Source organism: Nicotiana tabacum, chromosome 10 (assembly GCF_000715075.1).
Source record: "Nicotiana tabacum cultivar K326 chromosome 10, ASM71507v2, whole genome shotgun sequence".
In the NCBI taxonomy this organism is placed as follows: Eukaryota; Viridiplantae; Streptophyta; class Magnoliopsida; order Solanales; family Solanaceae; genus Nicotiana; species Nicotiana tabacum.
The window spans coordinates 106994907-107066995 of NC_134089.1; the positions used below are offsets into that span (position 1 = coordinate 106994907).

Here is a 72089-nt window from a genome sequence, read left to right on the forward strand (position 1 = left end):
GTACATGCAGACTTCAATGAACATGACATGCCTTTTGGACTAGATGCCTGATCTGTATAAACTGAACGATTCTCATAAACTCATCAAAATTTTTGACTTGAAACCGGGAAACCTTGCTTATGATTGTGTTCATGCCATGGCTGCGTTGATCCTCTTTTTGATCAACAATGCCCTTTGCGGGTTTTCACTAGCTGATATCTCTCATTCTCTTCTCGCTATCGTCTTATAATGTCCTTTGCGGGTTTTCACTAACAAGACTCTCTCATTTTTATTTTCTCTACTCACCGTCGCCCTATAGTGCCCATGAGGGTTTTCACCAATAAGACTCTCTCATTTATTTATCTCGTTTGGTTGCATCCGATCCAAGTAACGTATCCTCCAATTCTTGAACGTTCTCACCGATTGATCGGAAGGACTTGAAAGGATTTGGGTAAAAAGAATTTGAATTGAATTACAACTTCGGAACATTTCGGAGAAACTATCGCCGAACCATTGTAACATCTGCCCCAGTTTTTACTTTTGGGGAATGTGGATTTTTTGTTTGGTGTGACCGATCCCCAAAGTGAGGCTGTCTACGTATCCTTTCAGAATTAGATCGGACGTAGTTTAATTGACTTGAAATTGTTTTGTTTTATATTTTGTTTTCTTTTGCTTTTTTTTCCTCCTTTTTTCTTCTACTTTTTATTTTTATTTTTTTCTTTTTCTTTCTTTTCTTTGTCAGTTTTTAATAATAACCTCCAGACACCAAAGAGGGTAATCAAAGAGAGGGAACCAACTTAAAGAGTATGCAAAAGGATTAATGGTGTTTGGGTAGCGAGAAAGAAAGCCTCCGTCATGCCAATCAGAGAATGCTAACACCAAGTAATGAGTTAATTATTGTAACTTTTGACTGCATCTGCGTCGACTATTGTCTCGGGGACATTTTTTTTGATATCTCCCAAATACAACGCTTCATTTGAAAATACTCTTGTTACAATGTTTGAACCCTTGCAATTTGGAGAAAATATTTCCTTAGCTTCTTCATGGTGCGGGAGAATATGTCTCAGGAAGAATTGTCCCACTTCAAATTTCGTGGGACGTACTTTTTGTTGTCAGCATGGGCCATTCTTTGTTGTACAACTGCCCATGGTAGCCTCCGGCCAATCACTTTCCATCAATCAAAGACAATGTTTCAATCGGGACATGACTCAATCTTCATCATCGATCTCGGCTTTAACAATGATCCGAAGAGAGGGAATCTCATTTTCGTTTCAATTCTTTATTTAGTTTCTTACAAGCCGTTTCTTTAATACATAATGCTTCTTGGATCATTATTTCGAAATCTGACAACGTTTTAGAGTCTCGGCATGAAATCTGCAAGCATGTCATGTTATTAAAATCTGCATTTACAAAACTGAAAAGAGAGTAAGAAAGGTGACAAGATTAAGAAAAGAGACATTCATGGATGATGAAATATTGATTTTATTTATTTGAATATTTTAAAAGAAAAGATAGAAGGGTTTACATCAGAATGTAAGAGAGTAAAGTAAAAACATTCGGATGACACACTGAAATAACTTGAAAGGAAGAAAAGATAGCAAGACCGACTACCGAGACTCCCATCTGATAGGGAACATTTTTGGGTTAGCGCCCGTTTTTTTGTTTCTGTTCTGCCGCGCCAATGGCTACTATGGTACTATGGTTTTCAATGCTGGATCAAATTCCCCATCATCAAATTATCCCGAGCAGGCCATGTCTTATTGCTCAAATCTGGTAAAGTCAACCCCACATTTGCCTTCATTTTTTATTTTTCACCGCCAACTTGACTACTTGATTTTGGTGACCTTGGATCAACAACAATGGTGCTTGTTCCATTTGTTGAGAAGATGCTTTTACTTCTGAGGGATCTTGGATTGTTTACGTGACTTAACATTGCAAACCAACAAACCGACCACCTTTAACTAGTTTTTATTTCAAAACAACAAGCATGTCAGAATAAATACTCTCTCTTCTTCTTTTTTCTTTTTTCTTTTTTGTTTCTTTTTACCACTTTATTCTTTTTTTCTTTTCAAAATGATTCGATCGAACCTGATGTAGGTTGCCTACGTATCATGTGGAGACATAAATCAGATCTTGCGTAGCTCGGGAAGATGAAGAATAAAATAAATAAACTAACACTTTTTTTAGTGTAAAAAAAATCTAATCGTAAAATCTCCTAACAAGGAAAATATTTTTAAACTTTGAATTCTCTATCTCTATTTTTTATTTAAAATTTTCGAAAGAAAAACTTCTAAAAAGAAAGAAAATATTTTTCGATTTTCATTTTTGGTAACTTTCGAAAGAAAGAAATATTTTTTGAATTTTTGGGAGAAAGACTACTAAAAAAGGTGGAGAATATTTTTGGATTTTTGACCTTGACGTCTTAAAGAAAGACTTCTAAAGAAGAAATTAAAGGAAAGTAATTTTTTTTTTGGATTTTTGAAAATTGGGGGCCGGACCCGATAAAGGTTGTCTACGTATCTTACATCCGATGAGAATCACACCCACGTAGTTCGGTTAGATCAAGAATAAAGTAAATAAACTAACTTTTACTCCTATATAATTCAGACCATGAAGGCTCCTAAAAAGGGAAATATATTTTTTGGATTTCTAAGTTTTTTTTTCTTTGAATTTCTTAAGCAAGACTTCTAAATAATAAAAAAATATTTTTTTGATTTTGATTTTTTTGAGAAATGTTCGAAAGAAACACTTCTAAAAAGGAAAGAACATATTTTTGGATTTTGAATTTTTTTTTTGAATTTATAAAAGAAACGACTTCTATAGAAAACAGAAAATATTTTTGATTTTTTTATAAAATTTTCGAAAGAAAAACTCTTGAAGAAGAATGAAAATATTTTTTGATTTTGAGAAGAAATTAAAAGAAAATATTTTTAAATTTTTGAAAAGTAAGGGCCAGACCTGATGAAGGTTGCCTATGTATCTCACATCGCGTGAGAATCTGACCTGCGTAGTTCGGTTAAAATAAAATAATAAAATCATTTAGAGAATTGTGATTTTACACACCAGAACCCTTCAAAATTTTATTAAAAAAAGGGTACTCTTGGAGGAAATTTTCTCTTTCTTTCTCCTCTCTATCCTAAAGCCGGTCATTATTTGAGTGAAGGCTACCAAATAATGTTACAAATAGTATATAAAGATCAACATGCTGGTCCGAAAAATTGGTGTATGTCCTAGACGGGCCCGTACCTTGTGCCGAGTGCCGCTAAGTCCAATGCACATGATGCAAATAAAGCGTAGACGACTAGGATATTCATTGCTTGTGGGTTGTTCTTCTATGTTTTTAAATCCTGATGGTATCTAGACCTGGCTTACCCGGGCGGACAACCCAAGCCGAGGAGCATCAAGCGTCAGCAGTAGTAAAACAGCACTGGCTAGCTAACGGCTCTCCCGCCTAAACATGTGTGACTAAATCCTTCACCAGATGCTGGTAAGCTAACTGACTTTATCTCAAGACAGAAATTTTGTGATGCTTGTAAGCAAATACAACATAACTACCTATCAGAGGACTCATATGGGTGCGAGAGAGTATACAATTTATATCACACTTCAAATAAATATTAAAGCGGTAAATAACCGGCAAATAGCACATTATGCTCCGAAATACGATAATATCCAAAACATGATAAAAGCCACACAAGAATCAATATAAATAAGCTCGAATTCTAATTAATGATTCCCCAGCGGAGTCGCCAGAGCTGTCACACTTCTTTTTTGCCACACAACCCTACTACGAGGTTGAGTTAGAAGAATTTTTCCAATTAAAGTGACGTTTTAAAAAGGAATTATTTATTATTTAGAGTCGCTACATGGAATTGAGTTTTGGTGTTCCAAGTCACCTTTTATTGAATCCCTTATCAAAGAAAAGATTTGACTCCTAATTCATGGTCTACGAAAATAGAAGACTAAGTAAGGAATTATGTTGACCGAGAGAAAGGTGTAAGGTACCCCTCGAGTCCCGTGGTTCTAGCACGGTCGCTTTATTGACTAATGTAAGGCTAAAATCAATTTTTAGGTATTCTTGTATTTTATTGATTATGACTTATTTATTACCGCTTAATTAATTATTATATTTTATTAATTGCGTTCACCAAGTTGCAATACACATACAAAATATTTTTCTTTGAAGTTGGATGTTAAACCAAGGTACGGGAATGTACACATGGTAAACATAATTATCTTACATTAAAAGGTATCAAGACGCGAGAAGCGCACATGATCCGTTTATTATTTAAGCATATCAATCCAAGGTTCGGGTATGAACACATGGGCTAATAGTATATTTAGAATATTTAATTATTTTGTCTCTTTAATATTCAAGATATTTAATAATTGTATATTCTTATAATTTGGCTTATATTTTTGGAGTTAATGTATAATATTTATTTTACAAAAATAAAAAAATGAGCCAGCTTTATAGCTTCTTTAACTCTGAGTGTAGTTTTTTTTTTACCCCCTATTTGGTTTATTAATTTAAATCCATATAACCTAACTACTAATGACTTCTCAGTAGTGCAACATCATCAGCAATGTAAGAAATATATTCAAACTAAAAAAATAAACATATATATATAATTATTATTTAAAGCAAAAGGTGAATTAAAGCTTTGAAAGATGCCACGAAAAATTTCGTTAAGTTATTCTGCAGACTTTCCTATTATTAGAGCAAAGCCGAAATCATACCTTTATACTATACAACAACAACGACGAGAACGACCCAGTATAATTTTACAAATGGGGTATGGGGAGAGTAATATGTACGCAGACCTTATCCCTACCCCGAGGGGCAAAGAGGCTGTTTCCAGAAGACCCTCTGCTTAAGAAAGCAATAAGAGACGATATATTAGTATCATCAATAGAATGATAATAAAATAACAACAATATAAGAAATACGAAATAGATAGAAGGTATAATATTAACTAGCAGATAAAGCCCTGCATCAGTAGATGACCACTAGCATCCTAAAACTAACTCCTAATTGACCGATGTAGAAATATTCACAACTTCCCAGTAACCTTTATGCTATATTAACAAAAATTTCTAACGCACATAGAGGCCCGAGGAAGCAACGTAGTAGAGTTTCTTAGAATGAAGTAAATAAAAGAAAACTTAAGGGATTCTTTAACTATTTTTCTTATGGTGAAATAAATAATATCTCTGTCTCCAAACTGAATTAAAATAGTAACATCACTCTAAAGCAATTCCGATAAATAATCTGACAAACTAATAAAATTATATTTACTAGAAGAAAGTCAATATATAAAGATAAAAAATAAGATTTTTATTGATCAAGTTTATGCAAATTATCTCATGGGAAGCAACATCCAAATCCTCAAAAAAAAAAAAGGTTACACAAACTCGATCAACATGCCGCAGGGATCGAACGTGAAATTATGGCAAAAGAATAGATTAGAACTAAAAATTAAAAGTTAAGAACAACTTTTAGATTATTCCGATTCTTTAAATTCCAAACATACATATACATATATAAATAATAAGAAGAAACCGACGCCATCTAAAACACAAAAGAAAGCAAAAGAATAACTGAATTTAAATAAACTAACATCGTGCATTCAATTATACATTATATTAAACTAACCAAAGAGATTAAGTATTACATTTTATAAGATTTCATAACAAAAAAATATCTACAATCTACTGAGTTGAACCCGCAAATTTAAACCACGAAGGACACTTCGATTTTCGACTCTAAATAGAGCAACTCCACTGAATAACTATCTCTCCAAGCCCACTTTTTACTCTAAAAGAAAAGTGTTGTTTTTCTCCTAATTGCTGAAAACTTTCATAATCAGATTTTTTTTTTATTTTTTTTTATTTTTTTTTTACCTTCTTCTCTTTTTCACGTTGTTTTCTTCTGTTCCAAGACCTCCCTCTTCAAAATCTTCCTCTCAATTTCATTCCTTGCTCTCCGTTCCTTTCTCTTTCTTTGTTACTCCCTTCTTCTTCTTCTTTTTTTTTTTTTTAATCTCTCGCCCCCCCCCCCCCCTTTCCCATGTTCTTTTCTTTTTTTATAAGGAAAATTTGGTAGTTTGTTGTTCCCCATTTGGAGTGGGGGAACGTGAGTTTGAAGTTGGGAGTTAATGATTGTGGGGGCGAGGACATGAAAGGTGGGGTGAGGGAGTTAGGCTAGTAATGGGATTAGCAAATTAAACATCAGATTTTGAGATAAAGTTTACCATACTTTATCACTTTGACGTTAAAAGTTCCTCTATTTTTTGATTTGAAAGTTAAATTAAGTTATAAAGATAACAAGTTAACCAACATTTCTTATAATATAGGAAAACTAAATTTTTACATGTACTTTAAATAATACTAAGAAAAGTTATCATAACCGTTACGATCCTAAACCGATCCGGTCGTAATGACGCCTATCATGAAACTAGGCCAAACAAATCTCAATTCAAACTATTCATTTATAAAAGACAGTTTTAAGCCATTGATTGACAAAATTTCATAACATAAGACTAAATAACCAGTGCGGAATAAACACACAAGCCCGATATCGGGGTGTCACAAGTCACGAGCAACTACAACTATGTCTCAATACAATAAAGTCTAACAAAGTCTGGAAGACAATACTAAATAAATCTAGGGAAGATATGACGGAGAAGAACAGGGCTGCAAACGCTATGCAACTACCTTGTCGACTCCGAGACCTGCTAAACGAACGATCAATGCTCACTATCGCTAATCGCAACTCCTGGATCTGCACAGAAAGTGCAGGGAGTAATGTGAGTACGCCAACTCAGTAAGTAATAAAATTAAATGAAAGCTAAGCAGTAAAAAAACAGATAATTCCACGTCATAACACCACAACAAATACAGTGCATTTCCTAAAATAGTACAAATATCATTTACCTCGTAAAACAAACTCAGCTTCAGTAAAGCCTTTCCTTTTAAAACATTTTTCAATAGTTTCAATCAAGTGATGAAAACGATGAGCAAAAATGATAGAAACGTAAACAGCACTAGGGCAAAACACGTACCATAAACCGCCACTCGGGCAAAATATCAACAAAACCTGCCCCTCGGGCTACCTCACAATCACTCGTAATCAGCCCCTTGGGCAACAATATGAATCAACAACAGCCCCTCGGGCAACATCACATCACTCACATTGGGTACCCGCGCTCATTGGGGGTGTTCAGACTCCGGAGGGGCCCCTACAGCCCAAACGCTAATACAAGCCATCTCGTGGCATAATAAATCAGGCCCTCGTCCTCTCATATATCACAAATCAGTACAACATGCTGTGGCGTGCAGCCCGATCCCATAATATCCTCAAAACACAGGCCCTCGGCCTTACTTAGTTAGAAACCTCTCAAGCCACTCGGTGTAATGACCCCACCGATTGTTTTGAGTATTTGCACTTCGCTCACCAGTTATCAGGCATGACTAGCCCCGTATAATGTATTATAACTTATGTGAATCGTTGGTTTTGGTTTTCAGGATAATCGGAATAGATTTAGAAGAACAATTCTCAGTTTGAAGCTTTAAATTTGAAAGGTTTGAGCAAGTTTTGACTTTTAAGTATTCGATATCAGATTTTGATTTTCATGATTTGGTTAGCTCTGTTAGGTGATTTTGGACTTGGGAGCGCGTCCGGAATGTGATTTGGAGGTCCGTGGTAGATTTAGGTTTGAATTGGCGAAATTGAAAATTTGAAGTTTCCGGTCGGCAGTGGAAATCTTGATATCAGGGTCGGAATGGAATTTCAGAAGTTGGAGTAGGTTCGCAGTGTCATTTGTGATGTGTGTGCAAAATTTCAAGTCATTCGGACGAGGTTTGATAGGTTTCGGCGTTGTTTATGGAATTTGAAATTTTTTAAGTTCTTAGGCTTGAATCCGAGGTTGATTTGGTGTTTTGGTATTGTTTTGAGTGATTCGAAGGTTCGACTAAGATTGAATGATGTTATGGGATGTGTTGGCATGTTTGGTTGAGGTCCCGAGGGCCTCCGGTGTGTTTCGGATGCTCAACGGTTCATCTTTTGGACTTAAGGAGTTGCTGGTTTCTGCAGCTGGTGTGTTCTTCATCGCGATCGCGGGAGGAGGTTCACGATTGCGTAAAAAAAATGGGAGGCCGGCTGGGTTAACTCTTTGCGATCGCAGAGAATGGGGCGCGATCGCATAGGTCAATCAGGTTGTGCAACGCGAATGCGTGGGACAGGACGCATTCGCGTAGAAGAAATAAGGCAGCATATGAAAACTGGTGTTACACTTCGCATTCGCGTGGGGTCAATCATGATCGCGTAGGTTAGGGCAACCACTGCATCGCGCTCGCGCGTGGAGTAACGCGGTCGCGTAGAGTAAAATGTTTGTTCTTCGCGATCACGAGGGTGTTTTTGCGATTGCGATTAAGGAAATGTTTGGGCAGAATGTTTAAGTTCAAAAACGAGGATTTTGGTCCATAATCTCAAAATTCATTAGAGTGTTCGGAATAAAGCGATTTTGGAAGGGAATTTCAGAGGAATGATTGGGGTAAGTGTTGTTCACTCAAATTTGGTTAAATCCCATGATTTTGTCTTGATTCTTATCATTTAAATTAGGAATTTGGGGTGAAAATTTGATGGAATAAACTTTGGAGAGTTAATTTTGGAAATTTGGATGGCCATTTGATATCGGATTTTGGTGAATTTTATATGGGTAGACTCATGAGCGAATGGTTTTCCAGTTTTGTTATTTTTATTGGATTCTGAGACATGGGCACGAGGGCCAGGTTTGAGCCAATTTAAGGATTTTTGAGTTAATTTAATTATTTTCGCTTGGGCTTTGTTTCTTTGACATATATTGATGATAATATACTGATTTTGGTTAGATTAGGCGCATTTGGAGGCCGAGTCGAGAGGCAAGGGCAGCACGGACTAGAGTTTGGATTAGTTTGAGGTAAGTTATTATTGTAATTGTTGTCCTGAGGGTATGAAACCCCGGATTTCACATCGTTTCACTACTTAGAGGTGACACACACGTTAGATGACGAGCGTGGGGTCGTACACCATTGGGGATTGTGACTTGGTCCATCCCGTACAACTATTAAGTCGCGTATTTGATTGAAAACTATTTGATACTATTGTGTTATGGAAAATATTACTATGTTTTGGGATGAATGCCATATTTGGGCCTCGTACCAACTGTTTGGACCCTTAGGGGCTTTCTTTACTGAAATTCCTCACTATTTTGATTTAATAACTGTACTCGGTCATGTTGTGCTTTATTGATTTCATAACTTAGCCATATTTACACTGTTTTGATATTTTAAATGATGTTTTAAGCTGAGCATCCTGTTTTACTATCGCCCGAGGGGCTTGAGAGGTTTCTGACTGAGTGAGGCCAAGGGCCTGTGTTGTGAGGATATCATGGGGTCGGGCTGTGCAACGCAACATGTGGTATTGATTTGTGATATATGAGAGGCCGAGGGCCTGATTTATTACGTAATGATATGGCTTGTTATGTGAGGTGGAGGGCCTGATTGATTATGCCATGAGATGGCTTGTTATAGCGCTTGGGCTGTAGGAGCACCTCCGGAGTCTGAACACCCCCAGTAAGCACGGGTACCTAGTGTGAGTGATATGATGTTGCCCGAGGGGCTGTTATTGATTTATGTTGTGTCCGAGGGGATGATTATGAGTGATTGTGAGGTATCCTGAGGGACTGGTTCTGTTGATATGATGCCCGAGAGGCGGTTTATGATACATGTCTTGCCCGAAGTGCTATTTGTGATTTATGTTGCCCGAGGGGCTGTGTACGAGTGAGTTTTGCCAGAGGGGCTGATCATGTATTCACTATTTTTTACTAACTATTTTAACACTTCGTTTTGAAAAGTTGTTGAAAGACAGTTTCAAAGGATTTCTTTTACTGAAACCTAATTTTTAACAATGTTTTGAAAGACATCCTGTACTTACTATGGTGTTACGATATGGATTGTGTGTTTTCTTACTACTCAGTCTTTATTTACTTTTATTACTTACTGAGTTGACATACTCACATTACTCCTTGCACCTTGTGTGAAGATGTAGGTATTTCTGAACTCGGTAGCGAGTGTTGATCACTCAGTGGCAGGTTCATCGGAGATAGCAAGGTAGTTGCCCGGTGTTCACATCCCTGCTCTCTCCCTCTTATCTTCCTTAGCCTGTTATAGTACATTTTCAGACTCTTCGTTGTATTAAGACCTTAGTAGATGCTTGTGACTTGTGACACCCAATGTCATGCTTGTGTATCTATTCTGCACTAGTTATTTAGACATATATTATGAGATTTCTTGTAAATTAATGGCTTAAAAATGACTTTTATAGAATAATATTTTGATTCGGGAATTGTGTTAGCTGGCCTAGTTTTACGACAGGCACCATCAACCGGGTCGGTTTTAGGGTCATGACAAGTTGGTATCAGAGCCTAGGTTACATAGGTCTCACGAGTTATGAGCAGGTTTAGTAGAGTCTCGCGGATTGGTACGGAGACGTCTGTACTTATCCTTAGGAGGCTGTAGAACCTTTAGGAAATCCCACATTCTTGAATTCTTATCATGCGTCCTTGATTCAGCTTGAAATGTAACTCTTTGAAATTCCTTCCATGCGTTTATATGCACGCATGAGTGCTCTGTATCAACTGTGCATCGACAACTTGTGATTCCCTGATCGAAGGAGCTATGTAATTTCTGTATGTTGATGTTGGGCCAATCTGGAGGACTTGAGGCCGGGTTTTGCCTATAGCTTGAGCACTAAGGCGTTGATTATGTGAGCATGTGATTTTGAATTTATATGTCTGATAGTGTCCCTATTAGTGGGAGTGATGACTGGTAGCTACGTGATTAGTATGATGTGACCGCGAAATGTGTTTATATGATTTGAATGAGACGAGAGGGGTCTGCTTGAGGGTAGAAAGAACTATCTAGTGCTTTATTTCCATCGTGATTTGATATCTAGCCCGAGTTGTGGGTGTGTTGAAGGATCCTTTCATGTTTTCTAGTTGGGGAGTAAAGTAGATTTTGTGTTATGATATGAGTTCAGACTCAGGAAGATTAAGTGATTGCGTGATGTTTATGACGGTGGAAGGGTATAAAGAGATATTAGTTTGAGGCGAAGCAGGTGGGTTATCTCCTGCGGAGTGTTCTGAAGTTTGTGTGATCCTTATGTTGTTTGTTTGAAGACCTCTTTTACCAGTGAAATATATGCATTGCCGTTTGAGTTTGGATAGCGTGTGGGAGTTGTCTTGACTGTCACAAGGGTGAATGCAAGATTTGTAGATGATTTGAAGTTCTAGATGGTTTGTGTTACACGAGCTTATGAAGGATTGAGTTTAATCTCACTATGGTATTATGGAAGTATTAGAGTATATGCATTGTGAGTTATTGTATGTTTTGATCTATGGCTTTGAGTTAGTGGGGGAGTCTGTTATTGATTAGTTGATTGCACGATTATGTGTTGTATTGGTTTCGGTTTGAGGTATACTAGTTAATCGGTTGTGGATTGTAGGGGTTGAGATCGAGGATGGATCGAGTAAAGGAAATTTTAATAAAGGTTATGTTATGCTTTATGGGTGTATGAGAATCACGGAATGGCTTGAGTTGTTATTGGTGAAGGATGTACAGTGCATAGAGTAGGAATTTATTTGGTTGCATTAAGGTGGGGTTACTTCCATAGGTGTTGCCGTTCTATTGGGGCACAAGTCGTTCGGTTCATTTGATAAGTCTAATTGAAACCTAAGTAGGGTGGATGACTCCCGAGAATGGTTTTGAAGGATTCCAGATCTACATGTAGTAATTGGGAATCATCAAGATGTGTGTTGGCTAGAAACTGATATTTATATGGGAGGATGTCAAGACTTGTGGCATTTCTGTATCACTATAGATTCTACATACCAGTATCAGGAAGGCGAAGGTAATGACTTTAGATTCGCAGAAGGTATCTTCAGAGCGGGTATATTAGTTATGGTACTTTTGGAGGTGCTTCAGAAGAATACAATGGTTTATGAGCCTTAGGGAGGTGTGGTTTATGCTTGGGTCTCGTGTGGTGAGTCTGGGTTGAGGACTGCGATTTTATGGCAAGGAGAAGTATCAATTCGAAGGTAAATCAGAAGAAGCTTCGGATAAATAGGACAGCTTTGTAGTAGGTCAGATTGGCATGGTAAGGGATATGATTAGTTCTTTGGGTGCTTACGAGGTAATGCGTTTCTACAGGTATTTCATGGCAATGCTCTTGGGTTTTTGGTGATCTGCGTAGATTTGTCGAGTTGAAAGGATTCAGTTCTGATGGTTTGGTTGTGTGTAAATGGAATTCGGAGAGTCCTTGATGGTTTCTATCATGGTTAGAGATGTATATTTTCTACTGGCATAAGGAGCATGAGATGTATAGTGATTTTCTTCTAGATGGGATCAAAAGGAAAGTTTTTGGCTATTTAGGTACGTAGTTACTTGTGGCTCGGAGTGGATATGAAGTTCTCATGTTTATCCTAGGATGGTATGGTATATGCGGTATGTTGTGTAGTATTAAGATTTGCATGTGTAAGGTCACTGTTCAGTTTTGAAAGAAAGGTCATAAATTCTTAGGAAGCATGAATAGTTTCAGATGACTAGATAAATGAGATCACTGATTGGTATGGCTTGATGATGGTATACATTTTAGAAGGGGCGATGTGTTTGATTTATGATACTTCATTAGTATTGTGGCACTCTCTTGTTTGATCGACTGCTGATGTTCGAGTTTACTTGGCGGCATAAAAGAATTATAGGAGTACTCTTCGTTGGATGATTGGGTATTAGAGGTGTGTTATATATTCAAACGGTGGAGTTGGGATCAGATATAGTGATTCATGTGCTATATGGATTTGGAGACTTGGAGTTCTCATAAACAGGTTATGTTATAGTTGTGGGTCGCATGTACCGGCCTTGGTGGTAACTATCGGGTTTTGGAGACCCGAGTGGATCCTTCATTGCTTATTATGTTAGATTTTGATGTGATACTGGGTATGGACTGGTTGTCTTCGTGTCAAGTTATTATGGACTGTTGCACTAAGGCGATGGCGTTAGTTATGCCGGGGATGCCACAGATTGAATTGCGAGGTACGACGGGTTATGTTCCCAGTAGAGTGATTTTATTTTTGAAGATCCAGCTGATGGTTGGGAAGGGTTGTCTTCTTATTTGGCCTTTATGAGGGATTTTCCGGATTTGTTCCTTGCAGCTGGGCATGTCGCGGGCAAGGTTGTTGATTTCGGTATTGATTTGGTGTCAAACACCATAACGTATGGCACCGGCGGAGTTAAAGGAGTTGAAGGAACAACTTTAGGAACTCACTGATAAGAGGTTCAATGGTAGGCCTATATGGATGTGTGTTCTGCATAGAGTCGGCTTTGTTGACTCCGAGTTGCTAATGTTGAGGGATGTGTTTATTCGATTGCTATTGAGCTTATTAGTATTTTGGGGTGATCTATGAGTTACCTTTCCGTGTTGCAAGGCGTTATGATTTGGTGGTTGTAGGCACATATGGTGCGGTTCTATTAGGGTCTCATAATAGAATTTGAGCGGGAAAAGTATTGGGTATTGCTCGGTGTATGGCGTATTGGTAATGTCCTTTCGGGTTTGTATGGTGTTATATCATTTGCTTCACCGTGGTTGTGATGATTTGCTTTTGGTACTAGACATCAAATGGCGCGTGATTGTTGATTTTGAGCATACTGACTTGAGGTGTTTCATGTGGACTAGTGTTTGGATAGGGTAAGTTATATGGAGGTATGGTCCTTCGGGTTAGATTCGTGTTCTCTGGTTCTATGGCATGTGATGGGTTCTCAGCATTGTGTTGTGGTGGTATTGATGAGCTTGCAGTACAACTCTCTCATTTGAGTCATCTTTCCATGATTTGAGTACACTTGGACTGTTGCTTATTAGTGCTCGGGTTACATGGGTTGTGGATTTAGATTGTATCGATATGTCACATCACTAGAGTAGTCATGTCGAATGAGATGGGGTCATTGGGATCTAGAATGAACACTATCAGATTCGAGTTCAGCATGTTGGAAGGATAATATCGAGATTTGGCTTAGAAATTTACTATGGTCCTTGCCGAAGGAGAGGGACCTCCACAACTGGTTGATCTGAGGAATGGTTATGACTTTCTGCATGTTTCATTCATCATTGGCAGTATAAGAAAGTGTTGGAATGATGCTTTGTTGGATAAGAGGTTTTACTAGTATTGGGTTGTATGAGCAGTTGCTGTGACTAGAAGTTATCGCTATGAGCGTTTGAGTTGTGTGGTACATAAGGTGATTTCATCATGAGTTGCAGATATGGTTTGCTACAACTTGTTCGGCCTTATTTAGTATATAGATATGAGATTATGATCTTATAGATAGTTTCGGAAGTGGAAACAAATTGGTTCTAAGGTTATGGGGTAGGGTGAATTGTGAAATTTCAGTTATGTTGTGTTATCAAACCTATATGGGATAGGGTGATGTGGGATCACCCCCGGGTATGTGCATGGAAAGGTTATTCAGCGATTTTTTGGCTTGTGGAACAACTCTGGGCACGTTTGAGGACGAACGTACCCGACTGGTCATTTTGAGCATTTGCACTTCGCTCGCTAGTTCTCGGGCATGACTAGCCCTTTATGATGTATTATGACTTATGTGAATCGTCGGTTTTGGTTTTCATGATAATCGGAATAGATTTGGAAGAACAATTCTCAGTTTGAAGTTTTAAATTGAAAGGTTTGACCATGTTTTGACGTTTTAGTATTCAATCTCGAATTTGGATTTTTATGATTTGGTTAGCACCGTTAGATGATTTTGGACTTGTGAGCGCGTCCAGAATGTGATTTGGAGTTTCGTGGTAGATTTAGGCTTGAATTGGCAAAATTGGAAATTTGGAGTTTCTGGTTGGCAGTGGAAATCTTGATATCGGGGTCAGAATGGAATTTAAGAATTTGGAGTTGGTTTGTAGTGCCATTTGTGATGTGTGTGCAAAATTTCAGGTCATTCGGGCGAGGTTTGGTAGGTTTCGGCGTTGTTTGTGGAATTTGAAAATTTCTAAGTTCTTAGGCTTGAATCCGAGGTTGATTTGGTGTTTTGGTGTTGTTTTGAGTGATTCGAAGGTTCGACTAAGTTTGAATGATGTTATCGGATGTGTTGGCATGCTTGGTTGAGGTCCCGAGGGCCTCGGATGTGTTTCAGATGCTCAACGGGTCATCTTTTTGGATTTAAGGAGTTGCTGGTTTGCTGGTGTTCTGCAGCTGGTGTGTTCTTCATCACGATCGCGGGAGGAGGTTCGCGATAGCATAAGGCAAATGGTAGGCTAGCTAGGTTAACTCTTCGTGATCGTAGAGAATGGGGCGCGATCTCGTAGGTCAGTCAGGTTGTGCAACGCAAACATGCAGGACAGACCGCGTTCACGTAGAAGAAATAAGGCAGCAGAGGAAAGCTGGTGTTAAACTTCGCGTTCGCATGGGGTCAATTGCGATCACGTAGGACAAGGGAACCACTGCATCACATTCGCATTTGGATTAACGCGGGCGCGTACAGTAAAATGTTAAGGCATCAAAATTGTTCTTCACGATCGTGAGGGTCTTTCCGCGATCGCGATTAAGGAATTGTCCAGGCAGAATATTTAAGTTCAAAAATGGGGTTTTGGTCCATATTCAAAAATTCATTAGAGAGCTCGAGAAAAGGCGATTTTGGAAGGGAATTTCAGAGGAATGATTGGGGTAAGTGTTCTTCACTCAAATTTGGTTAAATCCCATGATTATGTTTTGTTTTTTATCATTTAATTTGGGAATTTGGGGTGAAAATTGGGGAAAATGGGCAAAAATTTGGAGAGTTGATTTTGGAAATTTGGATGGCCATTTTATATCGAATTTTGGTGAATTTGATATGGGTAGACTTATGAGCAAATGGATTTTCCAGTTTTATAATCTTTATCGAATTCCGAGACGTGGGCTCGTGGACCGAGTTTTAGCCAATTTTGGGATTTTTAAGTTAAATTTGATTATTTTCGCTTGGGCTTTGTTCCTTTGGCGTATATTGATGATAATATACTTATTTTAGTTAGATTGGGTGCATTTGGAAGCCGAGTCAAGAGGCAAGGGCATGTCGGGCTAGAGTTTGGACCAGTTTGAGGTAAGTAATAATTGTAAATGTTGTCCTAAGGGTATGAAATCCCGGATTACACATCGTTTCACTACTTAGAGTTGAGACACACATTTGATGACGAGCGTGGGGTCGTGCACTGTTGGGTATTGTGACTTGGTCCGTCCTGTACGACTATTAAGTCGCGTATTTGATTGAAAACTATTTGATACTATTGTGTTTTGGAAAGTATTAATATGTTTTGAGCTGAATGCCATATTTGGGCCTCGTGCCAACAGTTTGGACCCTTAGGGGCTTTCTTTTCTGAAATTCCTCTCTTTTTTGATTTAATAATTGTACTCAGTCATGCTGTGCTTTACTGATTTCACAACTCAGCCATATTTACTATGTTTTGATATTTTAAATGATGTTTTGGGCTGAGCATCCTGTTTTACTATAGCCCGAGGGGCTTGAGAGGTTTTTGACTTAGTAAGGCCGAGGGCCTGTGTTGTGAGGATATCATGGGGTCGGGCTATGCGCCACAACATGTGGTACTGATTTGTGATATATGAGAGGCCGAGAGTCTGATTTACTACGCCACGAGGTGGCTTATTATGTGAGGCCGAGGGCCTAATTTATTATGCCATGAGATGGCTTGTTATAGCGCTTGGGCTGTAGGAGCCCCTCTGGATCAATGAGCGTGGGTACCTAGTGTGAGTGATGTGATGTTGCCTGAGGGGCTGTTATTGATTTATGTTGTGTCCGAGGGGGCGATTATGAGTGATTGTGAGGTAGCCCGACGGGCTGGTTCTGTTGTTATGATGCCTGAGGGGCGGTTTATGATACATGTCTTGCCCGAGGGGCTGTTTGGGATTTATGTTGCCCGAGGGGCTTTGTACGAGTGCGTTTTCCCCGAGGGGCTGATCATGTTTTCACTATTTTAACTCACTATTTTATCACTTCATTTTGAAAAGTTGTTGAAAGATAGTTTCAAAGGATTTCTTTTACTGAAACCTGATTTTTAATGAGACGACTTACTGTGGTGAAAGATAGTTTTGGAAGACATCCCGTACTTACTGTGGTGTTATGACATGGATTGTGAGTTTTCTTACTGCTCAGTCTGTATTTACTTTTATTACTTACTGAGTTGGCGGACTCACATTACTCCCTGCACCTTGTGTGCAGATTCAGGTATTTCTGAACCCGGTAGCGGGTGTTGATCACTCAGTGGCAGGTTCATCGGAGATAGCAAGGTAGCTGTCCGGCGTTCGCAGCCCTGCTCTCTCCCTCTTATCTTTATTAGCCTGCTATAGTATATTTTCACACTCTTCGTTGTATTCAGAGCTTAGTAGATACTCGTGACTTGTGACACCCTAATGGCGGGCTTGTGTATCTATTCCGCTTGTTTATTTAGACATATATCATGAGATTTCTTGTAAATTAATGGCTTAAAATGGCTTTTATAGAATAATGCCTTCATTTGGGAAATGTGTCGGCTGGCCTAATTTCACAATAGGCGCCATCACGACCGGGTCAGGTTTAGGGTTGTGACACTCGGGCAACAATAAAATAGGATGCTTAACCCAAAATATCATTTAAAGTATCAAAATAGAGTAAATACGGCTAGCTTAATAATTTGTATATACAATAAATTTCTTAAGACACATACAAAGTTAGAACCAAAGCTACCGGCAAAAAATAAAGGCCTAAGGGTCCAAACAGGTGGCACGGGGTCCAAATATGGCATTCAACCTAAAACATAGTAATACTTTCCAAAACACAATAGTATCAAATAGTTTTCAATCAAATGCGCAACTTAATAGTCATACGGGACGGACCAAGACATAATCCCCAACGGTGCACACCCCCACACTCGTCATCTAGCTAGTGCGTTACTTCAAAGTAGCACCACGATATAAAATATGGGGTTTCATACCCTCAGGATAACATTTACAATCATTACTTACCTCAAACCGGACAAAACTCTAGCCTGTAATGCCCTTGCCTCTCGAATCAGCCTCCAAATGCTCCAAATCTAACCAAAACCAGTATTATATCATTAATACACGCTAAAGGAACAAAGCCCAAGCAAAAATAATCAACTCAACTCAAAAATCCCGAAATTGACCAAACCCGACCCCCAGGCCCACGTCTCAAAATTTGATAAAAATCATATCACTAGAATCCTTATCCTCCTACGAGTCTATACATACCAAAAACATCAAAATCGGACTTCAAATGGACCTTCAAATCCCCAATGAAAACTGTCCAATTTCAAGCCCTAATTCTCCAATTTTAACCCTTAAATTCCAATAATTTCATGTCTAATCAATTAGAAATCACCATAGAATCGAGTATTGAGGTCAAAAATCTTACCTTCAAGTGTTACCCCTTGAATCCCTCTTCAAATTCTCTCAAAAAGCTCCAAGCCCGTCTCAAAAAAGGTGAAACAAGGGTGAAAATCACGAAGGGAAACTTATATAGTTTTCTGACCCAGGGATTGCGCATTTGCGGTCCCTTAAGCACACCTGCGCTACTGCTTCTGCGGTTTTCACTTGAAGAGGCCAACTTCCTCACCTGCTCCCCAAGCCTCACACATGCGGGCCCACAGTTATGGTTATCCATCTGCTCCTGTGACTAAATCCGCTCCTACAGTCAGCCCTACGCATCTGTGTTCATCACACCTGCAGTCCCCAATCAGCAGCTGCAAAAACAATAGAAGCAGAAAATTCTGCAGCTCAACTCAAATTCCAAATATTGCGCCAATGATCCAAATCCATCCCGAGGCTCTCAATACATCAACCAAACATGTCAAAAAGTCACATATCACCATTCAAACTCATACAACCCTTGGAACACTCAAAACTACGCCAAAACACCAAATCACCGTCAGATTCAAGCCTAAGGATTCCAAAACTTCAGAATTTCGCAATCGATCAAAAAGTCTATCAAACCTCATCTGAATGACTTGAAATTGTGCACACACGTCTTAAATGACATAACAGACCTACTCTAATTTCTGGAATTCCAATCCGACCCCGATATCAATTTTTTCACTACCAATCGGAAAATGCCAAAACTCCAATTTCGACAATTCAAGCCTAAATATACCACAGACCTCCAACATACATTCTGATCATGCTCCTAAGTCCCAAATCACCTAACGAAGCTATCCATATCATAAAAACCAAGTTCTGGGATCATTTACTCACAAGTCAACTTTCGGTTGACTTTTCCAACTAAAGCTTCCAAATAAGAGACTAAGTGTCTCATTTTACTCCATGACCACTCCGAACACAGAACAACCAATATGATATGACAAAATACAGCTGAACAACACATAAAGAAGCAGAAATGGGGGAAACAGAGCGGTAACTCATGAAACGACCTGCCGGGTCGTTACATCCTCCCCCTTTTAAAGAAATGTTCGTCCTCGAGCGAGTCAAGAAATATACCTGAAGCCTCAAACAGGTGAGGATATCTGCTCTGCATCTCCCTCTCAGTCTCCCAGGTATCCTCCTCTACGGGCCGACCTCTCCACTGCACTTTCACTGAAGCTATATCCTTTGATCTCAACTCTCGAACCTGAAGCCTCAAAATAGCCACTGGCTCCACATCATAAGTCAATTCACCATCTAACTGAACCGTGCTGAAATCCTAAACATGAGACGGATCGCCAATATTCTTTTGGAGCATAAAAACATGAAATACTGGATGAACGCTCAACAAGCTAGGTGGCAAAGCCTGCTCATAAGCCATCTCCCCAATCCTCTGAAGCACCTCAAAAGGCCCAATAAATCGAGGACTCAATTTATCCTTTTTCCCAAATCTCATAACACCCTTCGTTGGTGAAACCTTCAATAGAACCTTCTCCCTAACCATGTAGGACACATCACGAACCTTCCTATTAGCATAACTCTTTTGTCTTGACTGTGTTGTACGAAGCCGCTCCTAAATCACCTTCACCTTGTCCAAGGCATCCTACACCAAGTTTGTACCCAAAAGCCTAGCCTCGCCCTGCTAAAACCAACCAACTGGATATCTACACCATTTCCCATATAAAGCCTCATATGGAGCCATCTGAATACTCGACTGATAACTGTTGTTATATGCAAACTCCACGAGCAGTAGAACTGATCCCATGAACCCCCAGAATCAATGACATAAGCACACAACATGCCCTCCAATATCTGAATAGTACGCTCAGACTGCCCATCCATCTAATGGTGAGAAGTTGTGCTCAACTCAACCTGAGTACCCACCTCTCGCTGCACGACCCTCCAAAATTGTGAAGTAAACTAAGTACCTCTATCTGAAATGATGGAAATTGGACACCATGCAAGCGAACAATATCTCGGATATAAACCTCTACTAACCGCTCTGAAGAATAGGTAGTACACACAGGAATGAAGTGCGCCGACTTGGTAAGCCGATTTACAATCACCCAAATAACATCGAACTTCTTTAAAGTCCATGGGAGTCCAACTACAAAATTTATGGTGATCTGCTCCCACTTCCACTCTGGAATATCTAACTACTGAAGCAAGCCACCCGGTCTCTGATGCTCATATTTCACATGCTGACAATTGAGACACTGAGATACAAATCCCACAATATTTTTCTTCATTCTTCTCCACCAATAATGCTGTCTCAAGTCCTGATACATATTTGCGGCACCCAGATGGATGGAATACTGCGAGCTATGGGCCTCCTCCAGAATCAACTCCCAAAGCCCATCTAACTTGGGAACGCATATCCGGCCGTGCATCCTCAATATTCCATCATCACCAATAGCCACATCTCTGGCATCGTTGTTTTGAACCTTATCCTTAAGGATAAGCAGATGAGGACCATCATACTGGCGCTCTCTGATGTGATCAAACAAGGAAGACCGAGAAACCACACAAGCTAAAACCCCGACTGGGCTCCGAAATATCCAACCTCACAAAACGATTGGCCAAGGCCTGAACATCAACTGCAAGAGGTCTCTCCCCAACAGTAATATATGCCAAGCTGCCCATACTCACCGCCTTCCTACTCAAAGCATCGGCCACTACATTGGCCTTCCCCGGATGGTACAAGATAGTAATATCATAATCCTTTAGCAGCTCCAACCATCTTCGCTGCCTCATGTTGAGATTCTTCTTCTTGAACAAGTGTTGGACGCTACGATGATTAGTAAACACCTCACAAGACACACCATAAAGATAATGCCTCCAAATCTTCAACGCGTGAACAATGGCAACCAACTCTAGATCATGAACATGGTAGTTCTTCTTATGGGGCTTCAACTGATGAGAAGCATAAGCAATCACTCTACCCTCTTGCATCAACATACACCTGATACCAACTCTCGAAGCATCACAATACACTGTATATGAACCAAAAGCTGATGGCAAAACTAATACTAGAGATGTGGTCAAGGCAGTCTTAAGCTTCTGAAAGCTCGCCTCACACTCATCTGACCACCTAAATAGAGCACCCTTTTGAGTCAATTTGGTCAAGGGTGATGCTGTAGATGAAAATCCCTGTCCGAACCGACAGTAATAGCCCGCCAAACCAAGAAAGCTGTGAATCTCTATGGCTGAGGACGGTTTGGGCCAACTTTGAACCACCTCTATCTTCTTTGGATCAACTTGAATACTCTTACTGGACACCACGTGCCCTAAGAAACCCACTAAACTGAGCCAAAACTCACACTTAGATAACTTTGCATAAAGCTTCTCCTCCCTCAATTGCTGCAATACCACTCTCAAATGCTCCGCGTGCTCCTCCTGACTACATGAGTACAACAAAATATCATCAATGAATACAATGATAAATGAGTCGAGATAAAGTCAAAACACGTTGTTCATCAGATGCATGAATGTTGCTGGGGCATTGGTCAGGCCAAAAGACATCACAAGGAACTCATAATGACCATATCGAGTCTTGAAAGCTGTCTTAAGAATGTCCGAGTCCCTGATCTTCAGCCGGTGATACCCTGAATGAAGATCAATCTTGGAGAACACCCTCGCTCTGTGAAGCTAGTTAAATAAATCATCAATACGAGGCAAATGATACTTGTTCTTGATTGTGACCTTGTTCAACTGCCTGTAATCAATGCACATCCTCATAGTGCAATCCGTATTCATCACAAATAGAACAGGTGCAACTCACGACGACACACTAGGCCAAATAAACCCCTTATCAAGGAGTTCCTAAAGCTGCTCCTTCAACTCCTTCAACTCCACTGGTGCCATACGATACGGTGGAATAGAAATAGGCTGAGCTCCAGGCACCAAATCAATACCAAAATCAATATCCCTATCTGGTGGCATGCCCGGAAGGTCTGCAGGAAACACATACAGAAAGTCCCTCACTACCGAAACTGAATCAATGGTAAGAGTCTCTGCAATGACATCGCGCACGAAAGCTATGTACGAAAGAAAACCTTTCCCAACCATCTGCTGGGCCATCAGAAATGAAATCACCCTATTGAGGACAAAATCAGTCGAACTTTGCCACTCGATCCGTGGCACACCCGGCATTATGAATAGAACGACACGGAGATAACCAATCCATGCCTAATATCACATCAAAGTCCACCATACAAAGCAATAGAAGGTTCACCAGGGTCTCCAAACCCCCAAAAGTCACCACATACGACCGATATATATAGTCCACAACAACAACATTGCCCATCAGAGTAGATACATGAACAGATGAAACAAGAGACTCACGAGGCGTATCTAAATAACGAGCAAAATATGATGACACATATGAAAAAGTGGAACCAAGATCAAATAAAAAAGTGGCATCTCTGTGGCAGACTAAGACAATACCTGTAATCATCACATCTGAAGCAATAACATCGGATCTGGCTAGGAGTGCATAAAAATGGGCCTGACCATCACCTAATCGGCCTTCCCCTCTAGGGCGATCCCTAGTTGGCTGGGTGGGTGGTGAAGTAAATGGTACTGAAGTTGATGGTTGACTCCTCTGTTGAGATGAACCCCCAAGACGACGAGGACACAGTCTCCACATATGCCCCACCTCTCCACACTCATAACAACCCCTTAGTGCTAGAGACGAGGACTGAAGGGAACCCCTAGCACTGGGATGACAGTAGAAGAACCTAGCATGTAATAGCCCTGAACTGATGGAGCACGGGACGAGTTTTGGGCTGGAAGGGCACTAAGTGAGGAATGGCCCTGATGAGAACTATGAGAACCATGGCCCGATGATGCCCCACGATAACCTGGGCGAGCTGACTGAGCATGCCTGAATAGACGACCTCTGTCGTGCTGAATATAACCTTCGTGAGGAGTACCACTAAATCCACCCTGACCACAAGGCCTCTTAGCCTCCTTCTCAACCCTCTCCTGGCCACGAACCATCTCAATCTATCGAGCTATGTCAACAACCTCATCAAAGGTAGCACTAGATACTCTCTCTCTGGTCATGAGCAGCCAAAGCTAAAAACCAAGGCCATCTACAAACCTTCTAATCCTCTCCCGGTCTGTGGGAACCAACAAAATTGCATGACGAGCCAACTTGGAGAATCGCATCTCATACTGTGCAGTAGATCTGTCACCCTGATGAAGCTGCTCGAACTGCCTCCGCAACTCCTTTCGACGAGACTCAGGTAAAAACTTCTCCAAAAAGAGAATGAGAAAGGGGCGCTGCACCAACCGGCCTACGCCTCTAGTAAGCCTCCACCAACTAAGTGCAGCCTAGGAGAACTGAAAAGTAGTGAATGAGACCTCACTAGTCTCCAAAATACCCACGGTCTGAAGAATCTTCTAACACTTTTCCAAGAAACCTTGGGCATCTTCGCCCTCTACACCACTGAAAATCGGAGGCTAAAGTCTACCAAACCTCTCCAATATGCGCTGCTCATCCTCGGGCATAATAGGAGCTACATAGTAATGAACAGCTACAACCGGCTGGGCTGGAGGTGCCCCCGGTGTCTAAAGTCCCTGCACAACCTGCTCAGCTGTGTGAGCGGCGGGAGTTTGAGTGCCTCCCCCCGCTTGAGAAGTAGTTGCGGCTGTAGTAACCAAGACTTCCTGAGCTAGGCCAATGCATACTGATAGAATCTAGGCCAGGGCCTCCTGAAGGCCTGGGATAATAATAGGCACAGCCGGTCCCTAAGCTTGTGCTGCTGGAGCTTCCACAACTGGGACCTGATCATGAATTGGAGCGACTGGTGGATTTGGAGGTGCTGCCTTGGCTGCTGTACGGGCTGCACCCCTGCTATTACCACAGTCTCGACCGCATCCTCGGTCTCTAGTGGCCCCAACTAGTGGTACTAGTGGTCGTCCATCCTGACCAGTAGCACGTGTCATCACCATCCGTGAGAAACTAGAATAACAGAAATTTAGTTACCAGAATCAATAGATTCGCACGACAGGAATTCAAGAATGTGATGTTTCTCCTAAAGGTTCTACAGCCTCCCGAGGATAAGTACAGATGTCTCCGTACCGATCCACGAGAATCTACTAAACCTGATCATGACTTGTGAGAACTATGTAACCTAGGCTTTGGTACCAACTTGTCACGACCCTAAGCAGACCCGGTCGTGATGACGCCTATCATGAAACTAGGCTAGCTGACCTAAATGCCAATTCAAACTATTCATTTATAAAGGACAGTTTAAGGCATTGATTGATAATATTTCATAACATAAGACTAATTAACCAGTGCATAATAAACACACAAGCTCGACATCAGGGTGTCACAAGTCACAAGCAACTACAACTATATCTCAATACAATAAAGTCCGAAAAAGTATGGAAGACAATACTAAATAAATATAGGGAAGATATGAGGGAGAAGAACAGTGCTGCGAACGTCATGCAGCTACCTTGTCAACTCAGAGACCTGCTTAATGAACGATCAATGCTCACTATCATGAACCGCAACTCCTGGATCTGCACACAAGGTGCAGGAAGTAATGTGAGTACGTCAACTCAGTAAGTAATAAAAGTAAATGAAAGTTGAGTAGTAAGAAAATAGATAATTCCACGTCATAATGCCACAAAAAATACAGTGCATTTCCCAAAACAGTACATAAATCATTTACCTCGTAAAACAAACTCAGTTTTAATAAAGACTTTCCTTCTAAAACAACTTTCAATAGTTTCAAATGAGTGATGAAAACAGTGAGTAAAAATGATAGAAACGTAAACAGCCCTTCGGGCAAAACATATACCATAATCCGCCCCTCGGGCAAAATATCAATAGAACCAGCCCCTTAGGTTAACTCATAATCAGCCCCTCGGGCAACAATACAAATCAACAATAGCCCCTCGGGCAACATCACATCACACACACTGGGTACCCATGCTCACTGGGGGTGTTCAGACTCCGGATGAGATCTTACAGCCCAAGCGCTATCACAAGCCATCTCGTGGCATAATAAATCAGGCCTTTGACCACTCATATATCACAAATCAATACAACGTGTTGCGGCACGCAGCCCGATCCCATGATATCCTCACAACACAGGACCTCGGCCTCACTCAGCCAGAAATCTCTTAAGCCGCTCGAGCAATAGTAAAACAGGACTCAGCCCAAAATATCACTTAAAGTATCAAAATAGAGTAAATATGGCTGAGTAGTGAAATTAGTAAAACAAAGCATGACTAAGTACAAATATTAATTTAAAATAGTGAGGAATATTAGTAAAAAGCCCATAATGGTCCAAACAGTTGGCACGAGTCCCAAATATGGCATTCAGCCCAAAACATAGTAATACTTTCCAAAACACAATTGTATCAAATAGTTTTCAATCAAATACGAGATTTAATAGTGATATGGGACGGACCAAGTCATAATCACAAACGGTGCACGCCCCCACACTCATCATCTAGCATGTGCATCACCTCAAAGTAGCACCAAAATGTGAAATCCAGGGTTTCATACCCTCAAGACAACATTTACAATCATTACTTACCTAAAATCGGACAAAACTCTAGCCCGCAATGCCCTTGCCTCTCGAATCGCCATCCAAATGCTTCAAATCTAACCAAAATTAGTATTATATCATTAATACATGCTAAAGGAACAAAGCCCAAGCACAAATAATCAAATCAACTAAAAAATCCCGAAATTGGCCGAACCCGACCCCCTTGGCCCGTAAAGCCCCAGAAAATTTTGCTAAGTAATTTAAGATTTCGTGGTGCCAAGGTAGGATAATTATTTTATTTTGTGTCCAAATGAGGATTCATGATATAATCTATATTACTTGGATATGTTAATAAACGTATAAGTCATATTATAAGTGATTTGGGGTTTAAGGAGAGGCCTAAGTCTAAGCCAAGTTGGAAAATTACATGATAGACTAAAACTTCAAATGAGTACGCACAAGAAAACACTTTGGACTACCATATATACATATATATAAAGATTTAGATGATTCACAACCTATCAAATGAAAGGCCTTTGAGTATATTCTCTAACGATTCAAACCGTTCGCCATTTGGACTTTCCTACAAGAAGTTATGACCAAATTACCAAAGGCTGGCGGAGGACTGCACGGATGCGAAGCATCCGAGGTAGCATCCAAAAAGAGGAGCTGGAGGTGAAGTGCTGCCATAGCAAGTGGGTCAGCATCCGAGCTCCTGAGAGGAGTGAAGTGGGGATGCGAAGTATCCGAGGCAGCATCCAAAGTTTGGGCTTATAAACACAATTTCGGGATTCATTTTCCCCATATCTTTTGGACGACTTTTAGGGTCTTCCTCCACTCTCTCAAGACCTCCAACACCTCCAATCTTCAAGGTAAGCAACCTCCATTAACTTGGTGTGAAATTCCATCATTTCTACACTTGTATTGATGAAATCTACTCATAAAACACATATATCTTCAAGAAGTTCCTCCAAGAACTCAAAGGAGGGTTTGCAAGATTTCTTCCAAAAGGTAAATCCTACACCCTTAGACTTACGTATATGGATATATTATGGGAATGTGAGTATGAATTAAGTATTGTAACTCATGGAATGGTTATTGGAAGCCATAGGTGCCTAACCTAGGTTGTGTTGGTGTTGTAGAGATTGTGAGATGGGTTATTGAGGTATGATTCTTGGATGTAATAGTATAATGTATACATGTGTGTACAAATTCGGTTTTGTGGGAAGATTGTTGAGCATAAATAAGTAAAGGTTTGGTTGGGGAATGAAGGAAATCTTGTAAAAGAGATTTGAAATCAAGATGCTCAACTAGTATTTGATAAAATGCTCAAATGAGCTTAAACCATAAATACCTTCCTAATTTTTGTTCAATTTTGTTATGTCTCAAATAGATTGGGATTGCTAGAATTTCCGGAACGTTGTAGTAACTTAAGGAAAGCTTAAACAAGGTATGTATGGCTAAAACCCCCTCCATTTAGAAATTGAGCCTCCATGGTGCCCGCGCAAATGTTGTAAGCCCGGAATTCGATTGATGTGGTAATTGTTATGTCAAATAAATAGATATTGTGAAAATGTATGTGGAAGGTACTTCTCCATGTGTTTAGTGTGTTATTCTTTGTAAATTGAGGATGTGTGAAAAAACATAAGCTATGTGCTAAATGCCTAAATGTCAAGTCAAGATTACATTGTGACTAATATGCCGAACTAGATGAATTTCTCTCTATGTTTATAACTTAATTTTCTTTTGTATGTGCCTATGACCCTAAGTGGCAAGGTAAATGTTGAAAAATGAGAATAATGCAAATTGTGAGTTATGTAAGGTGGTAATTGTGGCCCCAAGTGCCAAGAAACTAATTCATATGAATCCAAAGATTGAAGTGAGATGGCTAACTGAAAAGGGTAACGTCTTGGTTAGACGGCTTAGCCGATCGGGCCGTGATCGAACGCCATGTTATATACACATGGTGGAAATGTATTGATAATTGAAAATGAAAAGTGAGAATAAAATAAGAGTAACGTCTTGGTAAGACGGCTTAGCCGATCGGGCCGTGATCGGACTCCGCTCAAGGAAGCGGTGGTAATATGGATGATGATGCAACGATAAGGAATGTCCCAACCCAAAGAAAAAAAAAGATTTCAGAAATTATGTGAAAACTATGTGAATCTCTTATATTATTTATGTGATACTTATTTGAAGCTTTGTTGATCTTATGATTTCTTTTATGCTTGTATGGTTGTTCTTTCTAACTAGATGGTGTTTAGTTATACATACTAGTACTATTCCATGGTACTAACGTCCCTTTTTTCGGGGGCACTATGTTTTTTTAAATGAATATAGGTGGCTCCATTGCGGACAGTGCCAATCGCGCGTAGCGGAGTACCTTCTTCTCAAAGTCTTGGTGAGCCCCTTTCTCTTCAAGGGATTATATTGTACATTTTTTTTGTGGACTTCCACTTTTGAGGTATTGCCAAAGCCTTGTTGCCGGCATTGTCATAATTGTCTTTTGTATCCTTAGAGGCTCCGTAGACATATCTATAGGTTATGTACGAGTGTTGGATGGGTCTACGAACTATGTTGTAATTCTAACTCTCGCTTCTCTAAAGTGAAATTGTATGGAATCTTGGAAACTTAACTACGGTTTAATATTGTGATATAAAATGAACTAACAATGTTAAACGTACTATCTTTCCTTATCTAAATAGATGAAAACATAGTTTTCTCATTTATATTGAGTTGGGTAGGAAGTGTTGATAAGGCTTGCTCGGTTGGGTTCACTCGATTGAGCACCGGTCGCGCCTCCCGAGTTTGGGGCGTGACAAACTTGGAATCAGAGCCTAAGGTATTAAGGTGTCCTAGGATGTCTCGGAGTCGTTCCTAGTAGTGTCCTTCTTATCGGTGTGTAGTCGACCACATCTATATGTTGGAGGCTACTTGGGCATTTAGGAATAACACCCTTTTTGATATTCTGGATCATGTGGTACAACTTGTTATGAAACTATTCCCTTTTCTAATTAGTTCATTGTTCTATCTTTCAGTAAATGGCACCTAAGAAGAAAGCAAGAACTCGCCAAGAAGCCAATGCCACCTCAGGAGTGGCTGGTGATTCATTGCTTGACAATATGGGTAAGGGTAGTCGCCCTGCTATCACCATGTCCGGTTCTTCTATTCCAAAGCAGACTACCCAAGTTCCTACACCTAAGGAGGGTACTACTATCCCTCCTATTGATACTCATATTCCACCCCCAGCCCCAACTTCCAGTTCTGGTTTTCTCATGTGGATATTAGGAGAGCTATTTAGATGTTGACCCAGCTAGTGGCCTCTTAGGCCCAGAGGTCAAATGTTGCGCCTAGTTCATCTAGCCAGCAAGGGGATTCTACTAGTTCCAGGGTGAACAGATTTCTTCAGTTAGACCCTCCAGTGTTTATGGGTGCCAATCCAGAAGAAGACCCTCAGGATTTTATTGATGAGATGCACAAGACCCTCAGGGTTATGTGTGCAACTGAGACAGAGGGAGTAGAGTTGGCTGCCTACCGTCTGAAAAGGGTGGCCTATTCGTGGTTTGAGTTGTGGGAAGATTCCCGTGAGGAGGGGAGCCCTCTAGCGAGGTGAATCGAGTTTGCTGATGCTTTTATAGATCATTTCCTGCCTGCCGAGACAAGGTTAGCCCATGCAGCAAAGTTTGAGAATCTGAAGCAGGGTAGCAGAAGTTTGTGGGAGTACCATATGGAGTTTGTTCGCCTGTCTAAATATGCTATTCATATGTTTCCCACAATGGGGGCTAGGGTGCATCGGTTTGTTCAGGGTCTCAATCCTTTAACTATTAATGAGGCTTCTACAACTGCATTGAATTCTGACATGACTAATGGGAAGATGGTGGCATTTGTTCAGGTCATAGAGAATTGTAAATTGAAGAACATAATGGAGAGAGAGGGTAACAGAAAGACCCGGTCTATGGGCATTATGGGTGAGTCATTCGGTGGGGGAAGATCAGCTTTCAGAGGAGGATAATCAGGGCCGTCCCAGTCTGTTGCACAGTCTTTAGCCAGTGCACCGCCATCAGGGCCCAGCCAGCAGCAACAGTGGAGTCGTTTTAGGCCCAGTCAGGGCAACAAAGGATCCTATAAGCGGGGTCGATTAGGAGAGAGATCCCAGCAGCAGCAGAGGTCTCCGTGCCCCAAGTGCGGGAAGATGTACTCAGGGGTTTGCTACTTGGAGTTACCCGTATGTTATGGATGCGGGATGAGGGGCCACATTCAGAGGCATTGTCATACATCCCACCAGGGAGCGGGTAGGGGCACAACACAATCATCCAGTCCAACAACTACTACATCCTCAACCCCCTCTCCAACTCAAGGTACCCCAGCACCCGCAGGACGTGGTGCAGCTAGGGGTGGTGCGCAGAGTTCAGGAGGACCCAGCCGATTCTATGCTATGAGTGGTCGCCAAACCATAGAGGCTTCTCCAGATGTTGTTACAGGTATTCTAACTGTCCAATCTCATGATGTGTATGCACTTATTGACCCTGGTTCCACCTTGTCCTGTGTTACACCTTTTATTGCTATGGAATTTGGGATAGAACCGGATCATCTGCATGAGCCATTTTTGGTATCTACTCCGGTGGGTGAATCTATTACGGCTGCTCGAGTTTGTCACACCTCCTTTTTTACACTACACCTATAAAGGGAGTTTTTCCAATTAAAGGACAATCGAAACGGGATTATTTCATTTAAAGATTTAGAATCGCCACTTGGGAGATTTATAGTGTCCCAAGTCACCGGTTTAAAATCCTGAATCAAGGAAAGGTTGACTCTATATTACAGTTCGCGAACCAGAAATTCGGGTAAGGAATTCTATTAACCCGGGAGAAGGTGTTAGGCATTCCCGAGCTCCTAGGTTCTAGCACGGTCGCTCAACTATTATAATTGGCCTATTTTATCTGATTTTAACACATGTTTAAGCCTATGTGTATTTTAACCCTTTTTAAAAACCGCCTTTATTTAATTTTAAGAAAAATTCAACGTTATCAAAAAATACGTCTTGAACCACATCACATAAATGCACCCGTAGTCCTCAACATACTTTATCTAACTTTGTTAAGATTTGGATTTGGGTCACCTAAATGCGCACCCGAGTTTAGGAAGGTGAATTTATTAAAATAGCGCGCCTAAAGCAACTACGCGTTTACAACTTCGCGAGGGATATGGAAATTCACTAAATGGCACGCCTCGATTTCTAATTTCAAAGGATTTTATTAGTCAAAGTTGTTATAATCGGGCTACATGAAATGCACCACCGAATTGAGATTCACATATCGTAACCATGCCATGGGAACAATACCCATGGCCACTAACCAATCACGCCACTATTAAACCCAACTTCTATTAATTCAAATAAAAATAAACAAGGCTTAACACTAGTATTCACTGATTTTTAATTCAACTTTCAAGAACAAAATTAATAACAATAGATCAATGCTACATGCTCATAAGATCAACAAAGTACAAAGCCAAACATGTCAAAGTTGTTCAATTAGCCATACTGTATTCGTGAGTGGATGATTCAGAAAAGATGACATATAAAACATGTCAAATCGCGACATGTAAAGTTGTGAGAAACTTTTGTCCAAAGGCTAAGCTAAAGCAGCTGCAATATATAGAACTATACACATGGACTAATCAAGCATGTATTTGAGAGCTTGACCAGACAGAGATAATAATTATAATTACCCTACTGTTTCATCCAAGTCAATACAAAGCACACCTTAGAGCAACAGAAATTTCAATCTGAAGAGGGCCACGGAAATTCAACACAAATTCAATCATTTTCCTCATTTGATGAAAATATAATACAAGGAACTTGGCACTAACCTACTTGAAATCGAAGCTCAGCCAACAGCAGCCAACAAATCTGGCAATCAACAATGAACAACTCTAAATTTCAACTTGAAGAATAGCTATCCGACCTTTGAACTAAACGGAACCAGTGAACGGACCTCGACAAGGAACCAAGGGAAACGATTGTCGAAATTCAGTCATCGAAGCTCAACCAGAAATTCGAGACTCACCGGAAAAGGGTGTTAAACGAGTTTTTTAACTCCTCACTATTTTCAGCGCCTTTGTTCGTTAGCTCTAGAGCTCGAAAGTTGTCATTGGACTCCCTGCCAGCTCTGGTGATGAAGAAGATGGTTTGGTCTCTTGAAGAAGGGGTCACGTCTGGAACTCGTTAATCCGACGAGCTGGTGGAGCTCGTTTTTCCGGCGAGTTTCAGGCAGAGATGGGGTCGTTTGATGATTAACGTTCAGGGGTCGTTGGCATTTTTTCCGGCGAGCTGGGTTGTTCCAAGTTTGGGGGCTATTGGTATATGGGGTTGATGAAGAGAGCAGGGGTGTTGTTTGGTTTGTCTCACGAAGAAGATAAAGTTATGGAAGGGGTTGTTGGAGAAGATGGAGTCGGGGGGTGGGGGTGCTTGAAGAAGACGACGCCGGGGGGAGGGGAGGGGGGGGTCATTTTCTGTTGAAAAAGCTGCGCAACCCCTTTTTTCCAGCTTTCCCTTCTTCATCCTTTTCTCTTTAGTCTTAGGCGTCTTTTATATTTAAGAGTCTAGGTCTAGATAGTTGTAGGGTTTTAGGTTAAGGGGTATGGGTGTAGGGATTATGGGCTTGACAATTATGGGCTAGGTCCAAAATTAGTCCTAAAAATGGGTTGCTAGAGCCCAAGCTTTATTCTTTCCCTGCGAACGAGATTAAAAAAACGGTCACATTTATTAATTAATCCTACTATTAAAATGATTATAAAAGTAACCATTAAAACAAACCTATTTTTGGTATTTTCAAATATCGTATTAAAATAAAAATACGATACTATTTTTGTATTTTTTAAAAAATATTTTTTAAGATTAAAAATGACTACAAAGCATTAATGAACCTATTTTTTGTGATTTTTGGTTTTCTTGTAAAAGAAAGTAAAAGAGTTAAAATTACTTAAAATATCTATATTATGCCTAAATTAAATATTTACGCGCTAAAATATGAAAAATCTCGGGGAGGGTCAAAAATCACATGTCTACAGTTGCCCCTCTTTGATTGGAAAGACATAGTATTTTCAGACAAAGAATGACTAGACAGGTTTTTGATCTGACCCTTATTTGGAGAGACTAAAACTAAGAGAAAAGGAAAATGTGATCGAGCCCTGGTATCTGAGCTGCCTACATATCCTTGGCTATAAAGGAATCTGATCACGTGTAGTTCAGAAGTGAATGAGGTGATGGAGTATGTCGAGGTGGAGATCCGGTCGAGGTGTCGTTCCGCCGAGGTTCCGGTCCGCGGTCCCTGTTATTACATCAAAAATCAAATGAAAAAGACTAACTAAACCTGTTAACTACGAGTTTCAAGATTTCTATCTATAAGTCTTCTGAAGCTTGATCTTGAGTCTTGAATGGTTATTCATGCAGACCCAGATCTGAATCTTGATGCTTGTTAGCCGCAGGTGTTGGTTCAATCTTCTTCAGCTTTTCAAACCAAGATGAGACATGCAAAGCTTGTGACCTCAGCCCTATCTTAAGCAGCTCACATCTTTCATTAACTTCTGCATTTGGATTCACTTCTTGTCTTTCTTTTTTTTCTTTTTATTCTGGATGGTGACTAACTTCTGTTGATCATCTAGGACTGCTGACTCGCATTCTTGACGCGAGCTTCTTTTGTTGCTAACCTGAATTGTATTTTGAATTGAATTCCCCTCTTTTTTTCAGGTGGGCGCCTGATTGCTGAACTTAAACTGTCTTCTCTTGTTACTTGACACTGTTTTCCTTTGCACCTTGAACCATTTTCCCTTGAAACTTGAACTGTTTTCCTTCGAAACTGCTTTCCCTTGAAACTCGAGTTGTCTTCCTTCGACACTGTTATCCCTAGAAACTTGAGTTGTCTTCCCTTATTCTCCAGGTGGGCGCCTGATTACAATAAAACAGACAAAACAAAAGAAAAATTTTTCTGCCCTAGTTTGCACTAGAAATTGTAAGCACGTGATTTTTGCCCTATATGAGAATTACTCCCAAAAAATTCAAAATAAAATAATTTTTCTTTGGTGTGCAAATTTGTGATATTTTGAATAATTATTTGTATGTTTGTCTATGCATGTTTATTTGTTAAATTAATAAAAAATACAAATTATGTCGCATTTTGCATGTAGGATTTAATTCTACAATTGTTAGTAATTAAATTTGTTTACAAAAATTAAAAATTACAAAAATAGGCATCTTTTGCATTTTTAGCATTTATACAATTTTATGCTTAATTATTACTTAATTGTGCGTTAATTGTTATTGGGAGTTAATTTGCGCTTTTATAACTTAATTTAGTTCTAAATAATAAGTTAAGTATTTTTATAATTTAGTTTTAGAAAAATAAAAGAAGAAAAGAGAACAAAAATACAAAAGAAAAATCGGATTGGGCCACTTCTTCAATTGTAAGCCAAAGGCCCAAAAAATTGCCCAATCTTCTCCATGACCAAGTCCACTTCAGACCGGGTCGACCCGGTCCGCCCCATTAACCCAATACCCAACCCCATTCTTCATTTTTTTTGGTCTAAACACAAGAACAAAACAAAAATAAGAAAAAAAAGAAAAAAAAACCCTAAACTACCATCCGCCTCCCCCCTCCATCTTCTTCTTCCCCAAACTCAAACCACCCCAAGCATCCATGGCTGCCATTTACCTTCCTCATCACCCCCACGACCTAGCTGCCCAGCTTCCCGTCCAAACACCACCAAACGACACAACCTCCTTCGCGTTCAAACGATCCTAGCCCTATCCGCCATTGATGAAGCTCGTCGAGCTCAAGCTCGTTGAGCTCGACGTCTATGTCTGCTGCTTCTGTCTCAACCAAACGAACAGAGCCTCGACGAGTCAGCTGTTGTTCGAAGCTCCCATCGCCGCTGCTCGTCACGGCCAAGCTCGCACGCTGCCATCGGGAGCAGTCCGTTCCGCCATAGACGTCGTCGACCAGTTGCTTCTGCTTGCTGCGTCGACCAGCTTCACTGCTTCATCTTCCTCCTCGACGAACGGCTGCTCGACAGCCAAACAAACCCATCGAGCTACTGTTTCTGCTTCACTCGATCTCCTTCACGAACACAACCAGTCGCCGCTGTTTCGTCTTCTTCGCTGCTGAGTACTGCCGTCGACGACCCCATGAGTCGCCATTGGGCTGCCGGACAATGCTTCATCTTCCCTTCGTCTTCTTCGGTTTGTCAAAGGTCGAGGGTTTTTCGTCGAGTCAAGATCCTGTACGTCGTGAGTTCATCGTCAAGTTCGTTGTTTGTTTGGTCGTTGTTCGTCGTTTCGATCCGGTTAGTAGTTTTTGAGTTTTATTTTGTCCGTATTTTGTTTTGATATTTTCGAATCTAAAATAAACAAATGTTTGTTTTGTTTATCGTTTGAATTAATTTTTAGTTCATGTTCATGTGTTGTTTGTTAAATTAATTTTCAGATTTCAAAATGGAAGTTTAATTAGTTGTTTTCATATTTATTTCATGTTTGTATTATTGTTTAAGTGAATATTTGTTAGTTTAATATTAGTTAGATACAAATTGAAGTTTAATTAATTATTTCTTCAATTTATTTCATGTATTTTATGTATTTTCCGAAAATTGTTAATATTGTTAAGTTCAAGTTTAAATTCATAATTGTTTCTTCTTAGGTTTTGTTTTGTCATTTGCCTAAAAGAATTTAGTTGTAATAAGGGAAGTATGTTGGTTTTAATCATTTGAATCCGTCGTTTTTATTTTTAGATTTAATTCATGTTCATATTATGTTTGTTTGATCTCGAATCCGAAATGTGTATATTTTGATTTCTTGTTTACCATTTATGATTATTTCTTGAATTGGTCTCATAATCTTGTTTAAAGTTTAATATAAGAATTGTTTGTTGTAATGTTGTTAGAGTTGATTTTAAGTTCAATATGATTGAATTTAGAAATCTAAATATACTTGTTTGTTGTTGTTGTTGAATCCGAAAATAGGATTGTTTGTTGCTAAAATATTGTTCAATCAAATTTTAGTTGTTCTTTGTTGTTCAATTTGTGTTCATGTGATTTGTTGTTGAAATGTTGAAGAAATCATGTTCATGTGATTTGTTGTTGAAATGTTGAAGAAATCATGTTCATGAAATTTGTTGTTTGAATTTGTGTAGAAATTGGTCATATTGGCTATATTTTGGTTGAGTGTGATTAATTGATTTGTTATAGCTGATGGGGTAGTTTGGTAATTTGCAGTACGTTCTGGGGTAGTTTGGTAATTTCAGTAAGGTCGGAGGGGTAGTTTAGGAATTGTACATTTTGTAATTGTTTATATGAAGCATGGGGGACAAAATGAAATGGGGTGGGTTGTGATATAGTTGTTTAATATAAAGGGGGACAAGACAAAATTTAGTGGGGAGGAATCTTGTATTTATTTATGTTAGGCATAGGGGACAAAAAATAATGGGGTGGTGTGATATATTTCTTTAATGTAATGGGGATAAGTGGGAAGATAATGGGTTTGGTAGAGAAAATGGATTGATTTTAATTGATTAAAGGGTTGAGATTATAAATAGGAAGTCTTGAACAAAAGACAGAGAGAAAAATACACAGACAGAGAATAAGAACGAGAGAGAAACGAATCTGAAAATAAGAAAGAGAGAAAAAAAAGGGCTGAACATTTAAGAGAGAGAAAATTCCGAAAAATATTTAAACTTTAAAAAAAAACTAAAAAAATATTCTGCTTTCTTTCATTGTTTGAAATCAGAATTAATTGTTGTTTCATCAAAGCTTGAAGCTTTTGTTTTTGGGATTACTGCTCTACTGGTTTGCAAACTCTTTTCCTGGGTTGGTACTGTTGCTGGGTTGTTGCTGCTGTGCTATACTGTTATTACTGTTGCTGATTCTCATCTTCATTTTTTTTTGCTTCCAATATCAGGTACACAACTGAAAAGCTGGTTATTGTAATCCGAAATATGAAGCGTGAATACATATGAAGAATGAAATTTTGAAGTTTTAATTTCGTTTTTCTTTGTTTCCTTTTGTTGATTATATTTAAGTTATTCCATGTATTACTAAATAATAACTGGAATAAAAAAAAAACTTAAGTTAGTCTTTAATGAATCAGTTCGGCAAAACAGGTTAATTCACTAGTTATGAAGGTTTCAAGATTATCAACAGTAGGTTAATCATAAATAACTAGCTAAATTTAGCTAAGACATGAATTTAAATTAAAACTTCGTAAATTAGGCATTAAGGCATGACTTGAGTTCAAGCAAGACTAGAAGAATGTTTAAGTCTAATAAACTTTCTAATAAGCTTTAGTAATTATGGTTAAATCAAGTTTCAAATGGTTGTGAATAATTAATCTCAATAATTTTTTTTTAACAATGCTGAGTTTTAATCTAGCTATATTTGATTCTTTTGGATATTAGTTGTTGAACTTTTATTTTATTTATAATTTCGAAAGTAAGAATAAAATTCCTTTTTCATCAATATTTGTATTAATCAAGCAATTAGCATGTCATATTTTCTTAAAAATAATAATAATAAATAAAAAAAACGTAATTAATTAGAATTTTCTTTATTCATTTTAGAGATTAATTTTAAATAGCAAAATGTAGTCGCTTTAAGATTTGTCCATTTAAAATAAATGAGACGAGTCTCGCCAAATAAAACACACAAATTGCAGGGCCCTCGATAAAAATTTAATTGATTACTTAAACTTCGGGATGGGCCGTTTAGCAAATTTCATGGCCTTCCCCAAAGTAATAAAGCGCTAATCGCTTTAGGCGCAATATAATAATAATACATTCTTAAACACGGGTACGCATTTATGCGACCCAAATCCAAATCCCAAAACATTGAATAAAAATATGTTCCGGATCGTGGATGCATTTTATGTAACACAATCCAAAGACATGTTTTTAAACGATGTTCACATTCTTTAAAAATAAAATAATAACAATAAAAGCGGTTAAAAGTTAAAATTGCACTATAGTTTTTTTGAACATGTATTAAAATCAGATATTTTAGCCATTACAACAGTTTAAGCGACCGTGCTAGAACCACGGGATTCGGGGGTGCCTAACACCTTCCCTCGGGTCAACAGAATTCCTTACTTAGAATTTCTGGTTCGCAGACTTCATTTGGAAAGTCGAATATTTTCCTCGATTCGGGATTAAATTGGTGACTTGGGACACCCTAAAACTCCCAAGTGGCGACTCTGAAATAAATAAACAAATCCCGTTTCGATTGTCCTTCAATTGGAAAAACTCCCTACGCACCCTCGCGGGGGCGGAAAAAGGAGGTGTGACAGCTCTGGCGACTCTGCTGGGGACTGAGTAACCCAGAACCACTGGTTCAGGGTTAGAAATTCGAGCTTAGATAAATTGTTATATTTGGCTTTATCTGATTTTTACATGTTTGAGCCTAATGTGCTAAATGCTGCTTTTACCGGTTTGATATTATTTGAATGTATATATGAACTATGCCGAACCCTTCTCTCTTCACCTCCGGGGATGTGCTTACTGGTTGAGACTCCCTATTCTGTTAGTGTCATACCCTGAAATAAAAAAGAGGCTCGGGCAAGTTACGAAGCCGGATGGCCTTTTGGTTCCCGGTAAGTTGCCCCCTCCTCGACTCGAGTTGTCCGCTCGGGTACACAGTCTAGAACATATACCCAGGTTATAAACCTAGTATAACGAAACCTCATGCCGGATCCCTAGTAGGAACGCTTATTTGCATCACGTTGCATTTGACATAGGGGACTCAACACAGGGGTTGGGTCCGTCTAGGACTAGCAACCTGAAATGAAAAGACGATTCTGATGCATCCTACTTGCTCTGTACATATATTTGTTTCGAACTTGCATGTTGACCGGTTTCTGAATCTCGGGAATGTTGGGAAAATTGAAGGAAAAAAAAGAAAAAAAAAGGGAAAAAGAATATATCATTTAGGGAGTTAATTGATTATTTTAGAAAAAATCAATGACCAATTACTGGCGAAACTCTGCCGAAATTTTGAAAAAAAAGAGGAAAATATTTTATTTTGTTTTACTAAAAAATATAGAAAAAAAAGAGTCTTTTATTTTTGGAAAAATAGATTGTTTTATTGAAAATGAAAAAAAAATCGTTATTTTGTGTTTTTCAAAAATAGAAAAGGAAAATAGATTGTCTTGCCAGGAAAAAATAAAAAAAGGATAAGAGTCATGTTTTAAAATCGTTCGGTTAATTTGCCCGAACTACGCGGGTTTGATTCTCACCGGATGTGAGATACGTAGGCAACCCTCATCGGGTCCAACCCTCTTTTTGCTAAAATAGCCAAAAACCAATAAATAAATAAAAAAACGTGTCAAAATTTTAATTTTGTCATAAATAAGTCGGACGGTGTCCAGCCTTCTTCTTTGCTAAAAAATAGCCAAAAAAAAATATGTCAAATTTTAATTTTGTCATAAAGAAGTCCGGTGACGCTGTTTTGTCAAGACATAGCCGAATGTTCCCGAAAAGGACGCCGGAAGGCTGACTTTGCATAAACAGCCACCTTTTGGGTCATGTTTAGGATTTTGGTCCAGTTGACCCACACAGCCTTAAAAATCTTCGTCCCCGAGGCGCTGAAGGGCCGTGTTTGCAACACCACGTTTTCATTGTAATTTGAAAAAAAAGGTCAGCGGTTAGGTGAATACCATTTGAATTTTTTTAGTCAAAAAATAAGTCGAGCCAGCTTCGGCCGCGTCTTAAACCTTTCTTGCCGAAATAGCCTTAGAGTATCTTTCAGTTGTCGAAAGGCTATTTTCGTAAAAGAATGGACAAGTTTGTAAAGTGTTATAAAATAATCCTCTCCGGCCTTAAAATTTGGAAGGGGCCACATTTGCAAAAATAACCATTTGGTTGCATTTGTCAAACGGAGAAAGGAAGATGGACATTTGTTTTGGAGTTTGTAAATCTTTTAATTAGAATATGTGGGTTGTTTGATTTTCGAGTTTGTAGGTCATCTTCAAACCTTTAAAACCCAGTTTGTTTTAAATTGAAAAAAAAATGTTTAGTATTGTTTATCTTTTATTGGTCCGAACTACACAAGGTTTGATTCATGCGGGGTCATAATACGTAGGCAATCTCCATAAGATTCGACCACAACAAAAAATGAAAAAAAAAGAAAAGAAAAGAAAAAATGAAAAAAAAAAAGAAAAAAAAAGAAAAAAAGAAATGAAAAAAAAAATCGAAAAAAAAAACAGAAAGAAAAAATGAAAAAGAAAAAAAAGAGAAAAAAAAAGATGTTATTAATAATGAGGACCGACGGAGTCCATTCTAACCTGTTTCGCTTTGAATCACAAAGAAAGTTAAGGTGGTTGGTTTGTAGTAAGCCGGAAATACAAGACCCAGAAGCACACTTTGCAGGGATCAGGCTTGATAACAGAAGCACTCGAATCCTATTGGGACTTGTTGACTAAGGTTGATGATATTGAAGTTGGCAATGGTCTCGACAATATTAATGCAAAGCTCAGTGGCTAAGATGCCAATTTTGATAAAGTGGGAGGACGCTCCGTTCCTTGGTTAGCAAGAGAGAAGCTTGTGGTGGCTTATTTTGTTGTCATTTCTGTTGTCCGGATTATTCTTAGGGTTGTAATCCGAATATTGTCATGTGTCAAACCTTCTTATCTTTCCAGTTTTTCATATCAGTTTGTTTAAGTTTTGTCGAGGCTGTGTTAGGATTTTATTCTGGTTGTTTTGTTTGTTTTATTATTCAAACCATTTCGCCGGTAGTCTAATACAAAAGCCGGTCTTTTATTTTTTCCAGACATCTTTTTGTTTAATCCTTTTATCATTTTGTTCAGCGCCGATTCTCGTGACATGACATGCGCACATATTGGGCCTAATCTTAAAAGTTAATCATAAAACCCTGGGAAGGTGATCAAAGCATTTAAAGGAAATAAGAACGGTTTGAGATTATTTGAAGCCCGAGTCATGTGGAACTGGGGCAAGTAAAACATAAAGAAAACCGTTAAATGCAAGATTCGCCAAATTGGCATGAGGATCGTTCATGAGAGTGAGAGTGTCGCCCAGTAGTGCTTTAGAAATGACAAATGAAAAAGCAAGTGTTTAACATAATTGTCAAGTCCAGCACCATCGGAAGAGACTATAAATCTATGTTCAATTGTGTTGTTTGCACTTGGCATGTTTTGAGGACTGGAATGACGAAGGCATTTTGTTATGCTACCTAAACACTTTATCCTTCGTCACCCCTTTTGAGCCTTATTTATTTTCTTTCACACCCCTCATTCGGAATCAATAACAACGACTAGGAAATACGAGCCTGGAAGGTAAAGAAAAAAAATCAAAAAAAAAACGAAAAAAGGAAAAGAAAAGAAAAATGATAACAAAAAAATAAAGGAAAGTCAAATGAAAAAAGAGGAATTGGGAACTACGTTTGACCTGATTCCTCAAAGAGGATACGTAGGCGCTTCACGGCTCGGTCATAGTTTTGAAAAATGAAAAATCAATTAAAATATCCCCAAGCAAGAAACTGGGGCAAAGGTTGCAAATAAATCTAGTTTCCGAAAGTTGTAATTTTGAACCCAGAATTTATTTTGTATTTTTGAGCCCTTTATACCCTTTCTTTCTAGCCCTATCCAAAAACCTACATTACGGTCCAAAGAAAGACCTTCTGATCAGTTTTCAAAAGATGCCAAGTCAGACAAACGAGAGTCTTACTGGCGAATATAACATTCTGTTCCACAGCAGAAAGGACTCTAATCTCCAGCAGAGAGAGTCATACCGGCAACACTCCAAATCCCCAGCTGGAAAGTGATACAAATGAGAGAGTCTTATCGGTGAAAACCTTCACGGACACCATAAGGCAATGAAAGCTGGAAAAAAAAAATGAGAGAGACTTGATAGTAAAAACCCTTTGGGCACTACAAGTCGAATAAGATTGGGAATCAGATGGGGAATTGCCAATTGAAGGTCTTGAAAGACGGCAGAGGATAGGCCACATGTGCATGTCATGACCATTAGAGTCGGTATCTGCATTTAATAGGTTTTTATTTATAGCTTCTTTTGTTAAAGAGTCATCTTTTGCCTTTGTCTTTTTATTCTGTTCCCTTTTATCTTTTCCTTTCATAGAAAAATTCCCCAGTAGAGTTTGTCTGGTCAGAACAAGCGAGAATTGACTTCACAATAGGCCATCAGCTTTCCAATCATGCAAGATGAGATCTGACTAGTACATCCAAATGGTATAGTCAGCAAGGAACCAGCGCGAGGCCAGTGGCAAAAAAAAGATATCCCCAGCAAAAGGGAATTGACAAAAGGATTGACGAGTGTCAAGAGGGATATCCCCAACAGAAAGGGATTATCCCCAGCAAATAATATCATCCCCAACAAGTTGTGGAACACAGAGCAAGGAAGGAGAAAGGGAAAACCATCCCAGCAAGAGTATGACAACCAACCACCGCGTTTTAAACTAACAAATTTTGTTTGATTTGAAACAGCTAAAGGAAATGACATTGATGACAAAAATGCATGCCACAAGGGATATTGTCAAACTGGGGCAGAAAATTTTCCTTTCATTTAGAAAATTTTCTGGAAGTCAGGTACCCATTCGGGGAAGAATAATGATAACGCCAGTCTCAAGGGAAGTGGTCTTAAAACCAGTGTTGCCCCCAACATAATAAGTTTCAATGGAGGAAGTTGTTCCCCAACAGACAGAACAAAGGGATGAAGCTTGTGCTCAGAAAAGCAAAAGGCCAGTATCATTCCCAACAGCCTTTCGAAGAGTGAAGCACTAATTCTAAAAGAATCAGAATCCCCCAGCAGTGTTATCCTCGACAGCGTTATCCACAGCTGATAACATTTTATCCCCCAACAGGTAAGTAAATAATTCCCCAACAGTGTTATCCCCAGCAGTTTCGAGGAGTCCAACACAAGTTTGGTGAAAATCGGTATCCTCAGCGGTTCCTTTCGGGGAAAGGCAAAACGAGTCTTAAGGGAGGTAGTCTTCGAAGGAAGAAGCTATGCAAAAAAAAAAGAATACAAAAGAATAAAAAAAAGAAGAAGAAAAAAAAAGAAAAAGAAAAAAAGTTTGCAGAGGAATGAAACATCCTACTTCAAAAGGAAGTAATTTTGGAAGGAGTAAGATAACATATTTACTCAGCAGAGTTATCCACAGCAGTGTTATCCCCAGTGGATCATCGAGATGTAGAAGCATCCTCGACAGAGTTTCGGGCAACCCAGAGTGGGTAAGGAAGAAAAGGAAAAGTCATCCCCAGCAAAATAATCCCCAGCAGTTTCGAGGGAAGACAACACAGGTAAGTAAATAATTCAGGAAGAAGGAAATGGTTCACGCATAGGAGACACACTTCCTTAGTGAAGATTTCATTAATAGGAGACGCACTTCCTAGTTTGAAATCATTAAAGTTTCACCCATAGGAGATGCATTTCCTCCTAAGTTTGTTTAGTTTCACCCATAGGAGAGGCATTTCCTCCTAAGTTTGTTTTAGTTTCACCCATAGGAGATGCATTTCCTCCTAAGTTTACTTTTACCCATAGAAGACGCATTTCCTCCTAAGTTTAGTTTCACCCATAGGAGACGCATTTCCTCCTAAGTTTAGTTTCACCCATAGGAGACGCATTTCCTCCTAACTAAGTTTAGTCTTACCCATAGGAGAGGCATTTCCTCCTAAGTTTATTTTACCCATAGGAGAGACATTTCCTCCTAAGTTGTTGTTGAAATCAGGAGTCCGCCTGGAGAATAGAGACATTCAATTTTAAATTTAGCAATCAGGAGTCCGCCTGGAGAACAGAGACATACTTTTCAAGTTTGACGTCAGGAGTCCGCCTGAAGAACATAGACATACAGTTTAAATTTCAAAAATCAGGAGTCCGCCTGGAGAATAGAGACATTCAATTTCAAATTTAGCAATCAGGAGTCCGCCTGGAGAACAGAGGCATACTTTTCAAGTTTGATGTCAGGAGTCCGCCTGAAGAACAGAGACACATAGTTTAAATTTTAAAAGTCAGAAGTCTGCCTGGAGAATAGGGATATTCCATTTCAATGTTAGCAATTGGGAGCCCGCCCAGATAACAGAGGCATACATACAGTCAGTCTTTACATTTCAAGAGTTGAAGTTGGGAGCCCGCCTAGATAACAGAGGAATACATTTCAGTCTTTTCATTTCAAGTGTTGAAGTTGGAAGCCCGCCCAGAGAACAGAGGAATACATTTCAGTCTTTATATTTCAAGCATTGAAGTTGGGAGCCCGCCCAGATAACAGAGGCATACATTTCAGTCTTTACATTTCAAGAGTTGAAGTTGGGAGCCCGCCCAGATAACAGAGGAATACATTTCAGTCTTTTCATTTCAAGCATTGAAGTTGGGAGCCCGCCCAGATAACAGAGGCATACATTTCAGTCTTTTCATTTCAAGCATTGAAGTTGGGAGCCCGCCCAGATAACAGAGGAATACATTTCAGTCTTTTCATTTCAAGCATTGAAGTTGGGAGCCCGCCCAGATAACAGAGGCATACATTTCAGTCTTTATATTTCAAGCATTGATGTTGGGAGCCCGCCCAGATAACAGAGGCATACATTTCAGTCTTTATATTTCAAGCATTGAAGTTGGGAGCCCACCCAAATAACAGAGGCATACATTTCAGTCTTTACATTTCAAGCGTCGAAGTTGGGAGCCCGCCCAGATAACAGAGGCATACATTTCAAGTCTTTAATTTTCAAGTATTGAAGTTGGGAGCCCGCCCAGATAACAGAGGCATACATTTCAAGATCAAGTCAGAGGACAATAAAACAGAGGGTTACAATAGGAATCCCCAGCAGGAAACAATAAAATTCCCCGGCACCGGGAAACAGAAGGTTGCAACAAGAGGTCACAGTACAAACTCAAGTACATGTGTCAAAAGAAGAAAAGCACCGGAAGAAATGCAAGCAGACAAGGAAGCAAGGCAACAAAAACAAATTGTACTCTAGCCTAGCTTCTTGTTTTCTTTTAAGCATGGTGTAACAAGGAGATCGGTAAGCAGTGGCAATAGCATGCAACAATAGTAACATTACAGTCCAACGGTAGTCCCAACTACCAAAACTTCCCGAACTACATTGGCCTGATTCCTGTTTAGCCCAGGATATGTAGGAAACCTTTGAAGCAAAGGTTCGGTCAAATCGTTTTCAAAAAAATGCTTCACACGGAGTACTCGGATGGGCAAAAATCGCTCGCTTTATCTTTGCACGAAACCCCTTCGTATCTTCGGGCAAAGAGGGGCAACTGTAAGCATGTGATTTTTGCCCTATATGAGAATTACTCCAAAAAAATTCAAAATAAAATGATTTTTCTTTGGTGTCCAATTTTGTGATATTTTGAATAATTATTTGTATGTTTGTCTATGCATGTTTATTTGTTAAATTAATAAAAAATACAAAATATGTCGCATTTTGCATGTAGGATTTAATTCTACAATTGTTAGTAATTAAATTTGTTTACAAAAATTAAAAATTACAAAAATAGGCATCTTTTGCATTTTTAGCATTTATACAATTTTATGCTTAATTATTACTTAATTGTGCGTTAATTGTTATTGGGAGTTAATTTGCGCTTTTATAACTTAATTTAGTTCTTAATAATAAGTTAAGTATTTTTATAATTTAGTTTTAGAAAAATAAAGAAGAAAAGAGAACAAAAATACAAAAGAAAAATCGGATTGGGCCACTTCTTCAATTGTAAGCCAAAGGCCCAAAAAATTGCCCAATCTTCTCCATGACCCAGTCTACTTCAGACCGGGTCGACTCGGTCCGCCCCATTAACCCAATACCCAACCCCATTCTTCATTTTTTTGGTCTAAACACAAGAACAAAACAAAAATAAGAAAAAAAAAACAAAAAAAATCCTAAACTACCATCCGCCTCCCCCCTCCATCTTCTTCTTCCCCAAACTCAAACCTCCCCAAGCATCCATGGCTGCCATTTACCTTCCTCATCACCCCCACGACCTAGCTGCCTAGCTTCCCATCCAAACACCACCAAACGACACAACCTCCTTCGCGTTCAAACGATCCCAGCCCTATCCGCCATTGATGAAGCTCGTCGAGCTCAAGCTCGTTGAGCTCGACGTCTATGTCTGCTGCTTCTGTCTCAACCAAACAACCAAACGAACACAACCTCGACGATTCAGCTGTTGTTCGAAGCTCCCATCGCCGCTGCTCGTCACGGCCAAGCTCGCACACTGCCATCGGGAGCAGTCCGTTCCGCCATGGACGTCGTCGACCAGTTGCTTCTGCTTGCTGCGTCGACCAGATTCACTGCTTCATCTTCCTCCTCGACGAACAGCTGCTCGATAGCCAAACAGACCCATCGAGCTGCTGCTTCTGCTTCACTCGATCTCCTTCACGAACACAACCAGTCGCCGCTATTTCGTCTTCTTCGCTGCTGCGTACTGCCGTCGATGACCCCATGAGTCTGCCGTTTGGTTGCTCACCATTGTACTGTTGTTGACGACGCAAGGCAGTCCGGTTAAAGTCCGGCAAAGGTCAAGGGTTTTTCGTCGAGTCAAGATCCTGTACGTCATGAGGTCATCGTCAAGTTCGTTGTTTGTTTGGTCGTTGTTCGTCGTTTCGATCCAGTTAGTAGTTTTTGAGTTTTATTTTGTCCGTATTTTGTTTTGATATTTTCGAATCTAAAATCAACAAATGTTTGTTTTGTTTATCGTTTGAATTAATTTTTAGTTCATGTTCATGTGTTGTTTGTTAAATTAATTTTCAAATTTCAAAATGGAAGTTTAATTAGTTGTTTTCATGTTTATTTCATGTTTGTATTATTGTTTAAGTGAATATTTGTTAGTTTAATATTAGTTAGATACAAATTGAAGTTTAATTAATTGTTTCTTCAATTTATTTCATGTATTTTATGTATTTTCCGGAAACTGTTAATATTGTTAAGTTCAAGTTTAAATTCATAATTGTTTCTTCTTAGGTTTTGTTTTGTCATTTGCCTAAAAGAATTTAGTTGTAATAAGAGAAGTATGTTGGTTTTAATCATTTGAATCCGTCGTTTTTATTTTTAGATTTAATTCATGTTCATATTATGTTTGTTTGATCTTGAATCCGAAATGTGTATTGTTTGATTTCTTGTTTACCATTTATGATTATTTCTTGAATTGGTCTCATGATCTTGTTTAAAGTTTAATATAAGAACTGTTTGTTGTAATGTTGTTAGAGTTGATTTTAAGTTCAATATGATTGAATTTAGAAATCAAATATACTTGTTTGTTGTTGTTGTTGAATCCGAAAATAGGATTGTTTGTTGCTAAAATATTGTTCAATCAAATTTTAGTTGTTCTTTGTTGTTCAATTTGTGTTCATGTGATTTGTTGTTGAAATGTTGAAGAAATCATGTTCATGTGATTTGTTGTTGAAATGTTGAAGAAATCATGTTCATGAAATTTGTTTGAATTTGTATAGAAATTGGTCATATTGGCTATATTTTGGTTGAGTGTGATTAATTGATTTGTTATAGCTGATGGGGTAGTTTGGTAATTTGCAGTACGTTCTGGGGTAGTTTGGTAATTTCAGTAAGGTCGGAGGGGTAGTTTAGGAATTGTACATTTTGTAATTGTTTATATGAAGCATGGGAGACAAAATGAAATGGGGTGGGTTGTGATATAGTTGTTTAATATAAAGGGGAACAAGACAAAATTTAGTGGGGAGAAATCTTGTATTTATTTATGTTAGGCATGGGGGACAAAAAATAATGGGGTGGTGTGATATATTTATTTAATGTAATGGGGATAAGTGGGAAGATAATGGGTTTGGTAGAGAAAATGGATTGATTTTAATTGATTAAAGGGTTGAGATTATATATAGGAAGTCTTGAACAAAAGACAGAGAGAAAAATACACAGACAGAGAATAAGAACGAGAGAGAAACGAATCTGAAAATAAGAGAGAAAGAAAAAAAAGGGCTGAACATTTAAGAGAGAGAAAATTCCGAAAAATATTTAAACTTTCAAATAAAAAAAAAATAAAAAAAGTATTCTGCTTTCTTTCATTGTTTGAAATCAGAATTAATTGTTGTTTCATCAAAGCTTGAAGCTTTTGTTTTTGGGATTACTGCTCTACTGGTTTGCAAACTCTTTTCCTGGGTTGGTACTGTTGCTGGGCTGTTGCTGCTGTGCTATACTGTTATTACTGTTGCTGATTCTCATCTTCATTTTTTTTGCTTCCAATATCAGGCACACAACTGAAAAGCTGGTTATTGTAATCCGAAATATGAAGCATGAATACATATGAAGAATGAAATTTTGAAATTTTAATTTCGTTTTTCTTTGTTTCCTTTTGTTGATTATATTTAAGTTATTCCATGTATTACTAAATAATAACTGGAATAAAAAAAAACTTAAGTTAGTCTTTAATGAATCAGTTCGGCAAAACAGGTTAATTCACTAGTTATGAAGGTTTCAAAATTATCAACAGTAGGTTAATCATGAATAACTAGCTAAATTTAGCTAAGACATGAATTTAAATTAAAACTTCGTAAATTAGGCATTAAGGCATGACTTGAGTTCAAGCAAGACTAGAAGAACGTTTAAGTCTAATAAACTTTCTAATAAGCTTTAGTAATTATGGTTAAATCAAGTTTCAAATGGTTGTGAATAATTAATCTCAATAATTTTTTTTAACAATGCTGAGTTTTAATCTAGCTATATTTGATTCTTTTGGATATTAGTTGTTGAACTTTTATTTTATTTATAATTTCGAAATTAAGAATAAAATTCCTTTTTCATCAATATTTGTATTAATCAAGCAATTAGCATGTCATATTTTCTTAATAATAATAATAAATAAATAAAAAAAATGTAATTAATTAGGATTTTCTTTATTCATTTTAGAGACTAATTTTAAATAGCAAAATGTAGTCGCTTTAAGATTTGTCCATTTAAAATAAATGAGACGAGCCTCGCCAAATAAAACACACAAATTGCGGGGCCCTCGATAAAAATTTAATTGATTACTTAAACTTCGGGATGGGCCGTTTAGCAAATTTCACGGCCTTCCCCAAAGTAATAAAGCGCTAATCGCTTTAGGCGCGATATAATAATAATACATTCTTAAACACGGGTACGTATTTATGCGACCCAAATCCAAATCCCAAAACATTGAATAAAAATATGTTCCGGATCGTGGATGCATTTTATGTAACGCAATCCAAAGACATGTTTTTAACGATGTTCACATTCTTTAAAAATAAAATAATAACAATAAAAGCGGTTAAAAGTTAAAATTGCACTATAGTTTTTTTTGAACATGTATTAAAATCAGATATTTTAGCCATTACAACAGTTTAAGCGACCGTGCTAGAACCACGGGATTCGGGGGTGCCTAACACCTTCCCTCGGGTCAACAGAATTCCTTACTTAGAATTTCTGGTTCGCAGACTTCATTTGGAAAGTCGAATATTTTCCTCGATTCGGGATTAAATTGGTGACTTGGGACACCCTAAAACTCCCAAGTGGCGACTCTGAAATAAATAAACAAATCCCGTTTCGATTGTCCTTCAATTGGAAAAACTCCCTACGCACCCTCGCGGGGGCGGAAAAAGGAGGTGTGACAGCTCTGGCGACTCTGCTGGGGACTGAGTAACCCAGAACCACTGGTTCAGGGTTAGAAATTCGAGCTTAGATAAATTGTTATATTTGGCTTTATCTGATTTTTACATGTTTGAGCCTAATGTGCTAAATGCTGCTTTTACCGGTTTGATATTATTTGAATGTATATATGAACTATGCCGAACCCTTCTCTCTTCACCTCCGGGGATGTGCTTACTGGTTGAGACTCCCTATTCTGTTAGTGTCATACCCTGAAATAAAAAGAGGCTCGGACAAGTTACGAAGCCGGATGGCCTTTTGGTTCCCGGTAAGTTGCCCCTCCTCGACTCGAGTTGTCCGCTCGGGTACACAGTCTAGAACATATACCCAGGTTATAAACCTAGTATAACGAAACCTCATGCCGGATCCCTAGTAGGAACGCTTATTTGCATCACGTTGCATTTGACATAGGGGACTCAACACAGGGGTTGGGTCCGTCTAGGACTAGCAACCTGAAATGAAAAGACGATTCTGATGCATCCTACTTGCTCTGTACATATATTTGTTGCGAACTTGCATGTTGACCGGTTTCTGAATCTCGGGAATGTTGGGAAAATTGAAGGAAAAAAAGAAAAAAAAAGGGAAAAAGAATATCTCAGTTAGGGAGTTAATTGATTATTTTAGAAAAAATCAATGACCAATTACTGGCGAAACTCTGCCGAAATTTTGAAAAAAAAGAGGAAAATATTTTATTTTGTTTTACTAAAAAATATAGAAAAAAAGAGTCTTTTATTTTTGGAAAAATAGATTGTTTTATTGAAAATGAAAAAAAAAATCGTTATTTTGTGTTTTTCAAAAATAGAAAAGGAAAATAGATTGTCTTGCCAGGAAAAAATAAAAAAAGGATAAGAGTCATGTTTTAAAATCGTTCGGTTAATTTGCCGGAACTACGCGGGTTTGATTCTCACCGGATGTGAGATACGTAGGCAACCCTCATTGGGTCCAACCCCCTTTTTGCTAAAATAGCCAAAAACCAATAAATAAATAAAAAACGTGTCAAAATTTTAATTTTTTCATAAATAAGTCGGACGGTGTCCAGCCTTCCCTTTTGCTAAAAAATAGCCAAAAAAAATATGTCAAATTTTAATTTTGTCATAAAGAAGTCGGGTGACGCTGTTTTGTCAAGACATAGCCGAATGTTCCCGAAAAGGACGCCGGAAGGCTGACTTTGCATAAATAGCCACCTTTTGGGTCATGTTTAGGATTTTGGTCCAGTTGACCCACACAGCCTTAAAAAATCTTTGCCCCCGAGGCGCTGAAGGGCCGTGTTTGCAACACCACGTTTTCATTGTAATTTGAAAAAAAAGTCAGCGGTTAGGTGAATACCATTTGAATTTTTTAGTCAAAAAATAAGTCGAGCCAGCTTCGGCCACGTCTTAAATCGTTCTTGTCGAAATAGCCTTAGAGTATCTTTCAGTTGTCGAAAGGCTATTTTCGTAAAAGAATGAAAACGTGGTGTTGCAAACACGGCCCTTCAGCGCCTCGGGGACGAAGATTTTTAAGGCTGTGTGGTCAACTGGACCAAAATCCTAAACATGACCCAAAAGGTGGCTATTTATGCAAAGTCAGCCTTCCGGCGTCCTTTTCGGGAACATTCGGCTATGTCTTGACAAAACAGCGTCACTCGACTTCTTTATGACAAAATTAAAATTTGACATATTTTTTTTGGCTATTTTTTAGCAAAAGGGAAGGCTGGACACCGTCCGACTTATTTATGACAAAATTAAAATTTTGACACGTTTTTTTATTTATTTATTGGTTTTTGGCTATTTTAGCAAAAAGGGGGTTGAACCCGATGAGGTTTGCCTACGTATCTCACATCCGGTGAGAATCAGACCCGCGTAGTTCGCTCAGTTTTGACGGAACAAAATATGACACTTGAAAATTTTGGCAGATTTTCAGAATTTTCTAAATACCTACCTCTCACTTTTTGTTTCTTTTCTCTTCTTTCTCCCCTTTTTTTGATTTTCTTTTTTTTTTATTTTCTTTCCCTATTCTAGAAGCCAATCAATATGGAAGCCGAAACAGACAGATACACAAGCAACACGTAAGATGCATCAAGATAGTCTTTTGATTTTTGAGTACACCTGTCCTAGACAGACCCAACCCCTGTGTTGAGTCTCCAAAGTCAAATGCACATGATGCAGATAAGCGTTCCTACTAGGAATGCTGCATGAAGCTGATTTATACTAGGTTTAAAACCTGAGTTTATTGTTCTAGACCTGGCTTACCCGAGTGGACAACTCGAGCCGAGGGGGGGCTGCGTACCGGTAACCAAAAGATCATACGGCTTTGCAACTTGTCCGAACCTCGTTCTATTTGGGACATGACACTAACAGAAAGAAGTCACGCGAGCGTGCACTCCTCAAGAGAGAGAAGACAGTGGTATCGTAGCAGTTTATATATACAATTCAGATAATATCAAGGCGGTAAAAAGCAACATTTAGCACATTAGGCCCAAACGTGTAAATAAAATCAGATAATAAATAAAGCCAAATATAATGATTATTCTAAGCTCGAATTCTTAAACCCTGACCAAGAGATTCTGGGTTCTTATCCCCAGCAGAGTTGCCAGAGCTGTCACACCACCTTTTTTACACTACACCCCCGTAAAGGGGTATAAAGGGAGTTTTTCTAATTAAAGGACAATCAAAACGGGATTATTTCATTTAAAGATCCAGAGTCGCAACTTGGGAGATTTATGGTATCCCAGGTCACCAGTTTAAAATCCCGAATCGAGGAAAGGTTGACTCTGTATTACAGTCCGCGAACCAGAAATTCGGGTAAGGAATTCTGTTAACCCGGGATAAGGTGTTAGGCATTCCCGAGTTACGTGGTTCTAACACGGTCCCTCAACTGTTATAATTGGCCTATTTATCTGATTTTAACACATGTTTAATCCTATGTGCATTTTAACCCTTTTTAAAAACCGCCTTTATTTAATTTTAAGAAAAATTCAACGTTATCAAAAAATACGTCTTGAACCACGTCACATAATGCATCCGTAGTCCGCAACATACTTTATCTAACATTGTTAACATTTGTATTTGGGTCACATAAATGCGCACCCGAGTTTATGAAGGTGAATTTATTAAAATGGTGCGTCTAAAGAAACTACGCGTTTGCAACTTCGCGAGGGCTATGTAAATTCGCTAATTGGCACACCTCGATTTCTAATTTCAAAGGATTTTATTATTAGAAGTTGTTATAATCGGGTTACATGAAATACACTCCCGAATTGCGATTCACATATCATATCCATGCCACGGGAACAGTACCCATGGCCACTAACCAATCACGCCACTATTAAACCCAACTTCTACTAATTCAAATTAAAAAAACCCAAGGCTTAACACTAGTATTCACTGATTTTTAATTCAACTTTCAAGAACAAAATTAACAACAATAGATCAATGTTACATGTCATAAGATCAACAAAGTACAAAGCCAAACATGTCAAAGTTGTTCAATTAGCCATACTGTATTCGTGAGTGGATGATTCAGAAAAGATGACATATAAAACATGTCAAATCGTGACATGTAAAGTTGTGAGAAACATTTGTCCAAAAGCTAAGATAAAACAACTGCAATATATAGAACTATACACATGGACTAATCAAGCACGTATTTGAGAGTTTAACCAGACAGAGATGATAATTAAAATTACCCTACTATTTCATCCAAGTAAATACAAAGCACACCTTAGAGCAACAGAAATTTCAATCTGAAGAGGGCCACGAAAATTCAACACGAATTCAATCATTTTCCTCATTTGATGAAAATATAATACAAGGAACTTGGCACTAACTTACTTGAAATCGAAGCTCAGCCAACAACAGCCAACAAATCCGGCAATCAACAACGAATAACTCTAAATTTCAACTTGAAGAACAGCTATCGGACCTTTGAACTAAACGGAACCAGTGAACGGACCTCGACAAGGAACCAAGGGAAACGGTCATTGATACTCAGCCATCGAAGCTCAACCAGAAATTCGAGACTCGCCGGAAAAGGGTGTTAAACAAGTTTTGTGACTCCTCACTATTTTCAGCGCCTTTGTTCGTTAGCTCTAGAGCTCGAAAGTTGTCATCGGACTCCCGGCCAGCTCTAGTGATGAAGAAGCTGGTTTGGTCTCTTGAAGAAGGGGTCGCGTCTGGAACTCGTTAATCCGACGTGCTGGTGGAGCTCGTTTTTCCGGTGAGTTTCAGGCAGAGATGGGGTCGTTTGATGATTAACATTCAGGGGTCGTTGGCGTTTTATCCGGCGAGCTAGGTTGTTCCAAGTTTGGGGGCTGTTGGTATATGGGGTTGATGAATAGAGTAGGGGTGTTGTTTGGTTTGTCTCACGAAGAAGATGAAGTTATGGAAAGGGTTGTTGGAGAAGATGGAGTCGGGGGTGGGGGTGCTTGAAGAAGATGACGCCAGTGGGGTGGGGGTGGGGGGGGTCATTCCCTATTGAAAAAGCTGCGCAGCCCTTTTTTCAACTTTCCCTTCTTCAGCCTTTTCTCTTTAGTCTTAGACGTCTTTTATATTGTAGAGTCTAGGTCTAGATAGTTGTAGGGTTTTTAGGTTAAGGGGTATGGTCCTAGGAATTATGGGCTTGAAAATTATTGGTTAGGTCCAAAATTAGGCCTTAATATGGGTTGCTAGAGCCCAAGCTTTATTCTTTCCCTGCGAACGAGATTAAAAATACGGTCCCATTTATTAATTAATCCTACTATTCAAATAATTATAAAATTGACCATTAAAATAAACCTATTTTTGGTATTTTCAAATATCATATTAAAATAAAAGTACGATACTATTTTTGTATTTTTTTAAAAGATTTTTTAAGATTAAAAATGACTACAAAGATTAATGAACCTATTTTTTTGTGATTTTTTTTCTTGTAAAATAAAGTAAAAGAGTCAAAATTACTTAAAATATCTATATTAGGCCTAAATTAAATATTTACACACTAAAATATGAAAAATCTGGGGAGGGTCAAAAATCACATGTCTACAGAGTTTATAGAGGTTGTGTTGTTACGGTACGGGGTAGGGATACCACGACCGATCTTATTGAATTAGGGATGGTCGATTTTGATGTAATAATGGGAATGGATTGGCTTTACTCATGCTTTGCCAAACTTGATTGTCGGACTAGAACTATGAGACTTGAATTTCCCAACGAGCCCATCGTTGAATGGAAGGGAGATAATGTAGTGCCTAAAGGTCGGTTTATTTCTTACCTTAAGGCCGCGAAGATGATCAAGAAGGGGTGTATCTATCATTTAGTTCGGGTTACTGACACCTATGCCGAGGGACCTAGCCTTGAGTCTGTATCAGTTGTGAATGAATTTCTGGATGTCTTTCCAGATGAGCTCCCTGTGATTCCGCTAGACAGGGAGATTGATTTTGGGATCGATGTGATGGCAGACACACAGGCTATATCAATTCCACCTTATAGAATGGCACTGGCAGAACTGAAAGAGCTAAAGGAACAATTGAAGGATTTGCTAGAAAAGAGTTTCATCCGGCCGAGTGTGTCACCGTGAGGCGCACCGGTCTTGTTTGTAAGAAAGAAAGACGGGTCGCTGCGAATGTGTATTGACTACCGGCAACTCAAAAAAGTCACAATCAAAAACAAATACCCTCTACCAAGAATAGATGACTTGTTTGATCAATTGCAAGGTGCTATGTGTTTATCAAAGATTGACTTACGGTCCGGGTATCATCAATTAAAGATAAGGGAGCAGGATATTCCAAAAACAGCTTTCAGAACTTAGTATGGGCACTTTTAATTTATGGTGATGTCTTTTGGGCTAACAAATGCCCCGACAGCTTTCATGGATCTTATGAATTGAGTCTTCAAGCCTTTTCTAGACTCCTTTGTGATAGTATTCATTGACGATATTCTTGTATATTCCCGAAGTCGAGAAGATCATGCTAACCATCTCAGGGCAGTTTTGCAGATTCTTCAGCAACATCAACTGTATGCAAAATTTTCAAAATGCGAATTCTGGCTTGAATCTGTTGTGTTCTTTGGTCATGTTGTCTCCAAGGAAGGAATTATAGTTGATCCTCAAAAGATTGTAGCAGTGAGGAATTGGCCCAGACCTACCACTCCAACAGAGATTCACATTTTCTTGGGTTTGGCTGGGTACTATAGGAGATTTGTGGAGGGGTTTTCTACACTTGCCTCTCTATTGACTAAATTGACCTAGAAAGAAATTAAATTCCAATGGTACGATGCTTGTGAAAGGAGTTTCCAAGAATTGAAATCAAGACTGACTACAACACCGGTATTAACCCTGCCAGAGGGTATAAAAGGATTTGTGGTGTATTGCGATGCTTTAATAATTGGGCTTGGGTGTGTGTTAATGCAATACGACAAGGTTATAGCCTACACCTCTAGGCAACTCAAGAACCATGAAAAGAACTATCCAACCCACGACTTAGAGCTTGCGGCAGTGGTGTTTGCACTAAAGATTTGGCGACATTATTTGTATGGGGTGCATGTGGATATATTTACGGACTACAAGAGCCTTCAATATGTTTTCAAGCAGAGTGGGTTGAATCTGAGACAGAGAAGATGGCTAGAGTTACTCAAGGACTATGACATTGATATTCTCTATCACCCGAGAAAGGCTAATGTTGTAGCGGATGCTCTTAGTCGAAAATCTATGGGGAGCTTGGCTCATTTGGAGTCATATCAGAGGTCGTTGGCCAGGGAGGTTCACCAGTTGGCTAGTTTGGGAGTTCGCCTGGCAGACTATAATGAAGGAGGAGTGATTGTGCAGAATAGGGCTGAATCATCGCATTTGACGGAAGTGAAAGAGAAGCAATTCAACGATCCATTGTTAGAACAACTGAAAGAGGGGATTCACAATTACAAGACCACAACTTTTTCCCTTGGCATGGATGATGGTATCCTATGGTTCCAAGGCTTCCTATGTGTTCCGGATATTGACGGTCATCAGGAAAGGATCATGGAAGAAGCTCACACTTCCAGGTATTTCGTGCACCCAGGTTCTACAAAAATGTATCATGATCTCAGGGAAGTTTATTGGTGGAATGACATGAAAAAGGATGTGGCGTACTTTGTGGCTAGATGTCCGAACTGTCAGGAAGTGAAGGCCGAACATCAAAGACCTGGTGGGTTGGCTCAAAGCATAGAAATTCCAATGTGGTAATGGGAGATGATCAACATGGATCATGTGGTAAGGTTGCCGTGCACTCCATGCAAGTTCAACTCAATTTGGGTGATTGTGGACCGACTCTCAAAATTAGCGCACTTCTTGCTAGTTAAATCAACCCACAAAACAGAACAGTATGCTCAGTTGTATATCAAAGAAATAGTCAGGTTGCATGGCAATCCAGTCTCAATCATTTCAGATCGAGGGGCTCAGTTCACTGCCAACCTTTGGAAGAATTTTCAGCAAGGTTTGGGTACGCAGGTAAATCTTAGCACAAATTTCCATCCCAAACCGATAGGAAAGCAGAGCGGACTATTGCATCTTTGGATTATGTATATGTTGATAGGATGTGTTTCTGGGATTCTCTAACAGGTGGATATGCCCAGTTACAAGGGAAACTCTGCCGAAATTTTTGAAAAATTTGGGATTTAGTAAAAATTTAGGAGTTAAAGATATGTGAGAAAGGAGATAAATTATACTAATTATTTGCGGATTGACTCCAATTATCATTCTAGGAGGAATGATCCTAAGCGGGGGATAATCTAAAGCCCCAGAAAATTTTGCTAAGTAATTTAAGATTTTTTGGTGCCAAGGTAGGCTAATTATTTTATTTTGTGTGCAAATGAGGATTCATGATATAATGGATATCACTTGGATATGTTAATAAGTGTATAAGTTATATTATAAGTGATTTGGGGTTTAAAGAGAGTCCTAAGTCTAAGCCAAGTTGGAAAATTACATGATAGACTAAAATTTCAAATGAGTACGCACAAGACCACAATTTGGATGAGCATATATACAGATATATAAAGTTTTAAATGATTTACATCCTATCAAATGAAAGGCCTTTGAGTCTATTCTCTAACGCTTCAAACCGTTCGTCATTTGGACTTTTCTACAAGAAATTATGACCAAATTACCAAAGGCTGGCAGAGGACTGCGCGGATGCGAAGCATCCGAGGCAGCATCCAAAAAGAGGAGCTGACAGTGAAGTGCTTCCATAGCATCCGGGTTCCTGAGAGGAGTGAAGTGGGGAAGCGAATCATCTGAGGCAGCATACGAAATTTGGGCTTATAAACACAATTTCGAAATTCATTTTCCCCATATCTTTTGGACGACTTTTAGGGTCTTCCTCCACTCTCTCAAGACCTCCAACACCTACAATCTTCAAGGTAAGCAACCTCCATTAACTTGGTGTGAAATTCCATCATTCCTACACTTGTATTAGTGAAATGTACTCATAAAACACATAGATCTTCAAGAAATTCCTCCAAGAACTCAAATGAGGGTTTGCAAGATTTCTTCCAAAAGGTAAATCCTACACCCTTAGACTTACATATATGGATATATTATGAGAATATGAGTATGAATTAAGTATTGTAACTCATGGGATTGTGATTGGAAGCCATAGGTTCTTAACCTAGGTTGTGTGGGTGTTGTAAAGATTGTGAGATGTGTTATTGAGGTATGATTTTTGGATGTAATAGTATTATGTATGCATGTATGTACAAATTAGGTTTGTGGGAAGATTGTTGAGCATAAATAAGTAAAGGTTGGGTTGGGGAATGAAGAAAATCTTGTAAAAGAGATTTTAAATCAAGATGCTCAACTAGTATTTGATAAAATGCTCAAATGAGCTAAAACTATGAATACCTTCCTAATTTGTGTTCAATTTTGTTATGTCTCAAGTAGATTGAGATTGCTATAATTTCCAGAACGTCGTAGTAACTTAAGAAAAGCTTAAACAAGGTATGTATGGCTAAATCCCTCTCCTTTTATAAATTGAGCCTCCATGGTGCCGGTGCAAATGTTGTAAGCCCAGAATTCGATTGATGTGGTACTTGTTATGTCAAATAAATTGATGTTGTGAAAATGTATGTGGAAGGTGTTTCTCTATGTGTTTAGTGTGTTATTCTTTGTAAATTGAGGATGTGTGGAAAAATATTAGCTATGTGCTAAATGCCTAAATGTCAAGTTAAGATTACATTGTGACTAATATGCCAAACTAGATGAATTCCTCTCTATGTTTATAACTTAATTTGCTTTTGTATGTGCCTATGACCCTAAGTGGCATGGTAAATGTTGAAAATGAGAATAATGCGAAATGCGAGTTATGGAATGTAGTAATTGTAGCCCCAAGTGCCGAGAAACTAATTCGTGTAAATCCAAAGATTGAAGTGAGATGACTAACGAAAAAGGGTAACGTCTTGGTAAGACGGCTTAGCTGATCGGGCCGTGATTAGACGCAATGTTATACACACATGGTGGAAATGTATTGATAATTGAAACTGAAAAGTGAGAATGAAATAAGAGTAATGTCTTGCTAAGACGGCTTAGCCGATCGGGCCATGATCGGACTCCGCTCAAGGAATCGGTGGTAATATGGATGATGATGCAACGATAAGGTATGCCCCAACCCAAAGAAAAAAAAAAGATTTCAGAAATTATGTGAAAACTATGTGAATCTCTTATATTATTCATGTGATATTTATTTGAAGCTTTGTTGTTCTTATGATTTATTTTACGCTTGTATGGTTGTTCTTTCTAACTGGATGGTGTTTAGTTATACATACTAGTACTATTCCATGGTACTAACATCCCTTTTGCTGGGGGGCGCTACGTTTTTTTAAATGAATGTAGGTGGCTCCATTGCGGACAATGCCGATCGCGCATAGCGGAGTATCTTCTTCTCAATGTCTTGGTGAGCCCCTTTCTCCTTCAAGGGGTTATATTGTACATCTTTTGTTGTGGACTTTCACTTTTGAGGTATCGCCGTAGCCTTTGCTCCAGCATTGTCATAATTGTCTTTTGTATCCTTAGAAGCTCCGTAGACATATCTGTTGGTTATGTGCAGGTGTTGGATGGGTCTACGAACTATGTTGTAATTATAACTCTCGCTTCTCTAAAGTGAAATTGTATGGAATCTTGGAAACTTAACTACGGTTTAATGTTGTGATATAAAATGAACTAACAATGTTGAACGTACTATCTTTCCTTATCTAAATAGATGAAAGCATGGTTTCCTCATTTATATTGAGTTGGGTAGGAAGTGTTGATAAGGCTTGCTCGATTGGGTTTACTCGATTGAGCGCCGGTCGCGCCTCCCGACGTTGAGGCGTGACAGTCTCGAAATTCGATAAAAATCACATCACTAGAATCCACCTCCCACGAGTCTATACATAGCAAGAACATCAAAATCGGACCTCAAATGACCCTTCAAATCCCCAATGAAAACTCTCGATTTTAAGCCCTACTTCTCCAAATTTAACCCTTAAATTCCAATAATTTCATGTCTAATCAGTTAGAAATCACCATAGAATCAAGTATTAAGTTCAAAAATCTTACCTCCAAGTATTACCCTTTGAATCCATCTTCAAATTTTCTCAAAAGGCTCCAAGCCCGTCTCAAAAATGGTGAAACAAGGCTGTAAGTCGCGAAGGGAAACTTATATAGTTTTCTGATCCAGGGATTCCTCACCTGCAGTCCCTTAAGCGCACCTGCGCTACCGCTTCTGCAGAAATTTCCTGCTTCTGCGGTTTTCACTTAAGGAGGCCAACTTCCGCACATGTGCCCCAGGCCTCGCACCCGTGGGCCTGCATGTGCGGTTATCCATCCGCTCCTGCGACTAAATTTGCTCCTGTGATCAGCCCTACACACCTGCGATCATCGCACCTACGGTCCCTAATCCGTAGGTGCGGAAACACAGAAGCAGAAAATTCTGCAGCTCCACTCAAATTCCAAATCTTCCACCAACCATCCAAATCCATCTCGAGGCCCTCGGGACCTCAACCAAACATGTCAAAAAGTTACATATCACCATTCAAACTCATACCAACCCTTAGAACACTCAAAACAATGTCGAAACACCAAATCATCCTCGGATTCAAGCCTAAGGATTCCAAAACATCCGAATTATGCAATCGATCAAAAAGTCTAGCAAACCTCATCCGTATGACCTGATATTTTTCACACACGTCCCAAATGACACAATAGACCTACTCCAATTTTTGAAATTTCAATCCGAACCCGATATCAAAATTTCCTCTACTACCCGGATTACGCCAAAATTCCAATTTCGCCAATTCAAGTCTAAATCTACCACGAACATCCAACATACATTCTGATCACGCTCCTAAGTCCCAAATTACCTAATGAAGCTATCCGCACAATAAAATCCAAGTTTCAAGATCATTTATTCACAAGTCAACTTCCGGTTGACTTTTCCAACTAAAGCTTCCATATAAGAGACTAAGTGTCTCATTTCACTCCATGACCACTCCGAACACAGACCATCCAATACAATATGATGAAATACAACTGAACAACACATAAAGAAGCATAAATGGGGAAAACAGAGCGGTAATTCATGAAATGACCGGCAGGTCGTTACAATAACTTACTCATTAAAATTCTAATTAAAATAAATCAATATTTTGTTTTTGTAAATTGTTTTTCTTGTAAATAGAAATAAAACATATACTTTAGGAATGTGGATATTTGTGTAGTTTTTAATTTAATTTTTTTTCCAAATAAAACCTATTAAGAGTAAGATAAAAGTTTAAAATATCAATATTAGACCTAAAAGAAATGTTTACACTTAAAATAATTTTGAATTCAGGGGTGCTCAAAAATTAGTTGTTCACAATATGGTGAAGCGTGATAGACCTGCAAAACAGAATATTGAACTTTCTCAGGGATACACCTCCATATCATGTTATCCACACATATTTTAAAAAGTAGAGGGTCAACCTAATAATAAGACCGACAATCACGAAAGAACTTTTTCTTTTGGATCGAAGAGAGTTCAAAAGGTATAATACCACTTGCCAAATAAGCACTATCAGCTTACAAAGGTTTCTTCTCTATTGTCACTGCTAGTAATTGTTCATCTGGGAATGTCTCTGTTAAGTCTTCAACCTCTACTTTCTTTTCATCTCCCTCCAACCTTGAAAGGTGGTCTGCCACTTGGTTCTCCATTACTTTCCAACTGCGAATCTTCAAATCGAATTCATGTAGCAGGAAAACGCAACAGATTAAGCAGGGATTTGAATCGTTTGCTATCCAATACCTAAGTGTTGCATGGTCAGTATAACACAATCACTTTTGAACCTATCAAATAAGACATTAATTGTCGAATTCAAACACCACAACCAACATCTCGTTCTCAGTCATAGTATAATTGAGTTGTGCACCGCTTATGTTCTACTTGCATAGTAGATTGGATGCACAATTTTGTCCTTTTGTTGCCTCAAAACTGCTCCTAAAGTCACTCGCATCACACATGAGCTTAAAAGGTTACTCCTAGTCAGGTGCAACAATGATTGGTGCAATCACCAGTATCTTCTATTGCTCTTCAAATCCTAACCTGCAATCATTAGAAAACACAAATGGGTGATCCTTTTGAACTAGGTTACATAAGGGATTAACAATTTTAGAGAAATCCTTTATAAATCTCCCGTAGAAACCATCGTGCCCAAGGAAATTTCTTATTGCCTTGACCGAAGTGGAGGACGACAACTTCTCTATCACATCAACCTTAGCATGGTCAACCTCAATACCCTTAATTAACACTTTATACCCCAAAACTATACCTTATTGTACCATAAAATGTCACTTATCCCAATTCAACACCAGATTCGTCTCTATACACCTTTTTAACACTTTTCTCAAATTATTAAGACAATCATCGAATGAATTTCCCACCACTGAGAAATAATCCATAAAAACTTCCATAGTATCTTCAACCATGTCAGTGCTAGCATACACCTCTGGAAAGTGGCTGGTGCATTGCATAGGCCAAATAACATTCTCCGGAAGGCAAAGATGACATACGGACAAGTGAATGATATTTTCTATCTATACTTAGAGGTTATTGTAATTTGATTGTACCCTGAATATCCATCCAAAAAGCATAAATGAGACATCCCTGCCAATCTATCCAACATTTAGTCAATGAACGGTAGGGGAAAATTGTCTTTCCGAGAGGCATTGTTAAGTTTTCTATAATCCATAAAAATTCACCAACCAGTGTATGAGTGGAGATAAAATCATCATTCTCATTCTGTACAAGTCATTCCACCTTTCTTCGAAACACAATGGACTAAGCTTACCTATACGCTATTCGAGAGATGAAAGATAATGCCTGCATCCAACCACTTAATTACTTCCTTCTTCACCACTTCCTTCATGTTTGGGTTCAGCCTTATTTGATGTTTCCTGGAAGGCTTGTGTGCCCCTCTTCGAAGAGAATCTTATACATGTAAATGGCTGGGCTAGTACCCTCAATGTTTGTCGTGGTCCAATCAATAGCAGTCTTACATTCCTGTAACACTTGTAAGAGTTGTTCTACCTGCACAGCTGACAAAACAGATGATATAATAATAGGTAAAGTAGAGTTAGGTCCTATGAAAGCATACTTAAGGTGAGCTGTAAGCGGTTCTAGGTCCAACTGTGGTGGCTTCTCTATTGATGGCTTCGCAAGTGCTATTTTTCTTTCTTCTAAGTGTAATGGCTCAAACCGAGGTTCCATTTTTTCCAGAAACCTTTGACCTTCAAGAGCCATAACCCACTCTGCCAACTCTTTACCATCCACTTCTTTTAAATTCATCAAACAAGCTTCTAATGGGTCTCTAACATGAAGAGTCTCATCCTCCTCTTGTAGTATCACATCAACTGCCTCCACTAGCAAACAATTTGAAAATTTGCTGGGTCTCCTCATAGAGTGTTGAATGTTGAATATTAGTTATTCATTATTGAACTTCATTTTCAACTCTCTAATCTGACAGTAAAACAATGCTCTCCCAGTAGCTAAGAATGGTGTTCCCAAAATTATGAGTATTTCTTCATCAACCAAGACAGTCAAGAATAACAAAATTAGCAGAAAATACAGACTTTCCCATTTCGATGAGCACATTATTCAGAATTTCTATTAGCATTTTCACTGTACAATCAGCTAGTTACAACAACATTGATGTTGATCTAGCTCTACCAATGCCTAACTTTGTGTAGATTTTCAAAGGCATCAAGTTAATATTGTCCCCCAAGTCACACAACACTTTAGAAAAATCATAGCTTCCAATTGTGCATGGGATTGTGAAACTACAGAGACCAAATAACCTTTGAGCCATAGGCCTTGTCACTACAACACTACAAGTTTGAGTCAGAGTCACAGTAGATAGGTCCTGGAAGTCAAACTTTCGAGACATCAAATCCTTCATCATCTTACCATAGCCTGCAATTTCCCTCAAAGCATCCATCGAAGGAATATTTAATTGAATCTGCACTAATATTTCCATGAATTTTCTATATTGATCATTTTTCTTTTGCTTTTCTAACCTTTGAGGGAATGGTGCTGGAAGTCACTTTTGCTTGCTGCTCTATATCTTTTCCTAATTAGAAGTCTTTTCTAATACATTTTATGGGAACTGTTAAATTTCTTTCTTCATGACTTTATCAACTTGTAATTGTTCAATTAAAACCTATATGAGCTCCATCAAGTCATCTATCTCGAGTGGCACTGGAGTAGGTAGCATTATGTCTCTATTAGATTGAGCAAGTTTTTGCTCTCTGTCCAAATCCTTTCAATTCCCGAGACTCACTACCATTAACTGATTCTGGTTTTGCTCTTCTAGATTGATGTGTGTGTCTACAAAAAACATTCATTATAGGTGATTGTTCAAAGGCATAGACAACTAGCCTAACTGAGTTTCAATGACTTTAATAGCCAAGTTATGTGTGGATAACTTTTCTTGCATCTTTCTATTAGTCCTCATGATTAGTTGTAGCAGGCCCTTGATTTCTATCGTATTATTGTCTTCCTATTGGGTCACCCATTGTTGATGAGGTTATTGGTAAGCCAACTATTGTTGGTGCTGCTGATTGTAACCCAGTTGCCTTTTATAGGGCACAACTTGGCCTTCAAATGAAGAATGTTGTTTTGCCCAAATGACATTACAAATTTATAATGTATAGCTCGTCTACCTCTTCCATTGGCTCTCTTTTGTATCTGTAAGGATCTACTCTCATTTCATTGTCTGAACACAATATAGAGAAGTTTTTTGAATAAGGTCTTACGCGCTCAAATACATGAATTTCAAGCTTGTCAAAACCTCCACACTAATGACACTAAAGTCAACTAAATTAGTATCCTCAACATCCATGACTGACTCTAGTATCACTTCTTCAACATCGATGCCATCGAATTCTAGTTGGTTAGAGTATTGGCGTTCTACTCTGACCTCCTCCGTTAGCACCTCAATTTCTTCCTCAATTTCATGCTCTTCTTGACTACTATCCATAATATTAGCTTGTTTAGCATTTAAAGTCTTAACCAGTTGACTCACTTTAACCTCCAAGTTATGAATAATTGCCTCCTGCCTTTGAAATTATAGTTGTTTCTCATTATTTTACTCCACGAGGCACTTTAACATATCCTTTATCTCTTTAAAGCATGCATCCCCTGGTTTTTTGTTCCTATGAACTTCATAAAATAAAGTAGAACCATCATAATAACGGATTTGGGAGGATAAGAAATATAAGCACAATCATGAAAGTGACCATCTTAACCACCACACACCAAACCATTCAATGAATAAGATGAGTTGGTGCACATAACTCGCTCTCTAGAACATTTTGATAAGTTTGCCACGTGTAGTTTCCTCCACAACAAGCATTAGGAAAATCAAAAGAAGAACTACCAACATCCAAACTCCCATAAATCCAAGATCTGATGTTTCTCTTATTACAAATAAAATAAAATTAATATCTAATCTTGAGCCCTAGCAATGTTTACACCTTTAACTACAACGTTAGTTCCCCGACACTGGCGCCAAAATTTGATCTTGAGGGTCACTTATTCAATTGGCTAAGGGACGTAATATAAAAGCTTCTAAACCTTATTTCAGCCACACGCTTGACCTGAGAAGACAAGGAACACCATTGTTAAGCAAAGTTGAGACCGAAAGATCCTCAAGTTCATCCAAGAAGACGAATCAAAGAGTTTCCCTATAACGACCCAACCGATCATTTTGAGCATTTGTACTTTGCTTAGTTGTTTGAGGGAACGAGTAGCTCCGTATGATGTATTATGACTTGTGTGGATCGTCGTTTTTGGCTATCAGGTTATTCAGAACGAATTTGGAAGAATGATTCTCAACTTGAAGCTTTAGATTTTAAAGGTTTGAACAAGTTTGACTTTTTTGGTATTTGACCTCGGATTGGATTTCTTATGGTTCTGTTAGCTCTGTTGGGTGAGTTTGGACTTAGGAGTATGTCCTAAATGTGATTAGGAGGTCTGTAGTAGAATTTGGCTTAAAATGGCAAAAGTTGGATTTTTTGGAAACTTTGACCGGGAGTGGACTTTTTGATATCGGGGTTGGATTCCAATTACGGAAGTTGGAGAATGTCTATAATATCAAATGTGATGTGTCCGCAAAATTTGAGGTCAATCAGATGTGATTTGAAAGGTTTCGGCATCAGTTGTAAATGTTTGAAGTTTCACGTTCATTTATGTTTAAATTGAGGTGTGATTCTTCGTTTCAATGTTTTATGTGTGTTGTGATACCTCAAGTACGTTCGTATCATGATATGGAACTTGTTGGTATGTTTGGATGGAGTCCCGAGGGGCTCGGGTGTGTTTCAAATTTGATTTCGTATCATTTTTCTTCATGTTGCTATTGCTGAAGGCTGCCGATTCTGGTGTTTCCATATCTGCAGAAGAATGCATGCAGATGCGAGTCCGCAGATGTAGATAGTTTATCACAGAAGCGAAGGAAGTGTTGGTTTGAATGGATCGCAGAAGTAGGAATAGGGGCATATCTACGGCCCCGCAGAAGTGAAGATCATGGGCGCATGAGCGTGTTCGGTTGCGCACCTGCGGTTGCGCAGAAGCGGATGTTGATTCGCAGGTGCGAGGGGTTAGTTGGCTAGTGGAGTCCACAAAAGTGGAGCTCGTGTCGCAGAAACGATGCCGCAGAAGCGTCCTATGTGGAGCGGAAGTGGAAGTGCTGAGCAGAATGATAAATACAAGGGTTCATGATTTTGGCTTCATTTTAACATTTCCAAGCTCGGATTGAGGCGACTGTTGGAGAAATTTTCACCATATGGATTGGGTAAGTGTTCTATACTCGGTCTTAGTTATATTCTATGAATCTATCTTCGATTTGAGTGAAACTAGTATAGTTGGACTCATAATTGGATGGGTTGTCGAATTTTGTAAGTTTTTTCGAGTTTCGAGGTGTGGGCCTAGGTGTGATTTTTGGCTGGATTTGGGATTTGATTTAGGATTTGATCTTTATCATTTGAAATTATTTACTTAGGCTTTAATTGATATATTTGAGTGTTGAAACCCCAAAATACGTGCTATGTGATTGATGATGAGGTGACGCACATGCTAGGTGACGGGCGTGTAGGCGTGCACCCTGTGAATGAAGACTCCGTTGTTTTCATGGCACTATTTAGTGGCCTTATTTTGGTTGATATATGTGTTCTCACCATGTGATTAAGTAACTGAGTTGTCAATCATGATAGATATTATGTTTAGGCTTTATGCATGTATTGTTAGGACCCGTGATAGTCGTTTCTTGTTGTCACCTCACTAATTTAATTGATATTTTGTACTCAGTTATATTCATGCATTGATATCATATCTCAGTCTTAGTTGTTATTTATTGATACATCATACCATTGTTGTCGGGCTAGTTTCATGGCACGTTGAGCCCGTAAGTAAGACTGGAGAGATTGATGACTGAATGATGTCGAAGGCCTGAGTGAGAGTGATATTATGGGATCGAGCTGCACGCCGCAGCATGTTATATTGATTACACTTTATGCAATCGGGTTGCACGCCGCAACAATATACTGCTTGGGCTGAAGGAACTCATCCAGAGTCTGCACACCCCCAGTGAGCGTCGTCGACTATGTAGATATATATATAGGGATCGGGTTGCACGCCGCAACAAGCCTTATGGATATATGCATATGGATTGGGTTGCACGCTGCAATGAGCCTAACGGCTATATATATGTGGATCGGGTTGCAAGCCGCCACGAGTATTGTACAGTGCTGAGTGATTGAATGTCCTCAGTATTGAGCACGGTAAGAGATAATGCGAGACAGTGAGGTTGAGTACTCTAAGAGTGTGAGTACATGAGTTCATCACTGAGAGGCATTGCATTTGACATGCGTACTTGAGATATATGCATAGAGATGCATTTCCTTTTTGCTGTCCGATTTTGGTGACATTCATGATTTTACTTATATCTTGCAATGTAGGCATTGAGATATATTTTCCTCATGCTATCTGAAAACGAAACATTTACCTAATGAAATGTTTTTGTGAAAAAAAAAATTAGTTTTTAAACTTACTCATATTTTTGACGATTTCGGTAAAGGATTTGGGTTTTCACTGCTATACTTAAAAACCAAAACTGTTTTCGAAAATTATTAATATGCTAAGCATTTTGAATTCCGAGCAATTTATTTTATTATTTGCTTTACGTTATTATGAACTGTTGTTGGCTATTGGTGTTAGATCCGACCTATGTTCCAAGTTATCACTACTTTCAGCCTAAGGTTAGGGTTTGTTACTTGCTCTATACATGGGGTCGGTTGTACTGATACTACACTTCTACACATTGCGTGCAAATGTTGGTTGTTGTTGTTGTTGTGCCCGATGGTTGACGGATTTGAAGATGTTCCCGCGTTCCCGTTGTAGCTATTTCTTATTCATGGTAGCCGTAAAATTAATAAAAACTCTATTTATGTACTTTTCAACAGAAGATATATTTACTTCATATCAGCTTTGTAAATTCTATTCTTAGAAGCTCATGATTTGTACTACTAGTCCTTGGGAAAAGTATAAGATTCAGAAAATTCCTTTTGTTGATTGTGTTGTTAATATTATTGGAATTTTCTAAGTATTAGTTGGCTTACCTAGCGGGTTGGGTTAGGTGCCATCACGACTAGTGGATTTTGAGTCGTAACAGATTGGTATCAGAGCCCTAGGTTCATAGGTTCTACAAGTCATGAGCAAGTGTCTAGTAGAGTCTTGTGGGTCGGTATAATGACGTCAATTTCTTTCTTCGAGAGGTTACAGGACATTTAGGATATACTTCCCATCTTTCTTCCCTTATCGTGCGACATTGATTCAGCTTGAAGAGTAACTCTTTGACTTTTTTCCACGCAATCATATGCGTACACGAGCACTCGGTATTGCGTGTTTTGATCTATGGCTTGGAGCCAAGTAGGAGAGTCTGCTATGGATAAGTTGATTGCACAGTTATGTGTTGTATTGGTTTCAGTTTGAGGTATACTGGTGAATCAGTTATGACTGGCAGAGGTTGAGTTCGAGGATGACTCAAGTAAAGGAATTTCCTGATGCGGGTTGCATTATATTTGTGGGCATTTGGGAAACACTGAATGATTGAGTTGTTATTTGTAAAGGATGTAGGGTGTATGGAGTAGGAAATTCACTCAATTTCTTCGAAGTGTGGACTACTTCTTAGGGTGGTGGTGTGAAAATGGGGCACATGTCGTTTGGTTTGTTTGATCAATTTAATTGAGGTTTGAGTAGATTTGATGACTCTCGAGAATGGTTCTAATGTATTCAAGATTTATATGTAACAAGTGGGAATCTTCAGGATGTGTATTTGGCTAGAAACTAAGATTTATATGGGAAGGTGTCATGACTTGTGACATTTCTATATCATTGTGGATTCTACATATCAGTATCAGGAAGGTAAAGGTAATGGCTTTAGATTCGAAGGAAGTCTCTTCAGAGTAAGTATTTTGGTTGTGGTAGTTTTGGGATACTTAAAGAGGGAATGCAGTGACTTATATGCCTTAGGGCAGTGTGATTCCGTACTAAAGTTCGTGGGGCAAGTTTTGGTTAAGGATAGTAGTGTTCTAGCAAGGAAAAATATCAATTATTCGGAAGGAACTCGGTGAAATAGGACAACTTGGTAACGAGTTGGATCAGCATGGTAATAGATGTGATTGGCTCCTCTAGTTCTTATGATGTAGTGAGTTTCTACAGGTGTTTTGTGGCGATACTTTTGGGTTTTGATGGCCTGCGTAGCTTGGTTGAGTTAGAGGGATTTAGTCATGACGGTTTGGTTATGTGCAAATAGGTTTCGGAGAGTTCTTGATGGTTTCTACCACGGTTTAAGATGTATATTTCCTACTAGTTTGTGGGGCATGTTGCGTATTGTGATGTTGTCCTGGATGAGATCAAATGGGAAGTTCTCGGCCAATTGAGTATGTAGTTGCTTGTGACTTGGAGTGGATTATGAAGTTCTCATATTTTTATATGATGGCATGGTATATGCGGTGTGTTGGGTAGGATTGAGATTTGCATGTGTAAGGTCACAGTTCGGTTTTGGAGGGAAGGACATGAATTCTTAGGCAGCATGGGCGATCTCAGGTGACTAGGCGAATGATATTACAATTTTGTATTACTTGAGAGTATACAATTAAGGAGGTACACTGTGTTTTAATTTATGGATACTTTAGTGGTATTGTGGTACTCGTCTAATTAATCGACTGTTAATACTCAGATTTTGTGAGGTGGTACGAAAGAATCAGAGGAGGATTCCTCGCGAAATGATCGTGTATGAGAGATGTGTCAGATATTTGGTCGGTGGAGTTAGGATCAGATATGGTGATTCGTGTGTTCTATGGATTTGGAGACTGAGAGTTCTCATGAGTAGATTGTTTCGTGGTTGTGGACTCTGTAAATGTTGCCAAGGTTAGTCAGGAGGTAGTGTGTGTTGTGACTCAGTCACTGTGGACTTTTGGAAGGTTATTTATCTATTGTGGGTGGCTAGTGTTGATTTTGGGTTCATTGGTAGGCCCAATATGGATGTGTGTTCTGCACAGGGTCGGATTTGTTGACTCCGAATTGTTATTGTTGAGGGATGTGCCATTCGGTTGTTGTTGAGCTTATTCGTGTTCTGGAATGATCTATGAGTTACTCTTCTATGTTACGAGGAGTTGTGATTCATTGGTTATGTGCACATATGGTGCGGTTCTATTGGGGTCTTATAGCGGAATTTGAGCGAGAAGAGTATTGGGTATTGCTTGGTAGATGGCGTATTGGTTATGCTCTTTCGGGTTTTTTGTGTCGTTGTGTCATTTTCTTCTCCATGGTTATGGTAATTCACTTTGGCTACTTTATGTCGAATCTCACGTGGTTATCGATTTTGAGCAAGGCGGCTAGAGGTATGTAGTATGGGCTAGCGTTTGGATGGGGTTACGCATTGTAGCGAAGTTTTATTGGGGTATGATGCTTTGTGATAAATTCGTGTGTTTTGGTTCTGCAATGTGTGTCAGGTTCATAACATTGCGTTATGGTGGTAATTGTTAAGCTTGCGGGACCATTCCTTCATTTGAGTTATTTTCCATGGTTTGAGTACAGTTGGATTGTTGCTTATTGGTGCACGGATTGCATAGGTTGTGTCTTTAGATTCTATTAATGTGTCATGTCACCCGAGTGGTCATGTTGGATGAGATGAGGTCATTGGACCTAGAATGGATTATGGTATATTTGGAAGGATAATATTGGGAGTCGGCTTAGAAATTTTCTATAGTCCTTGTCGAAGGAAAGGGCGCTCCATGACTCGTTGATCTGATGAGTGGTTATGAGTTTCCGCGTGTTTCTTTCATCATTGGCAGTGTATGAAGGTTTTAGAACAAGACTTGTTTGATAAGAGGTTAATTACTGGCATTGAGTTGTTTTGAGTAGCTACTGTGATTGGGAATTTGAGCTATGAGTATTTGAGTTTGCGGTATATCATATGATTACATCTTGGGTTATGATTGCAGCTTGTTCAACTTGTTCTGATCTTATGGAAAATTCCAGATGGTGGAATTTGGTTCTAAGGTTTATGGGCTTGGGTGAATTATGGAATTTCAGTTATGTTGTGATATCAGACCTATATAGGATATGGTGACGTGGGATCACCCCCGAGTATGTGCATAATAAGGTTACATGGCGATTTGATGGCTTTTTGGACAACTCTAGGCACGTTCAAGGACGAACGTATGTTTAAGTGGGGGAGGATGTAACGACCAGACTGATCGGTTTGAGCATTTGCACCTCGCTCGGTTGTTTGAGGGCATAAGTAGCTCCGTATGATGTATTATGACTTGTGTGAATCGTCGTTTTGGTTTTCAGGTTATTTGGAACAAATTTGGAAGAATTATTCTCAACGAGAAGCTTTAAATTTGAAAGGTTTGAACAAGTTTGACATTTCGGTCTTCCACCTTAGATTGGAT

General features: G+C 38.9%; 2 long non-coding RNA genes across 3 annotated transcripts; both read right to left on the minus strand.

The window, feature by feature from the left end:
• Positions 1-18072: 18072 nt before the first annotated feature.
• Positions 18073-32502, minus strand: LOC107821564 (uncharacterized). 2 transcript variants are annotated; one of them, XR_012695678.1, is made up of 4 exons: positions 31868-32502; positions 26045-26112; positions 24953-25019; positions 18073-18139 (listed from the first exon to the last, which is right to left on the minus strand). It is a non-coding gene; the product is annotated as an uncharacterized LOC107821564 (long non-coding RNA). The 2 variants fall into 2 exon arrangements; XR_012695677.1 differs by lacking the exon at positions 18073-18139 and having other exon boundaries at positions 24770-25019; positions 31868-32500.
• Positions 32503-47934: 15432 nt separating this feature from the next.
• LOC142164729 (uncharacterized) lies at positions 47935-54365 on the minus strand. Its single transcript, XR_012695679.1, has 2 exons — positions 53453-54365; positions 47935-48243 (listed from the first exon to the last, which is right to left on the minus strand). It is a non-coding gene; the product is annotated as an uncharacterized LOC142164729 (long non-coding RNA).
• Positions 54366-72089: the final 17724 nt, after the last annotated feature.